The 71,668-nt window shown below is 47.4% G+C and overlaps 2 protein-coding genes across 3 annotated transcripts; one reads left to right on the plus strand and one right to left on the minus strand.

Moving 5' to 3' along the window:
* The first annotated feature begins 29,913 nt into the window (after nt 1–29,913).
* On the plus strand, nt 29,914–33,408 carry LOC100283470 (vacuolar ATP synthase subunit F). Of its 2 annotated transcripts, XM_023301525.2 has the most exons (5): nt 29,914–30,064; nt 30,151–30,267; nt 30,464–30,545; nt 31,907–31,989; nt 33,014–33,408. In XM_023301525.2, the coding sequence occupies exons 2-5, from the start codon at nt 30,205–30,207 to the stop codon at nt 33,176–33,178; spliced, it is 393 nt and encodes a 130-aa protein (XP_023157293.1). In that variant the 5' UTR covers nt 29,914–30,064; nt 30,151–30,204; the 3' UTR covers nt 33,179–33,408. The 2 variants fall into 2 exon arrangements, with proteins under 2 accessions (XP_023157293.1, NP_001149843.2); NM_001156371.2 differs by having other exon boundaries at nt 30,010–30,267; nt 33,014–33,311.
* A 1,893-nt stretch (nt 33,409–35,301) lies between these two features.
* On the minus strand, nt 35,302–36,683 carry LOC103647925 (ethylene-responsive transcription factor FZP). Its single transcript, XM_008672421.2, has one exon. The coding sequence runs from the start codon at nt 36,600–36,602 to the stop codon at nt 35,712–35,714; it is 891 nt and encodes a 296-aa protein (XP_008670643.1). The 5' UTR covers nt 36,603–36,683; the 3' UTR covers nt 35,302–35,711.
* Nucleotides 36,684–71,668: the final 34,985 nt, after the last annotated feature.

A 71,668-nucleotide genomic window follows, 5' to 3' on the forward strand; every position in this document is an offset into this window, starting at 1 on the left:
GACCGCATGAGAGGGGTTGATTGCAACCCTCGTCCGTTGGGACGCCACAACGTGGAGTAGGCAAGCGTTGGTCTTGGCCGAACCACGGGATAACCACCGTGCCATCTCTGTGATTGATCTTGTTGGTTATTGTGTTTTGTTGAAGATTCCTCTCTAGCCACTTGGCGGTTATTGTGCTAACACTTAACCAAGTTTTTGTGGCCTAAGTTTTAAGTGTTACAGGATCACCTATTCACCCCCCCCCCTCTAGGTGCTCTCAGCGAGCTCGGCTGTGGCCTGTGGGAGGGAGAAGAGAGGAGCTCGGCGTTGGATTTTATAGAGGAGAGGGAGGGAGAGAGGTGGCCGGGTCATTCAAGCTGTCATCAATGGCATTCATCAACGGAGGGAGGTAACGACAGCATTGAAGTTTCTTGAGGACGAACGGCACGAACGGCGAGGTCGCCTGGGTCGGACACGGTCGGTTCCTGGCGGCTGTGCAGCATCGGGGTCGCGGCGCTTTGACTTCGGGTCCGGGTAGCGAGCGGGTCCTGGCGCGCGTGCGGTCGGCGTCGCGCGGGCTAGCTCTGTCGCGGCGGGCGCGGAATGGCCGAGGGGCTGGGGCGCATCGAGTGCAGCGCTTGGTGCGGCGCGGCGGCTTCGGAGTCGGGGCACACGCGCGGTCGCTCCACGGCGTCGGGCGGTCGGGGCTCGGGGCGGCTGGCGTCCATGCGGCTCGGCGGGGGCCTGGCGGGGAGGCCGGGGCTTCGGTGCTCGGGCGCGCAGGGGCGCAGCGCGTTGGCTCTGGCGGCGCTTGGGAAGAGCAGGAGAGAGGGGAGGAGAGAAGAGAGAGAAGGGGGAGGGAGAGGTGGCCAGGTGGGGCCCGTGCGCAGAAATGGGAGAAGGGGATTTCCCTGTGGCGGCTAGGGTTAGGGGTAGGGGGCGCGGTCGGCTGGGGGTGTTGGGCCGAGTGGGCCAATTCGGCCAGCTAGGTTAGATTAGGTTTTGTTTTTCTTTTTCTTTTTTTCTTTTTTTTTCTTTTCAAATTTTGAAATACATATTTAAATAATCATAAAATTTGTAAGAATCAAACCAAAATTATTTATAAATAAAATATTTATTTTTGGACTAATAATTATTATATTAGTTATGTAAATTTTTATTTAAGAGAAAATGCTATTCAATATCTGAAATCAATAATGAGCAATCAAAAATCATTCCAAATGCACGTAAATAACAAATACTTAAAAGAAAATTTATTACCATAAATACCATTAATAAACTAAGTGTATTATTTTTATTTAATGATTTATAGTGTTACAAATCTACCCCTCTTAAATAGAATCTCGTCCTCGAGATTAAGAAAGGCTAGCATGAAAGCAAGGGAGATACATGGTTTATTTGTAGGTTCTTAGTTCTCATTGAACTCTTATAACATTAAGGAATTTCCTTACTACTTTGCTCCGCAATGTATACTAATCAAGCGACCTTCATCATTATACTTATAAAATGGTGGGTCTTCTGAACTATTGCTTAGGTCATGCTTGGCAGCTTTCTTCTCTAGTCGGTCTAGACGTTTCTTGGGGCATTCGCGAATAAGATGTCCTTCATTTTTGCAGTAGTAGCAAGCACCTCTTGCTTTGAGTTCTTTGCGAGTCAACTTTGTTTGACCAACAGGGGGTGAGGGTTGACTGGGTGTCTGTATCTCATATAGCTGAGCCTGACTTGATTCTTCTGTTTGGGTATCCATGTGTTTCGTGGCTTTCGCTTGAGGTGGACTAATCATGTATACAAACATTCTTCTATTCCTTTTGTTGTTCTTCATTCCATTCATCGAATATCTTTGTGACTCATTTTTCTCGTTCATAGTTGTTAAGGTAGGAATATTGTCGTTGGCATCATTTACTTCATTTCCGTTGGGGTTCATCATCTGGTTAGAGAGTAAAAGAGATAGTGAGACAAGATTACATAAGAGGCTTGTATGATATGAAGATAAAGGGCGAACACAACTTTTTGATTTCCAAGATTAGTCATGGAACAAGGGTGGTTTCATATTTCTCCTAGCTTCATCATACTACAAGAGCGTACAAGTGTTATATTCCTTAACAAAGATCTTTTGAACCTTATAGATTTCAAAGCATGATATCCAATTCATCTTTCTGATCCAACCGTATTTCTCTGAGCACAAATTGAGAGAAATACTTGAGCAGGACTTTAGGGCAACTAGAGTATCACATTGTTTGCATATAGCAGATGACACCACACTTTATTTTCTTTATAAAGAGGCAAAACACAATAGGCGCGAAAGATTCTCCAAATTTATTCATATATCACTTAGCACAATTACAAATCTTGAAAGGGGCAACATCTTGACATTTTTTCGTGATACATACTCCTTCTTCTAGCTAAACGATATATTATTCTTCCTTGATAGATGTACCCATCTGAGCTAGAGGTCGATTGTCTTCAACTACTATTCTTTCTCCAGACGGGGTTTCCAAACATATGGTTCTATGTTGGATTACTGCCTTAGTTCTTTGTAACCAATTCTTTCCAAGAATCACATCCTTTCCCATTGATTCTATCACTAGGAGATCAGCTGGAAAATCTATCCTGTTGATTTTAACACTTATTTTCGGACATATGTAGTTCACTAACATTTTCCTTTCGGGTGTACTGATGGTCTTTCTTGATCTTAAGGGACAATTAAAGATATCATACTTTGTTGCAAACTGGGCACTGATAAAAGAATGTGTCGTATGAGGATCATACAACACGGTGGCGATGGTTGTGTGAATGACTAGTGTTCCAAAAATTGCTGCATCATCACTTGGAATGGTTCCTGTCACTGCATAACTTATCCTTCCTGTGGACTCTCTTCGTTGTTTATTCTTTGTTGATGCATAGGTTTGAGGGTGTTGTCTTTTCTTTTGGACCTTATTGATCTCCACAACTTTCTTAGGACAACCATTAACAAGATGGCCGATATCACCATAGCCAAAGCAAGTACGACTTGATAAGTTACATGGTAGAGTTGTCTTTATGTTGTTGGTAGAGGTTTCTGTGCATTTCTGTTCATATTCCATGTCTGGAGACTGAGATAGCTTCATCTCGGAGGTGATCTGTAGTGAACTCTTCTCAGGACAGTTACGGAGGTAATGACCTTCATGTCCACATTGATAGCAAGCTTTTCTTGAAGTTATTTCTTGACTTTTTCCATGTTTCCCTTTTTGTTTCTTGGACCTGATGCGACGACAAGGTTGAAACTGTGTGCAAGTAATAGTCCATCCATCAATGTAACACTCATGTATTTCTTCTTGGGGCTGGGCATCCTTATGATGTTTCCTTTCTGGAATACTTTGCAATTCATCAACTGACAGTGCATTAGGTATGAGAGAATTTGCTATTAGTTGTTCTTGGGGAGACATCTGTCTGTTTATGCCAGAAAATAAAATCTGGTTCTTCTGTTTTGTAGTTTCACTTTCGTTTGTACTGATCTGGCGACAAGGAATTCCATAGTACTCACAACAACAACATGTTCCAAGGTCACTTGTCTATTGGTTTGGTTGTGCATCAGCTGTTTTATTTATAGTGTTGTTTTGACTTGCCAACACACCACATTCTTTGCATTTAGTGACATCACTTGTAGTTGACATTCCAAGGTCTGACATCTGTATGGGTATGGAAGAATGGAAGGGACGAAAGGGTTGAGTAAAGACATATTATAGAGAGCAGAGAAAACTGTAAGTGCAATCAACCCTAATTGAGGGTTTTGGTGATTAATGACAAAACAAACTATGATTCTAACAAGTTTGCTCCTAGTATGTACACAGTATTTCTACAGACAGGAGAAGCACAGATCCTACGAGAATAAAAGTATAAAGCACAGCGGATTTAAAATTCCACATCCAATGGCGTGCTCCAAGTGCTATGAAACAACGGCGGTGCTAAGTTTATAATTCTTGAGTCATAGGAATCGCCGTACAATTAAGAGGGATCCGCGACGGTTAAGTAAGTTGTGAAACGAGCCAAGTTCAATTCTTTTGAGAACTCCTTTGAGATCATTTTTCCCAGATCATGAATGCTCTTGAGAAAAACAAATTTCACTTCCCACAAAGTCCCTCTCTTTGTTCTCTTCAAAATTCTCAAAGATTGGTTTCAGCCCCCCAAAACCGGTTCAACCGGTCCTGAAACCGGTTCAACCGGTTTTGGTACTGTTCACCCTGCCACCTCTGCTCTGACCTGTCTGACAGTCAGAGCTGTCAGAAAAGTCGCAGCAGATATTTTTCTGAAACCGGTTGAGCCGAAATTTGACCCTACTCAGCCGGTTTTGAAACCGGTCCAGTGTCCGGCTGAGTAGACCAGTGGACCGGGATCCCCCTAGTAGAAACCGGTTCAACCGGTTTGAAAACCGGTTCAACCGGTTTTTGCCCACTTTCTCCCAACGGCTGCCAGCTTTTGGGGGGTCCTTTATATACCCCTTCACACTCTCTCTCTCATTAACTTCTGTCACTCCCACTAATCTTTGGCTGACCAACCCTCAAACAAGAGCATTCACTTCACCTCTCACACCCGCAATCGCATCTCCTTCAATCATTTGAAGGACCCTTGGTGTGAGGTGAACTCGATCGAACTCGCTGTCAATTTCATCTCGATTCTCCCATTCTCTAGTTCTTGAGCTCGTTGCAAACTTAACCGTGTGCGGATTTGTTACTCTTGGAACCTCGTGTTCCTTGACGGTTAGAGGTTGCTTGGGAGTCTTCAAATTTGTGGACGACCCCAAGAAGTTTGTATCACCCGCTCCTTGAGCAGATTTGAGAAGAGATTGCCTTGACCTTTGTGGTCGGCTTGTGGAGGATTAGGGTTGGAAAAGACCCGGCCCTTTGTGGGTTCCTCAACGAGGAGTAGGACACCTTTGTGGTGGTTGCCGAACCTCGGGTTATATCGCGTGTTCTTGTGTGTTCTTGTTAAGCACTTCATATTCGGTGGTTGGTTCATATTATTCATTTAAGTAGTTCTTGTGTAGGGCAAATCTTTAGCTATTTTCTTTACTACTTCGCATTTGTTCAATAGATTATTAAATTTAAGTTGAGTGGGTTCAAACTTGTTCAGTTGTGATTAAAATCGACTGAACCGGTTTGCACATGTGCAACTTTAATTTAACCTATTTTCGAAGTTTTTAGTGAAAATTTTCAGGTGTAGCCTATTCACCCCCCCCCCTCTAGGCTACTTTCAATTGGTATCAGAGCTTTGTGCCTCGTTTTACGCTTAACCGCGTGAGGAAACGATCATGTCTACACAACGGGACCATGTGGATCCTCTTCTCGAGGAAATCCCCGTCACATCTTCCGGTGAGGAAGTGGACCCCAAGGTCCTCGACCTCGCCATGAAGATTGCCGAGAAAATGTTCCTCAAAATGAAAGAGGAAGATGCTAGGAAAAAGGCCGAAGAAGAGGAATCAAGAAGAGAGGCCGAAGAAGGTAAAGGTAAGGGAACATTTGATTATAATGACGATCTAGTGGATCTTTTGGTGTCTAAGGTATTGAGCAAGGTAAGTCTCAACACCGAAGGATCATCTACCAAAAGCAAAGGTAATGACTTTAGCAAAGTTCAATTCGATTACTCTAGAAATTATATTCCCAACTTCTCTTCCGCCCCACTTGGAAAGTTACCAACTCTTAGTGAGTTGAACTATGATGAGTGGGCCGACAAGATGAAGTCGCATTTAATCGGTGTGCATCCTAGTCTTTGGGAGATTGTTAATGTAGGTATGTATAAGCCCGCCCAAGGAGAAGAGATGACTCCGGAAATGATGCAAGAGGTTCATCGAAATGCTCAAGCAGTGAGCATAATCAAAGGAAGTCTTTGTCCGGAAGAATACCGGAAAGTTCAAGGAAGAGAAGATGCTCGTGACATTTGGAACATTCTTAGAATGTCACATGAAGGAGATCCCAAAGCTAAAAGACATAGAGTTGAAGCTTTGGAAAGTGAGCTTGCAAGATATGATTGGACAAAGGGTGAGTCGCTCCAATCACTCTTTGATCGATTGATGGTATTGGTCAACAAAATAAGAGTTCTTGGGAGTGAAGATTGGAGTGACTCCAAGGTCACAAGATTGTTCATGAGAGCTTATAAAGAGAAGGATAAAAGTCTTGCAAGGATGATAAGGGATCGTGATGATTATGAGGACATGACGCCTCATCAATTATTTGCAAAAATTCAACAACACGAGTCCGAAGAAGCCCCCATCAAGATAAGAGACTCTCATGCCTTGATCACAAATGAACAAGACAATCTCAAGAAGAGCAAAGACCACAAAGCAAAGAAAGTGGTCGAGACCTCAAGTGATGAAGATAGCTCAAGTGATGAAGACACAGCTATGTTCATCAAAACTTTCAAGAAATTTGTAAGGAAGAATGACAAGTTCCAAAGGAAAGGAAAGAAGAGGGCATGCTATGAATGTGGCCAAACCGGTCATTTCATAGCAGATTGTCCTAACAAGAAGGAACAAGAAGCCAAGAAGGAATACAAGAAGGATAAGTTTAAAAAGGGAGGCAAGACCAAGGGATACTTCAAGAAGAAGAAGTATGGACAAGCTCATATTGGTGAAGAATGGAACTCCGATGATGAGAGTTCTAGCTCCGAGGAAGAGGAAGTGGTGGCAAATGTGGCCATCCAATCTACCTCAAGCGCGCACCTCTTCACCAACCTTCAAGACGACTCCTACATTCCAACTTGCCTCATGGCAAAGGGAGATAAGGTAACTTTATTTAGTAATGATTTTTCAAATGATGATGATGATGATCAAATTGCCATGAAAAATAAAATGATTAAAGAATTTGGCTTAAATGGATACAATGTTATCACAAAATTAATGGAAAAGCTAGATAAAAGAAAGGCAACTCTTGATGCTCAAGAAGACTTGCTTATCCTTGAAAAGGAAAGAAACCTAGAGCTTCAAGAGTTGATTCACAATAAAGATATAGAAGTAATTAACTTGAAAACCTCTATTGATAACCTTGCAAATGAAAAGAATGCACTTGAATCAAGCATGTTAAGCTTGAATGTTCAAAATCAAGAACTTCAAGTGCAACTTGAAAATTGCAAGAACATCAATGCCCCCACTTTAGTATTTGAATCTAAGTCTAGCTCTAATGATAATTCCTGCAAGCATTGTGCCAAATATCATGCTTCTTGTTGTCTAACTAACCATGCAAGGAAGCATAGCCCACAGGTGAAGGTCAAAGAAATGTTGAAAAGATGCTCTAGCAATGATGGGTTAAAGAAAGTTGAACCCAAGTACAAGTCCCTTAAGCCCAACAATGGTAGAAGGGGGCTTGGGTTCAACTCATCCAAGGAAAACCCTAGCACAGTGCATAAGGGGTGGAGATCCCCCAAGTTCATAGAGGGAACCACTCTATATGATGCCTTGGGGAGGATCCACTCCTCAAATGACAAGTCATCTCAGGTAAAGGTTAACTTGAGTTCCACAAAGAGTAAGATGAAGGAAGTGGGATCCTCAAGTGGACAAAAATCTAATGCTCCCATTTCCCACTCATATCTTTGTGATTATATGTTGACTTGGGATTCAGGGAAATTGGTTGTGAAATATGTGGGTGCCTATACTAAACAAAAAGTCATGAAAAGAAGTGTGTGGGTACCCAAGGCTATAACTAACACTGTAGGACCCAATTCAATTTGGGTACCTAAAAGTATAGCCTAAACTTGTTTTGCAGGTCTACTCCTCTGGTGGGTCAAGTTGGGTGCTTGACAGTGGATGTACAAATCACATGACCGGGGAGAAAGACATGTTTCATACATTGCAACTAACTCAAGAAGCACAAGAAATTGTGTTTGGAGATAGTGGCAAGAGTAAGGTGATTGGTATTGGTAATATTCCTATCTCTGACCAACAATCACTTTCAAATGTTTTATTAGTAGATTCCTTGAGCTATAATTTGTTGTCCGTTTCACAACTTTGTGGAATGGGTTATAATTGCTTATTTTCGGATGTGGATGTGAAAATCCTTAGAAGGGAGGACTCCTCAGTTGCCTTTACCGGTCGCTTGAAGGGTAAGCTTTATCTTGTTGATTTCACAACAAGTAAAGTGACGCCTGAGACTTGTTTAGTGGCAAAATCCGACAAGGGTTGGCTATGGCATCGCCGGCTAGCCCATGTCGGTATGAGGAATTTGGCCAAACTTCAAAAGGATAATCACATCATTGGACTAACAAATGTTGTATTTGAGAAAGATAGGGTTTGTGGCGCATGCCAAGCAGGAAAGCAACATGGAGTCCCACATGAATCAAAGAATGTGGTCACAACAAAGAGGCCATTGGAGCTTCTTCACATGGACCTCTTCGGACCAGTGGCCTACATTAGCATTGGTGGTAGTAAGTATGGTTTAGTTATTGTTGATGATTTTTCTCGATTCACTTGGGTTTTCTTTTTGAGTGACAAAGGTGAAACTCAAGAAATTTTAAAGAAATTCATGAGGAGAGCTCAAAATGAATTTGAGCTCAAAATCAAGAAAGTGAGAAGCGATAATGGGACGGAATTCAAGAACACAGGTGTCGAAGAATTCTTAGGAGAAGAGGGAATCAAGCATGAGTTCTCGGTGCCTTACACTCCACAACAAAATGGTGTTGTGGAAAGAAAGAACCGGACTCTAATTGAAGCTGCAAGAACCATGTTAGATGAATACAAGACACCTGACAACTTCTGGGCAGAGGCGGTCAACACCGCCTGTCATGCAATCAACCGCCTCTATCTTCATAAGATCTACAAAAAGACTGCTTATGAGCTTCTCACTGGTAACAAACCTAAAGTTGATTATTTCAGAGTATTCGGTTGTAAATGTTTTATTCTTAACAAGAAAGTCAAGAGCTCAAAGTTTGCTCCTAGAGTGGACGAGGGTTTCTTGCTTGGTTATGCATCAAATGTGCATGGATATCGTGTTTTCAACAATTCCACCGGTCTTGTTGAAATAGCGATAGACGTGACATTTGATGAGTCTAATGGCTCGCAAGGGCATGTTTCTAATGACACTGCAGGAAATGAAAAACTACCTTGTGAGGCCATAAAGAAACTTGCCATAGGTGAGGTGAGACCTCAAGAAAGGGATGATGAAGAAGGAACCTTGTGGATGACCAATGAGGTAGTTGATGTGGGTGCAAGGGTGGTGAGTGACAATGTCTCCACCCAAGCGAACCCATCAACCTCAAGTCATCCAAACCACGAAGAAAATCATCAAAGGATGCCAACAGTGGTAGAAGATGAACAAGAAAATATTGATGGTGAAGTGCCTCTTGATCAAGTAACTGATGAGGAAGAGCAAATACAAAGACATCCATCAGTGCCTCATCCAAGAGTCCATCATACAATTCAAAGGGATCATCCGGTGGACAACATCCTGGGTAGCATCAGGAGAGGGGTAACGACTCGATCTCGTTTAGCTAATTTTTGTGAATTTTACTCGTTTGTTTCCTCTCTTGAGCCACTTAAGGTTGAAGAAGCATTGGGTGATCCGGATTGGATAACTGCGATGCAAGAGGAGTTGAACAACTTCACTAGGAATGAAGTCTGGTCCTTAGTCCCAAGACCCAAACAAAATGTGATTGGGACTAAATGGGTCTTTAGGAACAAGCAAGATGAAAATGGCGTTGTTACAAGAAACAAGGCAAGGTTGGTTGCCCAAGGCTATACTCAAGTGGAAGGACTTGACTTTGGTGAAACATATGCGCCGGTAGCAAGGTTAGAATCAATTAGAATATTAATTGCCTATGCTACTAACCATGATTTCAAGTTATATCAAATGGATGTCAAGAGCGCTTTTCTAAATGGACCACTACAAGAAAGAGTATATGTGGAGCAACCACCGGGCTTCGAAGACCCAAAGAAGCCAAATCATGTCTATCTTCTTTACAAGGCACTCTACGGGCTTAAGCAAGCCCCTAGAGCCTGGTATGACTGTCTTAAAGATTTTTTAATTAAAAATGGGTTTACAATAGGAAAAGCTGACTCTACTTTGTTTACTCGAAAAGTTGATAATGAATTATTTGTGTGCCAAATATATGTTGATGACATTATATTTGGTAGTACTAATGAAAAATTTTGTGAAGAGTTTAGCAAAGTAATGACGAACAGGTTTGAGATGTCTATGATGGGCGAGCTTAAATACTTCCTGGGATTTCAAGTCAAACAACTCAAGGAAGGTACCTTTCTATGCCAAACTAAATATACTCAAGATATGCTCAAGAAGTTTGGCATGGAAAAAGCAAAGCACGCCAAGACTCCAATGTCATCAAATGGACATCTCGACCTAAATGAGGAAGGTAAACCTGTAGATCAAAAATTATATAGATCAATGATAGGATCACTGCTTTACTTATGTGCATCCAGGCCTGATATAATGTTGAGTGTTTGTATGTGTGCACGTTTTCAAGCAAATCCTAAAGACTGCCATCTTGTAGCCGTTAAGAGAATTCTAAGATACTTAGTCCACACCCAAAACCTAGGATTATGGTATCCTAAAGGCTCCTTTTTCGATTTGCTTGGCTATTCTGACTCAGATTATGCTGGTTGCAAAGTAGATCGAAAAAGCACTACTGGGACTTGCCAATTCCTTGGGCGGTCCTTAGTGTCATGGAGTTCCAAGAAACAGAATTGTGTTGCACTCTCCACTGCAGAAGCTGAATACATAGCAGCTGGGGCATGTTGTGCACAGTTGCTATGGATGAAGCAAACCCTTAGAGATTTTGGTTGTGAGTTTAACAAAATTCCTCTTTTGTGTGACAATGAGAGTGCCATAAAACTTGCAAACAATCCAGTGCAACACTCTAGAACTAAACATATTGACATCAGACACCATTTCTTGAGAGACCATGAAGCCAAAGGAGATATCGAACTATTTCATGTGAGCACCGAAAATCAACTAGCCGATATCTTCACAAAACCCCTTGATGAGACTAGGTTTTGTTTTCTTAGGAGTGAGCTAAATATCTTGGATTCTCGAAACGTGTCTTAATAACTAAAATTTGGATTAAATTTGTTGGTTGAAAATTGATTGGTTGAGCAATATGAAATAAGAAATATCATTTTTATCTTTAAAATATCTCATGTCATATTTGATAAGTGCTATTATAGCCCTTCCGGGCAATATTTGAAATCTGGTTGAGTAAATCGGCTGAGTAGACCACTCAACCGGTTTCATCCTGGTGGAAACCGGTTGAACCGGTATAAAAACCGGTTGAACCGGTTTTGGCCGTCGTGCCGTCAGTCCGCGCGCAGTCTGCGCTGACAGCTGCGCAGTCTGCGCTGTCAGTTTTGCAGTCTGTGCTGTCAGACTGCCAGTTTTTTCACGCAGTCAACACTGTTTTCTGCGCGCTTTTACTGCGCCGTTTGACCCGAAACCGGTTGAACCGGTTTTGGAACCGGTTGAACCGGTTTTCGGTTTTCTGGCGGCCGACTCCTCTCCTTTTTATACCTCTCCCTCTCTCCTCGTCCTTTCTCAGTCTTGTTACCAGCCGCCGCCGCCATTTCTGTTTCTCCTCTCTCCTCTCCAAACTCTCTCGAGCTCTCACCCTTTTGGAAGTGTGGTTGGAGATCCGTACTTCCCGGCGTGTTTCCACCATCTTCCTCCATCTCGTTGGGAGATCTTGACCCCCATCTTCGGATCGAGGTATTGTTCTATGTTATTTCCTTGTACTCGATCCTACGCGTTCTTGATTATCTTATGTATCATTCGTTGGGTACATTTTAGTTTAAGTGATTGCAGCACTTAGACTATCTTCATTTTGTCACAAACACTGTTTGAGATTAGCGATTTGATATTGTTCGTTGTAGTTGAACCGCTCATATGAACGGTTGAAGTGCATGATTCAATCTCTTATACGTTTCTTCTCAAACGTGGTTGATCCTTGCTCACCATAGGTTCTATCTCTTATTTCTTATTTCTTAGAATGGTGCGTCGAAGGAACCCGTCAGTGGTCGAATCCGACTCATCGGATGACCAGGAGATCCATGGTGATACCCCTCCTCGCTCTCGATCCAAGCGAGGGCGCGGATGCGGAAATGTCATGCCGGGTACTGAGGCCTCCGGGTCTCAAAGTGCTCGCGGTCGGACTTCCCGGACTCCTTCCGGTCGGTCTCGACCTGCGACGAATCCGCAGGCATGGGAGCCTGCAAGTGATGATGATGGTGGGAAGGACGATGAAGTTGATCTTCCCCCAGCTCAGGCTCCTATGATTCGCGGCTTGGTGCTCCACCGGGCCGAGGCTCGGCGTGCTGGCAATGAGCCAGTCACTGACTTCACGGCCAGTGGAGGGTCTGCTCTTCTCCAGGATCTGCGTTTCCAAAATCCGGTATTGCGTATTCGCGATGCCAGGATCGATGGAAATCGTTTTTGGACTCTTCACCACGTGGATTTCTATAATTCAGTTATTCTTCCCAAGAAGCATCAACCCATCCTTCATCAACGTTATATTAACTGGGAAGGTTGCGAAGCAATTGGGGACCCAGAAATGTCACAGGCACTGAGGGCCTGTGAAAGGAAGCAAATGAAGAACATCATGATTTTCCAATATGATTGGAATGATGAAGTGATTGCACAATTTTACTCCACTCTCTGGATAAAGCTTGCTGACGAGGAGAGCCATTACAACTACCCCTATCTGAACTTCTTCATTGAAGGTAGTTGGTACAAGGTGAGCTATCGTCGATTTGCTCACATTCTTGGCTTTTCTGACGAGGATATATCTGGAGACAAGATCAAGATTCATGATTTCCGGCAGCCCACAAGAGATGAAGCCAAGGACCTTCATTTGTCTGAGTCTGGAAAGTATTGGGAGTCAACCAACGTTCATAAGTATTATCGTTATATCAACTCCCTCTGCAGGATGACCCTCATTCCTAAAGGGGGAAATCAGATGAACATCCTTGGGGAGAGCAAGGTCTTGCTCTCTTTTATGAAACCAAACAGCTCAGAAAGGATTAATGTCTTTGACATGATATGGCAGGAAATTATTCATGCAGCCTGCTTTCCTTTGAAGGGGTGTCTTCATGCTCCATTCATTATGAAGATGATTGAGGTCGTGACCCAATTCAGATTTGAAAAAGGCACCCGACATCAGTCATACACTCCTTTCTGGATTGATCCCAACAATCCAGCTGGGCGCCTCAGGAAAGCCCCCTCCAGTTCTCGTGGTCATACATCTGCTGGTCCGTCTGCCGGTGCTGGTGCTGCTGCTGCTGCTGCTGGTGCCTCGCGCCCTTCCCCTGGCCGCGGTTCTCCCACACCACGTGGTCGTGGTCATGGTCGAGGTCGTGGCCGTGGGATGGGTGCCCGCCTGGCCCACGGATTTGCGGCCTTCTTCTCCATGTGCCGAAATATTGCTGCAGATGTCCATGAGGTGGCTCGACGTCAGCGGGAGACCGACGACAACCTTCGTCGTCAAGCTTCTGCTTTGGGTACTCCCTTCGCCCCTCGCTCTCCTGATGTACCTCTTCACCCTCCTCCTCCAGATGTCAACGAGTGGTACCAGCAGGCGTATGGGGTACCATTTTCTACAGCTGATGACGTCGAAGAAGAAGAAACTTACTTTGATGATCCGGAGCAGTTTGACCCACCCCCATATCACGGGGATCCGGGCCAATCGTCCTCTTATCCTCCGCCCCAGGACCCGTCTGGCAGTGCTCCTCCTCCGGCCCAGTCTGGAGAGGAACACTTTGCCTACGACCTGGCGCAACACCTCTTTGCTCCTCATCAACCTCCTCCCCACTGGTGATCCTTGGATTGACGCTTCTCTCTCTCTCTTTTTGGTTCTTGGTGCCAAAAAGGGGGAGAACGTTTATATTCAGTACTTTATTTTTGTAATGAACACTTGGTCTGTAATAACTATGTGCTGCATGCATGGCTTGAATGCCATAAACACTTGATGATGTGATGAGACGAGCTCTCATTATTGTAATAGCTGTAGAACTTTTTCATATCATATGCTATGCGATGATGAGCTTGAATGTGCTTTTACTCTTTATATTCAATTATGTTTCATATCTCATCATTTTTGTGTATGGTGTTGATTGTTCTCGCTCTCTAAATATGTTGCAAATTGACATATCAAGTCAATGTTAATATCGCAAAACTCATGCACATATTTAGGGGGAGCTACACATACACAAAAGACTTTTTATCACAAGTATTTGTAACTTTTAATTATTATTTCCATTCTAGTTTGTTTTGGCATCAATCACCAAAAAGGGGGAGATTGTAAGTGCAATCAACCCTAATTGAGGGTTTTGGTGATTAATGACAAAACAAACTATGATTCTAACAAGTTTGCTCCTAGTATGTACACAGTATTTCTACAGACAGGAGAAGCACAGATCCTACGAGAATAAAAGTATAAAGCACAGCGGATTTAAAATTCCACATCCAATGGCGTGCTCCAAGTGCTATGAAACAACGGCGGTGCTAAGTTTATAATTCTTGAGTCATAGGAATCGCCGTACAATTAAGAGGGATCCGCGACGGTTAAGTAAGTTGTGAAACGAGCCAAGTTCAATTCTTTTGAGAACTCCTTTGAGATCATTTTTCCCAGATCATGAATGCTCTTGAGAAAAACAAATTTCACTTCCCACAAAGTCCCTCTCTTTGTTCTCTTCAAAATTCTCAAAGATTGGTTTCAGCCCCCAAAACCGGTTCAACCGGTCCTGAAACCGGTTCAACCGGTTTTGGTACTGTTCACCCTGCCACCTCTGCTCTGACCTGTCTGACAGTCAGAGCTGTCAGAAAAGTCGCAGCAGATATTTTTCTGAAACCGGTTGAGCCGAAATTTGACCCTACTCAGCCGGTTTTGAAACCGGTCCAGTGTCCGGCTGAGTAGACCAGTGGACCGGGATCCCCCTGGTAGAAACCGGTTCAACCGGTTTGAAAACCGATTCAACCGGTTTTTGCCCACTTTCTCCCAACGGCTGCCAGCTTTTGGGGGGTCCTTTATATACCCCTTCACACTCTCTCTCTCATTAACTTCTGTCACTCCCACTAATCTTTGGCTGACCAACCCTCAAACAAGAGCATTCACTTCACCTCTCACACCCGCAATCGCATCTCCTTCAATCATTTGAAGGACCCTTGGTGTGAGGTGAACTCGATCGAACTCGCTGTCAATTTCATCTCGATTCTCCTATTCTCTAGTTCTTGAGCTCGTTGCAAACTTAACCGTGTGCGGATTTGTTACTCTTGGAACCTCGTGTTCCTTGACGGTTAGAGGTTGCTTGGGAGTCTCCAAATTTGTGGACGACCCCAAGAAGTTTATATCACCCGCTCCTTGAGCAAATTTGAGAAGAGATTGCCTTGACCTTTGTGGTCGGCTTGTGGAGGATTAGGGTTGGAAAAGACCCGGCCCTTTGTGGGTTCCTCAACGAGGAGTAGGACACCTTTGTGGTGGTTGCCGAACCTCGGGTTATATCGCGTGTTCTTGTGTGTTCTTGTTAAGCACTTCATATTCGGTGGTTGGTTCATATTATTCATTTAAGTAGTTCTTGTGTAGGGCAAATCTTTAGCTATTTTCTTTACTACTTCGCATTTGTTCAATAGATTATTAAATTTAAGTTGAGTGGGTTCAAACTTGTTCAGTTGTGATTAAAATCGACTGAACCGGTTTGCACCTGTGCAACTTTAATTTAACCTATTTTCGAAGTTTTTAGTGAAAATTTTCAGGTGTAGCCTATTCACCCCCCCTCTAGGCTACTTTCAAAAACCCATCTATCTAAGGTTTTTTTTTCTAGCTAACTGATGTCATTGTGGACAAAAGTCACACAATACACCAACAATCATTTCAAAGAAACAAATCAAACATGAACACAAAGGACAATGAACTCAAGCATACCAGCACAACACAATCCAATTCTACTTGTTCAACCAAAACAAAAGGTGAGACAGGATTTGGAATAAGAAAGATATTATAAAGTCAAGGAGTTGGATAAGAATTATCAAGGAGTTAGACAAGACATATTTGTTGGTGGCCAAGAGTGAGATAAGATAACCATGAACTATTTAAGTGAGGATAAATGATACAACCAAGGATTTGAAGTGAGTTAGGGAGAAAGCATTATCAAGGAGTAGAGAGCCAAAGGTTTCATACATCAGGGTAGATATTGCGCAAGGGTGGCAATACAATGGCACGAAAGCAAAAGTATAAGAATTCAATAGGGAGAAAGCATTATCAAGGAGAAAAGTAGAGAGGCAAAAGATTAATATATCAAGGTAGATATTGCGCAAGGGTGGCAATACAATGGCAAGACAACAAAAGTATAAGAAGTGAAGGGTTATATAGCAATATTAGGGATTAGAAAACCACTATAATATAATATAGTATCACCATTATCGATCTAGTCGAAAATCTTAATACTAAAGAACAATCCTATCACCTTAGCCAAGAAGTCAAATAATAGATCCAGAGGATCCATAACAAAACTTCTTGCGGAGTGGGGATAAGACAGAGAATAAGGCATCGTCAATAGCTTCGAAAGGATTTCTTCTGGCAAACTTCGCTTCAAGTTCCGCAATCCTAGCTTGATCATGATAGACCAAAGTCAGACTAGAAGAGTTGAAAATAAAAGAGATGAGTTTTGATATAAAGTAAGTTTTTATGGAGGAAAATATATCAGGCTTTGAAAGACTGACTGGGCTTTCCATTTCTAACTAATCTAGCGACCTATGGTCACATTGCCTCTGATACCACTTCTGTCACACCTGTTTCTAAGGGCAAAGCCGGGTGCATAGCATATGTGTGCCAGGATCTATTTCCACACATAGGTTGACGTCACAAGTGTAATATATCAAAAGAACAATGCATAAAAGCGTAAATAACGATTATATTAACATATTACACTTTGAACAGACATAATGTCTTAACCTTTATTCATCAAAGTACAGCGAAACAGGGACATCCATCCACAGGAAGATGACCGGGGGTATCACTAGACTAGCATCCATGGAGTTCAGCATCATATCTTCATCTGCAACTTCTGATCAAAATTAAGCAAGGGTGAGATCACTTATGGTCGGGGCTCAGCAAGTGGGGAAAAAACTAATGCAAGTCTAACAAGGTGAGGCTGAGGTTGAGCAGTAAGCATTTTAGTTGGTCAACATTTTATTAACAACACCTGTCTTACTAATAAGTGTGAATCCCAAGTATTCCCATTAAGCAAAGGTACAAGAGTATTTCAAAAACACTTAAGTGAAACCACTTAAGCAAACCATTGGTAGATCATTGGATCTCGATTTATTTCCATCTTCAAGTTCAATTATCATCTGAGGAGTCCAGACTGCTCATAACCGTGAGCACGGCTGATATATCAGTTTTACACTCTGCAGAGGTGGCGCATCTTTACCCATGAGTCGCGATTCCCTTTTTGCCCGGGTTAGCTAGTCCCGTATTCACTTCCGAGGTGAATGGCCAGGGTCTCACTACGAGGCTTCTCCCTAGAGTCCTCATTACGCAAATGCTGGAAATGATCAAACTGCATAAGGCACACCTAACATAACCAACTTATAGTCCAGACTACAGGGTAAAGCTTTGGGAACTATGCTCGTATCCAATCTGTCTGAGCCGGAACTATAAGAGCTTGCTAGATGCCCCGGTTCCTGTCGACCACGACCAACACCCAACATAAGACTTCCCTAGTTATTTAGCCAAGACCAGAGCCATGATAGTTCTCATGGTAGCACTGTTTTCCCGGGTGGTCACTCCATGTTCCAATTAATATGCAATAATCTTGTTTAACCATCGAGTTAACAACAATAGAGTAAACTTACCATTTGGAACATTAATATCATAAGCGGGAGTGACTGCATAAAGTTAAGTTGTAGCAATAGCATAGCTACGAAGGTAAAGTATAATACCCAGGTTTGATCAAGGAGTAAGGTTGGAAAAGGTTATCTAAATAGGTAACCCGTCAAATTATGCATATATATCCAAAAGAATAAACTCTATTAAATGTATTATTTGGGATCAAACAGAATATACAGAGGGGAAAGTCCACTTGCCTTGCTTATTGAAAACTCGAGGTTCTTCCACGGATCGGAATAGGTCTTGATTCTTAACTACTAGATCAACCACTGAATATCACACAAACAAACAAGAAGAACAAACACCACTCAATAACATATTACATTCACCATATGTAAAGCTAAAAGAGAGCCTAACGAAAAGAGCGTTCGCTTTTTCCAAAACGTCGTAAGTAATGGTTATAATAAGAAGGTATTCTTTTCAAAAATGTGTGATCTATACTTTATAAAACAAGACATGAGCTTAAAATATATTAATTAAAATATACAAATATTTGGTTCACCAAATTAATCTTTTATAAAACGTCATATGTGATATGTCTAAGATTAAGGGTTTATAACACGTTATAATGATATTAAACCTTTTTAACCTTTTAGAACACATATAAGTTATATTTAAGGTTGATGGGCTACGAAACATGTTATTAATCTTAGAAGCATTATGGAACATATTATAATTTATTGTTAGACCTTCACTTAAGACAAATTAAGATATAAGTCTAAATAGGTTTTATGTGAAAAGATCATTATTATTAAATACCTATTTATGGAAAGTTATGATATATGCTTTAATGAACTTTTATGTAAAAGACAATGAACAACAATTATATTTTATTTTTATTAGAAAGTACATGCCCTATATTTTATTAAGAAAGCTATATACAAAACAATATATAAACTAACATTATTATTAAAGAACATGAACGCTAATTTCCTTAGTTTATTCTTTAGGAAAAACTAAGTGACACATATATAAATAATATGAACTAATTTTGTTAAATGATTAATTAAACCTATATAACCAGTTGTAAACAAATATAAATCTAATTAACTTGGTTATGAGAGGACATAATTACTCTATTATTTATCTTTACATTTAGTTTAGAAACATATGACCTGGATATTTAAAATGAATATTACATTTATTGGTATGTTATTAACTATTGTTTTAGTTATGACGATGTGAGCACTTAATTATGCTATTATATCGTTATTAGAAAAGTTATATGACATATTACTATTTAATACGGCTATACTTAAACATCTATAATAAATCTTATTAAATCAAAATCATGATGTCTATTAAAAAGGTCATTTTACAGTTAGAAACAAATTCTCTAATTCTTTATTAAGAAACCTATATTTACCAATATAACTATCAATTTCTTTAATAGGAAAGTACGAGTGCCTAATTAAGTTATTTTAATATTATTATAAAATTCTACTATATTGGTTTTTCTCCTTTCTTTTCTAAATAGAATTTATATGTATAACTAAAAATTGTTTATTTAATTTCTCTAACATTAATATACTAAGAATTAATTATAAATTGCTAAATGGGACTTTTAATAACCTATTCATGGTTATTATAACATAAATGAGCATTTTACTATTCTTAAGTAATTAAGTGTTATACTTATGAATACATTTATCATGACTAGTGAAATATATATTTTCATTTGACCGGAAATACGTGGCTTAATTCCTATTTCGATTTCTCATATCACTAAAATTACACTTATATCAATACTAACCAATTATCGTTCTACACAATAAAGCAAAATCAAATTCGTAAACGTATTCTAGTATAAAAATCACCGCGGTAGTGAATAGTTACCGTGTTCATTTTTAGAATTATAAAATCATACGTATTATTCAAAGTATTGTCGTGGGGTTCGATTTTGGCTACATGTATATATCGAAATCTCTAAAATCATACACGAATCGCCAAATCGCATCAATATTACAACAGTAATTCACAAGATCCATAAAGTAATTCAAAACATGATTTAGAAAATACATTAACGGGTTGGGGTTTCTTCAACCTTGGGATGAACGGCGGTCTTAGCGGGCAAAGAACGGACGCGGTCGTCGGTGAGCGGTGGTGTTGCTGCGCACGCGGGCAGGGGTTCTTGACATCGGGCGGGGCTCCAACGAGGTGCTGTGCGGGCGAGTTCCGGCGGGGTTCCACAACGGTGACGACAGTGAGCTCCAACGGCGAGGAGAGAACGAGGAGGGAGTGAGAGAGGGGCGAGCTCGGCTGTGGCCTGTGGGAGGGAGAAGAGAGGAGCTCGGCGTCGGATTTTATAGAGGAGAGGGAGGGAGAGAGGTGGCCGGGTCATTCAAGCTGTCATCAATGGCATTCGTCAACGGAGGGAGGTAACGACAGCATTGAAGTTTCTTGAGGACGAACGGCACGGACGGCGAGGTCGCCTGGGTCGGACACGGTCGGTTCCTGTCGGCTGTGCAACATCGGGGTCGCGGCGCTTTAACTTCGGGTCCGGGTAGCGAGCGGGTCCTGGCGCGCGTGCGGTCGGCGTCGCGCGGGCTAGCTCTGTCGCGGCGGGCGCGGAATGGCCGAGGGGCTGGGGCGCGTCGAGTGCAACGCTTGGTGCGGCGCGGCGGCTTCGGAGTCGGGGCACACGCGCGGTCGCTCCACGGCGTCGGGCGGTCGGGGCTCCGGGCGGCTGGCGTCCATGCGGCTTGGCAGGGGCCTGGCGGTGAGGCCGGGGCTTCGGTGCTCGGGCGCGCAGGGGCGCAACGCGTTGGCTCTGGCGGCGCTTGGGAAGAGCAGGAGAGAGGGGAGAAGAGAAGAGAGAGAAGGGGGAGGGAGAGGCGGCCAGGTGGGGCCTGCGCGCAGAAATGGGAGAAGGGGATTTCCCTGGCGACGGCTAGGGGTAGGGGTAGGGGGCGCGGTCGGCTGGGGGTGTTGGGCCGAGTGGGCTAATTCGACCAGCTAGGTTAGATTAGGTTTTGTTTTTTCTTTTTTTTCTTTTTTTTTCTTTTCAAATTTCGAAATACATATTTAAATAATCATAAAATTCGTAAGAATCAAACCAAAATTATTTATAAATAAAATATTTATTTTTGGACTAATAATTATTATATTAGTTATGTAAATTTTTATTTAAGAGAATGCTATTCAATATCTAAAATCAATAATGAGCAATCAAAAATCATTCCAAATGCACGTAAATAACAAACACTTAAAAGAAAATTTATTACCATAAATACCATTAATAAACTAAGTGTATTATTTTTATTTAATGATTTATAGTGTTACAGTACCCGGATCGTCCGGCGTACGCAGGACAGGTGACCGTGATCGGGTGTCCGATCGTGCTTGCCCCCCGGTGCCTCCGGTCTTTCTTTTGTCTGAAGTCTTCCGAGTAACCATTCTGCGTGACATATTTGGTGTACGGGGATCACCAATGACGATATTTTTATCTTTGCTTTTATCGGCCGCACAGGGCCGAACTATGACTTTTTTGCTTGTCGGCTCTAATGTGGTGGCAGGGACAGGTGCCCTGTCAATCCTCACCTCCTTTTGAAACCTCAACCGGCCTTCGTTTATAGCCGATTGTATTTGCCGACGAAAGACAGCACAATCATTGGTGTTATGAAGAAAGGAGCCATGCCATTTACAGTATATACGCCCTTTTAATTCTTCAACCGGAGGAATTATATGTGATAATTTAATATTACCATGTTTAAGCAACTCATCAAATATTTTATCACACTTAGTAATATTAAATGTGAACTTAACCTTTTCCTTTTGTGTCGAGTGCGGGTGAGAGCGAACAGAAGGTTTGGCCTCAGTGGGCCAAACAAGCTCAGGGACATGTGACTTTTTTGGTTCTTGGGGCTTGGGTGGCCGATTATATTTATGCTGGCCTTCCGCATTAGACGGATCACAGGTGACTTCTGGTGCTCCGGACGGTCCGACCTGCACAGTCGGACGGTCTGCGGGTGGATCGGACGGTCTGGTACTATCCTCGGACGGTCCGGTCATGTCAGGCAACACCTGTGACCCTTGAGGTGGGCTCTGTGTAACTCCTGACTGTCCGGCGTAGGGTGACGGACAGTTTGACGGAGGGCTAGACGGTTCGCGATTGTGTGCGGACGGTCCATCTGTGCTCAGGGTTGACTCACCATTTAGCGAAGATGGTGGTGACGGTCGTCCTGGATATGAGTCCATCAGCATACCAGAATATGGCTGGGGAAACCCATTTGTCGCCGATGTGTTTGGCGCAATTGTTTCAGCGCCTAATTTATATGATAAAAAATTAGGCATGTGAGTTTTTCCTAATGCATGTGCCATCCTCTCTATATCCTCCGTGATACTTTTAATCCGATTATCAAAAGAAATTTTAATAGATGGAATATCATTGGCTGACCTGGCATCACCTATAGTGGGGAGCTGTTGCAGCACGGCTAACATATACTCGGCGTTTATCTCCCTCTCTTGGACGGTCTTCTGGTGGCAGTCTACCCTGAAGTGCGAGAGGTACCACTTATCTGCCACCTTGAGCACCTGATCCTTTTGTCGGTGGGCCTCCTCGTCTATTTTCTTCATGCCATCTTCTAATCTTTTATGCTCAGCGGTTGGTAAATTAGTCAGCCCTGTGTTCCTGTTTGGAGAAGCACCGTTGAGATCTTTAGAATCGGCCATGTAAGCCTGATTTTGTAGATCTGCAACTTCTTCCCCAGCGGAGTCGCCAAAAAGTATGTTGACACCGATCTGGGCAGCGCCAATCACTAGGTGGTGTACCGTCTGGCGGTGCTCTCTGCGGCGGCGCGGACGGTCCGCGACCTGGTCGCAGGAGCGGTGTCTTCCCTGCGTCACACCGGACGGACCGTAGCTCTGGGCCGGACGGTCCACGACCTGACGACAGGGTCGTCTTCCTCCTCCTTGCTGGAATCTAGATCTCGTCCCTTGGGGGAGAAAAGATCTTAAGGCGCTCCGGGTCAATAGGTCACCCGGGGCATCCCCAGATGACATTGAGTCGCCTAGGAATTAAGAGATCAATTCGAGAAAGAGGTCTTGGATGGACAACTAGATCTTGCCCCCCGGGATGGGTGAGATCCTAGGGTCATCTTGGGATCGGCAGGCCACCTAAGACGGATCTAGACGATGTAGAGTCGAATATGGGTGGAAGTGGATATGTGGAAGACTACAACTAGAACTACGCTACATGTACTCCTAGGGCAGAAAAAGTAAGTAAAGTAATTGGTTCGATTGGAATGTGTTCGGGGGTTCTCAATCGACCGTACCCCTTTATATTTATAGGGGAGGAGGTCTGGACCTTTTCCTAAGAGATATCCAACAAACTCCCACGTGATTAGATGGATAACCACGCACGAGATAAGGATAAACATCTGAGTTAATCTAATCTCGGGACACGCGGACCGTCCGGGCCCAAGGGCCGGACCGTCCGCTCATTTTGGTGTCCAACATATGCCCCCCTGCCTTTTGGTGGAGCTTGGCGAACCAAAAGCATCAACGAAAACTTCGGAAACAATTGACCTTATGAGCTTTTGTTCCCGAAGTAAGGACTCAGCTCGATGCAAGTCATCGGCTCTTGCGATCAGATAATATAAATACTTGATGGAACTTTAATGCACAGAGGCCGTTTTGGATCGCATCCTCTTCGGTCATGTCTACCTGATCAACCTGTCAATAGGCAAAAACTTGTGGTGCCCCCAGCCCAAATAAGCAAACGGATTGAGCCAGTAATACGAATTCATCGCCGTACCACCCCACACATGAGCAGGACAACACATCGGCGATGGATAGAACGAGACGCACCATGCTATCCCCAGAGGAGGATGACAAGGAGATCTTGGTTGTGCTACCTTTTGGGTCCGTTTAGTCGGCTTTTGCTTTCGCACAGATCACCCTTTTGACTTCGTCTGCTTTATTGGCCGGTTGTGTGGAACGGCCTTCTTCGTATATTTGGCAAGCAACTGACCAAAAGTAGGGCCGACTCTATTGAGTCGTCCAGACGTCTTAGTAGTATTTTGTTTCCTAACACTTGTTTTGGAACCTTGTGGTCCGGTGGTCTGAGGTTGCTGCTTCTGACTGTCTGCGGACCGTCTGACCATTATAGCCGGACCGTTCGCTCCTATCTCGGACTGTTTGGCCTTAGTACCTGGATCGTCCGGCGTACACAGGACAGGTGACCGTGATCGGGTGTCCGATCATGCTTGCCCCCCGGTGCCTCCGGTCTTTCTTTTGTCTGAAGTTTTACGAGTAACCATTCTGCGTGACATATTTGGTGTACGGGGATCACCAATGACGATATTTTTATCTTTGCTTTTATCGGCCGCACAGGGCCGAACTATGACTTTTTTGCTTGTCGGCTCTAATGTGGTGGCAGGGACAGGTGGCCTGTCAATCCTCACCTCCTTTTGAAACCTCAACCAGCCTTTGTTTATAGCCGATTGTATTTGCCGACGAAAGACATCACAATCATTGGTGTTATGAAGAAAGGAGCCATGCCATTTACAATATATACGCCCTTTTAATTCTTCAACCGGAGGAATTATATGTGATAATTTAATATTACCATGTTTAAGCAACTCATCAAATATTTTATCACACTTAGTAATATTAAATGTGAACTTAACCTTTTCCTTTTGTGTCGAGTGCGGGTGAAAGCGAACAGAAGGTTTGGCCTTAGTGGGCCAAACAAGCTCAGGGACTTGTGACTTTTTTGGTTCTTGGGGCTTGGGTGGCCGATTATATTTATACCGGCCTTCCGCACTAGGCGGATCACATGTGACTTCTGGTGCTCCGGACGGTCCGACCTGCACAGTCGGACAGTCTGCGGGTGGATCGGACGGTCCGGTACTATCCTCGGACGGTCCGGTCATGTCAGGCAACACCTGTGACCTTTGTGGTGGGCTCTGTGTAACTCCTGACTGTCCGGCGTAGGGTGCCGGATGGTCTGACGGAGGGCCAGACGGTTCGTGATTGTGTGTGGACGGTCTAGCTGTGCTCAGGGTTGACTCACCATTTTAGCGAAGATGGTGGTGTCGGTCGTCCTGGATATGAGTCCATCGACATACCAGAATATGGCTAGGGAAACCCATTTGTCGCCGATGTGTTTGGCGCAATTGTTTCAGCGCCTAACTTATATGATAAAAAATTAGGCATGTGAGTTTTTTCTAATGCATGTGTCATCCTTTCTATATCCTCCGTGATACTTTTAATCCAATTATCAAAAGAAATTTTAATAGATGGAATATCATCGGCTGACCTGGCATCACCTATCGTGGAGAGCTGTTGCAGCACGGCTAACATATACTCGGCGTTTATCTCCCTCTCTTGGACGGTCTTCTGGTGGCAGTCTACCCTGAAGTGCGAGAGGTACCACTTATCTGTCACCTTGAGCACCTGATCCTTTTGTCAGTGGGCCTCCTCGTCTATTTTCTTCATGCCATCTTCTAATCTTTTATGCTCAGCGGCTGATAAATTAGTTAGCCTTGTATTGCTGTTTGGAGAAGCACCGTTGAGATCTTTAGAATCGGCCATGTAAGCCTGATTTTGTAGATCTGCAACTTCTTCCCCAGCGGAGTCGCCAAAAAGTATGTTGACACCGATCTGGGCAGCGCCAATCACTAGGTGGTGTACCGCCTGGCGGTGCTCTCTGCGGCGGCGCGGACGGTCCGCGACCTGGGCGCAGGAGCGGTGTCTTCCCTGCGTCACACCGGACGGTCCGCAGCTCTGGGCCGGATGGTCCGCAACCTGACGACAGGGTCGTCTTCCTCCTCCTTGCTGGAATCTAGATCTCGTCCCCTGGGGGAGAAAAGATCTTAAGGCGCTCCGGGTCGACAGGTCACCCGGGGCGTCCCCAAACGACGTTGAGTCGCCTAGGAATTAAGAGATCAATTCGAGAAAGAGGTCTTGGATGGACAACTAGATCTTGCCCCCGGGAGGGGTGAGATCCTAGGGTCGTCTTGGGATCGGTAGGCCACCCATGACGGATCTAAACGATGCAGAGTCGAATAGGGGTGGAGGTGGATATGTGGAAGACTACAACTAGAACTACGCTACATCTACTCCTAGGGCGGAAAAAGTAAGTAAAGTAATTGGTTCGATTGGAATGTGTTCGGGGGTTCTCAATCGGTCGTACCCCTTTATATTTATAAGGGTGGAGGTCTGGACCTTTTCCTAAGAGATAGCCAACAAACTCCCACGTGATTAGATGGATAACCACGCGCTAGATAAGGATAAACATCCGAGTTAATCTAATCTCGGGACACGCGGACCGTCCGGACCCAAGGGCCGGACCATCTGCTCATTTTGGTGTCCAACACTTATATATCTCTTTTTTATCCAACAACGTCCTCTAAATCACGTCCTTTATACTTAAATATCTATATTAGATACATTTTTATTTTTATTTTTATTTTTTGTACATACATATTTATCATACTCTCAAATGTATTGTACATATTTTAGTTTTGCTAAACCGGTTATTTAAAGTATTCAAATGAATAGAGGACCGTATAGAGAAACTCTATATATATAGAATCCAGCAGCATCCTCTAAATTTAGAATACCGTTTAGAGGACGCTGCTGGAGAGCGTAGAGTACCGTTTGATCCTCTATATTTAAAGCACAGGAGGCTTTAGGCTAGCTCCAGCAAGACACCCTAAAGGGTTTTGTACCCTAAATATAGAGGACGAAATGGTCCTCTACGCTCTTCAGCAGCGTCCTCTAAACGGTCCTCTAAATTTAGAGGACGCTGTTGAATTCTCTATATATAGAGTTTCTCTAAACGGTCCTCTATTCATTTAAATAATTTAAATAACCAGTTTAGCAAAACTAAAATATGTACAATACATTTGAGAGTATGACAAATACGTATGTACAAAAAATAAAAATAAAAAATCTCTCTAATATATATATATATATATATATATATATATATATTTGAGTATAGAGAACGTGATTTAGAGGACGTTGTTGGAGAGGAATAATATATAGATGATGAAATCTTTTAGAGGAGACTGTAAAGTACGGATAGGGCTGGAAACGAGCCGAGCCGAGCCATGGTGGAATAGCGAGCCGAGCCAGGCTCGGCTCGGTCACTTCGCGAGCTCGATGATGAGGCTCGGCTCGGTCGATATAGGCTCGCGAGCTGGCTCGGCTCGGCTCGCGAGCCTGTACACTCAAGTACTCAACAACAGTAATTACAGTCATTAGCTCAAATTTAAAGCACAATATGTTCCATATAATAAAAATTATGTCTCTGCACTCTAGTTCCTTATGAGTTGTGACCAAAACAACACACTGGTCACTGGACCTAGATGACTGGACACTAATAAACAAACTGACAACTGACAGGTGATAGCTGCAATAGTTTGGACCGAGCCTCGAGCCGGCTCGCGAGCCTCACCGAGCCGGCTCGGCTCGGCTCGTTAGTGTAGCGAGCCATGGAATTAGGCTCGACTCGGGCTCGTTTAGGCTCGCGAGCCTCACCGAGCCGAGCCGAGCCTGATCGAACCCGAGCCGGCTCGCGAGCCTCGAGCTTTTTTTCCAGCCCTAAGTACGGATATAGATTATGCATATAGAGGACGTTGCTAGAGACAGCCTTAGGAGGCTCTTGTTGGAGCCAGCCTAAGCAGTAATATAATATAAAATTTAAGGATCGAATCAAATTAGAATCGAGTTATATTTCAATTTATTTTTAAACTGAAATTAATTAAGGCCTCGTGATCTATTACCACCATAATCGAGACGCTATAACCCACAACACCAATACTAAGGTCTAAAAGGAAAATTAAAACACGTAGGAAGCTAAATGTAAAAGTATTTTAAAAACATGTTAAAAAATAAAAAATCGGGCAACGGCCAGGCGTGGGTCTTTCCTTCCGTCTTCCCCGATTTTTTTTCTATTTTAGTCTTTTTCGAAAAAAAATCATGTTTAGATTACTGAACGAGTTATTTTTATGTTTGGACCCTTTGCTTAGCGTCATAGACCATAGGGTTGAGGTAACACAACTCGACACCACATCCTATAGCGTCGTCTGACTAGCTGGCACGCGAGGGCTGACATGACATCGATGTGACACCTAGCTCGACAGTCGACACCATAGACCTTGGCATCAGGCTAGGAAGGCCTTGACCGAGAGCTCTGTCTAGCCATTTGAATCATTCGTTTCAATCTGTTTCCATACCTCCCAGAAGTGCTCCAATCTTCATATTCGAGTTGGAAAACTTTGATTTGATCCTTACATCTTGAAGACCAAGGTATGGTGTCTCACTGATTCGTTTGTTACTTATATTGTGTTGTATGGTTTCGATTAATTAGTTTTGATTGGTACGCATATCGCTATTAGTTACGATTCCTATGATATATGGTTCATATGATGACTACAGTTTGTTAGATAATTTGTGGAAGACATGTATTTATAAGTTAAAATCATTTATGCTATTTCTATATAGCTGTGTTAATATATAATAATTTGTTAGATGAAAGACATGTATCATGAGTCGTTGTGGCAGAAGAGAGATTCGTCCTTAGAAGTTATATTCGAAAGTCCCTAATAAGGATGCTCTTCTTCCTCCTAAACTTCCTGTGTCTAATTGTGACCGTGGCAAATCGGCTTGGGTATGTCAATCCAAACGTCCAGACACGGCTACTCGCTGCTTCTACACTTGTGGCGGTTTTAATGTACGTAGCTTATGACTTGTGTGTTATTGATGTTTACTAGATGTGTACTAATGCTTCGTTTCATTTCTATATGATCACTTGAGGTGTTTCTTTCCGGTGGATCGACGGTCCTGATAAATTTAACACTCGATATCTCCTTTTCAATAATTGGTTGTGCAAAAGGAATACACATGAGCATTTTAAGCGTTGGGTGTCTCCTCCCCGGAACCCACCACCAATGACGGATGAGGAGAAGAACTTAGGCACATAAGGCCATGTTCGGTTCTACCCTAATCCATATAGATTGAGGGTGATTGAGGGGGTTTCAATCCCTAGTAAGTCAAAATCCCCTTCAATCCGTATCAACCCCCTTCAATCCATATGGATTGAAAATAACCGAACAAGCCCTAAAGACGACTAGAGTCTCCGCCTCGGTGCGATTGCGGAGATCGTGCTGAGGACACTGCAAAGTACTTCGTGTGTCCCAACAATAATTATGTGAGTGCATAACAAATGTCCAAAAATTTGCTATTTTTCACAAATTTACTAATTTATTCTAATGCAGCCATACGGTGGGCGTAAATGTAATTTCAGAAAGTGGTTGTATGGTCCTAGGTCTCATTGTCCTAGGTCCCATTGGCATGAGCCAGAGGCAAAGGAAAAGAAAAAGAATGAGTGAGCGAAAGAGTTGAAGTTCGATCATGTACTCTGCAAATGTGGTATTGAAGCTAAATATGGATCAGTCCCTTCCGATCTTGGTGTGGGCTATTTTTGTGGACATATGGTAGATTACGATGAGGTTGATATTTCTTTTTGATTGCATGAGCTATAATGTTGCATCCGTACTTACTTATTGTTTTTTGTGTAAAAGACGAGAAAATGCAGTTGGGAGGGATACACCGACAAAGAAGAGGTGATGCAGTTGGGAAAGATACGCGACAGAGGGCTAGGTGACACGAAGGGCAGGGCGACGCATCGGGCTGGGTGGCGTGGCCGGCCTTGCTGCCTCATCCTCGGCGGTGACTCCCTCGTCCTCAGCAACTGAGCGGCCTCGGCGATAGGATGGGGAGAGAGAACGGGGCGCCTCGGCCTCGACGACAGTGACCGGGGCGGCTCCCTTGGTCTCGACGGTGGAGTGGGGTGGCTCAGCGGAGGGGGAGAGAGAACGGCGTGCAGGGAGAGAATGGCACAGGAGATAGGCTGCCTAGTTTTCTTCCGAGCTCGGCGCCAAGATCTATGGCACCGATCTTGGGTCCACGTCGATGCCGCGTTAGCTCTTACTAGCCAGCGCGGTAATTACTTTGGCGCCACAGCCTATGGCGCTGTCGAGACGTGTTAGCTCAGCGCCACGGTCCTGACACCGTATAAAAGGTCAAAACCGATATTAAATCGTCTAGGAATGTGATATTTTTTTAAAGGCCAGTTTAGGAACTACGTTTTCCCGTAGAATCCTTATTTTTTCAAGAAAAAATAAACTGGAAAATAAGAATTCCATAGGAAAACGTGGTTTCCAAACTATTCTAAAAAATGGGCTAAAAAAAATCGACCGTCTTCCTCCCAACCCAAGTGGATGTTCGTGCCTATATCACAGCATCAGAAATTCAGAATCGATCCGATCTCCGCTTGCGCTGAGCTCCATCAGATTCAATTCTCTGCAGGTGCAGGACCGCGAACACGAGGAGGCAGGGGAGCAGCATCCACAACCACAAGCCATGGCGGGGAGGACTAACATCCCCACTAACAACTCCGCCCTCATCGCAATCATCGCCGACGAGGTAACCCGCATGACTCCGGTCCACCACCCGCTTCCTCCGTTTAATTATCCTTGCGATTGAGCAATAGACGCGTGCCCCCGAGGTATTTTATGTAGCTGGATCCAGCCAGCGTCGGGGTTGTATTTGGGGCTCCACGATTATCTATCTTTCTTTTCTTTCTCATGTCTAAACGCACGCTTCTCTCCAATTCTTGCAGGACACCGTCACTGGCTTCTTGATGGCCGGCGTTGGCAATGTTGATCTGCGCAAGAAAACCAATTACCTCCTCGTCGACAACAGTGAGTAAAACGAGTATCTTCTTGACTGCTGCATACTATTATTGTTGAGCCCCATAATTTATCTTCAATAAATATTGCTATTATGGATTTATCCTCCGAAGACAGGACCTAAGTACTGAATTTCCCCACTTCCCTGCCGAACCTTGATGGCCCGCAGAACACCTTAGGGTCAGTCCTCAGCACAATTTGCTCGGCTCAATTAGGCTACGGCCACCAGATCGTGCATATGGGCTGGCCGTGTAAATCGATCGGTCACATGCAGTGGTGCTTGTGGCTGGAGGCCATCACTTAATGCTGTGCATGCAGCAAAGCTCTAGTCGATGAAGTGCTAGTAGATGGGCGCATATGGTGAGGGAAAAGGGAAAGGAAGGTGATGATCAGAGAATTGCCGATGTGCAACAAATCTTTGGATTGTCAACTGTGATGCTGCAGCTTACATTTCAGAGGAGCCGAGGAGGGGATGCAGGAGTAGAATCGTAGGTGAGGAGAACAATCTGGTATGACAGTGGCTTCTACTTGGTGGATTGCTATTTAAAAAGTCTACATAAGGCAAGATCAATAAGTGTCTCCATTCATGCACACAATTTAATTAGTCTTCAATGGTTTCTCTGACCTTTGGATTTGTTTGTTTGGTTATGGTATGGTGTCTTGTGGGGAAGTTCATTATGCCCTGATGCATAATTAAGGGCAACACACATGCATTACATGTTGGAAGATGAAATGAAAAGCTGCACAAATAGGGCAGCATGCGCGCATTAGTTGCTGAAAGATGAAATGAAAAGCTGCACTATGGGGTGACATGACTTTATGAACTTGAAGATAAATCTGAAGTGAAACTGACGGTTAGGATGGGTGGCAACTTAGGATCGGATGGTCGAAATCATGACATGGCACAAGGTCCCCACCCATACACAGTGGCACCGTAGCCCATGTGAGAACGACCGCGACCGGGGCCGAGTCTTAGACCTGTGATTTGGCGTGGGACAGAAGAGGGAATTTTTTTAACCACAGACTGAAAATTCGCTCCCACGGGTAGTCGACCCAGAACCTGCGGAGTGTTACTCAGACCACCTAACCAACTCGGCTAGAGGCCCTTTTGCGTGCCTGCTCATTAAAGAACACTAAGATCTCACCCTTAACCATACTGTGAGTCTCTAACTCCCATGCTAACTCTGACTGAACCTGGCTTTTCCCCGCTAGTGATTTCTACTTCCTTTTTTGTGTTCAAATCTAGGGATCCCTGAATTTTTTACCCAAACTGTTTATAGCATGCCTTCAGCAACAGGGTTCATGCTTGTTTCCTCTACTGTTGCAATGATCCAATGGTTTAGTATGAATACAGTTTGTTTTTTATTCCACAGAGACGACAGTTAAACAAATCGAGGACGCGTTCAAAGAATTTACTGCAAGGGAGGATATTGCTATTGTGCTCATCAGTCAGTATGTAAGTAAACCATCACATATGCATGCATATTATTTGTCTATTGAGGCATTGTCAAGTCAGATCCTTTTAAGCATGTCATGTATATAGAATTATAGATAGATAAATGGACAAGGGAAAATGTGGGGTGGGGGTGGGGGGCAGGGGAGTTTTTTTTGGGGGGGGATGGGGGTGTTAGTTAATTTTTAATTTTGTTTAGTTTCTTTGGAGGCAGATCTCTTCTATGAAATGTAAACCATTCTAGTCAGTTTGTTGGAAGCTTAAAGGTTGTCCTCGAGTTGTTTTTAATATTTAAAACTCGTATACTAAGAATAGTGGCTCTAAAGTTGGCTTGCTTTTCAGACTCCTACTAGATTGTTGTGCTTCAGGATAAATTTGGCATTTTGATCAGGATAATACTTTGACAGTTGACTTATATTCCAGTTCCTTTTTTCTAGTATCATTCTTTGGTACTCTCATCTCCTTTTATTTAGTACACTCGTTGCCTTCCTTGTTGGTGGCTCTTTTTACTTGCATCTTCATTTACCGAACCTTTCTTCCAGCTCTTTTAAACCAAAGCTGCAATCAATGCATGTTCATTAGTAGTGTCAATTGTTGGGCAATTTGCTTTTGGATACTCTTAGGGCATGAACAATGCATATTAATGCACCGTGTCTTAAGGTCTGTCTAGGGGGTTAAGTGTCTTCATGAAGACACACCTCTATCTCGGTTTTCTAAATCCAAGATACAGCTTCACTAGTACAACTCACATAAAGAGTCATGTCTTAGTATTAAATAAGGCATAAGGTTTAGATACATCTCATCGTACCTACATGTGTCTTAATTGTGTTTTCTACTTAAAAAACCTACCATGATGTTAGGGTTGTACATGCCCTTATGCGTAAGAGTGTGCGTTGATTAATACGAGAAAGGAGGAAAAAGGTTTTAGGAGCATTGTGGAAATCATGCAATGTGGTAGTAGCTAGGTGATCAGAGAAACGTCCATCTTATAAGCTGTATCCCTGCTGATGTCTATTGCGTGTGACAGATTGCCAACATGATAAGATTTCTGGTGGATAGCTACAACAAGCCAGTCCCTGCTATTCTGGAGATCCCATCCAAGGACCATCCATATGATCCAGCGCACGACTCGGTGCTGTCTCGAGTGAAGTATCTCTTCTCTGCGGAATCGGTGGCGTCTGATAGGCGATGAAGGCATCCTTGTGTAGTAGTACCCTTTGGTGTATCTGTTTTGTTATGTATTGAAAAGAAGTGGCATGCGTCCGAGCGAGACAGCAAACAATAATAATGGTTGTGGAACCAAACCAACACCTTTTTTTCTTTCATAAAAGGTTGGAATGCTATTTTGTTGCTTTGTACTGTATTTGGTTGGTTAATAGAGAGTAATAAAATGCGATTGTCATGTTGCACAGTACTGTTTAAGGGAAAGGGAACATTGTGCAGTGTATTTTGCATGAGCTGAGCAGCTGAACCTATGTGTATCAGTGTATGTGTTGTGCTGGTGGAGGGGATCCCTGGTGGTTTCACTGGGGAGAAAATTGCTCCTCATGGGTGTGAGCTAATCAGATAAGAGGTTGGTAGATAGTGGTAGTAACAAGGAAGGAATCAAGGAATGTTGTGTTGGAGCAACCTGTTGTGTTGTCTATGACAGTATAGTACATCAAAACTAGTCTAATCTTGACGACCAGATTCTGAAATCAATGTTTGTATTGTATTGTTAGGATAGTACAGTAGATAGTAGGACACTAAACACAGTGCAATCTTGACCTGATCATACGCTGATGTTTAGTCCACACAAACTAACTAGTTCACGTACTGATCAACAAAGATAAGGTAAACTGGACTAATAATAGCTACTAGTCCATTAGTCACTAATCCGTGAAACAAAAAAGGTCTATTTGACCTTTAGTGATGCATAAGTTTGATTTGCTTTCCTAATTGAAAACTGAAATTTAAGACTTCCTTAATTAATTTCTGAAACCGTCACGTTTATTACCTTTCTAAACTGTTTCAAAAGAAGTTTTAGCCAACAGCCAGTCTAAGTAGAGAATGTGCCTGGTATACAACTAAGCTATTAGGTGCAATCTTGAACCAAGACACATGCATAAATGAATGGAGATGCATTCAATTTGTGTTGGCTTAGCTTTTGCTTAACCATCAAGACATGCATGGAAAATTCCAAATAAAAAGCATAGTTGAAGATTTGATTACACAATATGTGTTGCCTTAGCTTTGTAGCATCGCAGTACTACTGTCTTATCTACGGGACAACATGCGAAGAGTTGAACGAGTCTAAATTGGACTCGCGCAACTGTTGTTGAGGGAGGTAGATGGGCTTCTTTCTAATCGTCATGGAATAGATAAGGGGCGTACCTCCGTCCCGCGCCAGCCCAGTAGCCTGCGTGCGGCTTTAGGCCCTACAGAGGCCCAGCGTTGTGCCGTCTGTCCTACCGACATATGCACACAGGCAGCAAAACATAAGGAAAAGATGATAAGCCTATGACCATGTTTGTTTGGGATTATAATCTATGTAGATTATATAATCCAACGTAAATAAACTAGTGAGGAAACAAACAAGCAACTTATCTGATAAAATTATATAATCTAGCATTTAGGATTATGATAATCCTATAAGCTCATCAAAGAGTGTTTATTTTAGCTTATTTTTGATAAAAAGACTCACTATCCATGTCAAGTTGATTAAAATTACTTCCAATTGCCATCCACCTGTCTATAAGCGTTCTCACCCATCAGATAAGTAAAACAGTCAAGGGTATTGTTGTATTTGTATGCATATAAATAATAAGCTGAGTCCAAATAATCTGAGCTAACAAACAGCGCCAGCACCTAGCTTATTTGATCCAGAGCAAATAATCCATATTATATGATCTAAATTATAATTTAGATTATATAATCTATAAGTTGAAATAAACCGGGTCTATATATGTACGTACGTATGTATGTCCACTTCTCACGAGAGAGAGATAAAGTGCAAGTTGGCACGGCTTGCGTGAAATCCGTGAATGACCCTCTCTCAAGTACGCTGCTGGATCCAGCACCCATGCATGTACCCTGCTGCCGAGGCCGAGCGGTGCTGCTTGCGTGACACTTGTCCACGCAGAGGCAGCTTTTCCGTTGAACTGCATGCACCACACCAGCCGTTTCGTCCTGTACTTGCCATGTTCTGAACAATTCGGCCATCGTGGTCTATCGGTTTCCTCAATTCGTTGGTTTCTGTTTCTCGCTGCTGTATTCGGACTGCAATTCAGAGATATAACAGAGGACGGTACGGATTAAATCCAAACGAGCAGGCTGTTTGTTTCTCCGATACCTAGTTTCTCATGCATGAATGAAAGATGAAATTCAGTCGTACGTAGTACTACTTGGCACTATAAGATCGAAGACTGACAAGAGCCTACGTACGTACGAGTACATGAAGAAGAAGCTAGCTAGCTAGCTAGTAGGGCGCGCAGCTATCCACCCTAGTACACGACTCACTCACACTGATCGATCAGACGACCCGACTCTCCAGAACTACTACTACTGATCAGGATCGATCGACCCAACTCACACTGATCGATCATAATCATGATGAGCAGCAAACTAGCTAGCTATCTACTGATGTGGTCGATCGATCGAGATCGAGCTACATACGTACGTGCGCCGCAGATGCAGCAATGCACGGCACGCGCGTCGTCAGAGACAACGGCAGCTCCTGCTCATCATCAGTGGGAGAGGAAGCTGAAGGGCGAGTAGCCGTCGGAGCCCTGCGACGACGCCACCATGCCGTCCCCGTCGCCGGCGCCGGCGCCCCAGAACCCGGCGACCATCTGGGCCAGGTCGTCCACGTCCTCCCGGAGCCCCATGCCGTAGGAGTCCGCGTCCGAGACCGAGTACCGCCGAAGGTCCTCCACCGCCGCCGCGCTGCTCCGCGGCCGGAGGCAGCTCTCCGGGACCACGCTGCTCAGGTACCCGGAGCTGTCGTCCGCGGTCGCGAACAGGAGCTCGCGGTGGTGGTGATGGTGGTGGTGGTGCCCGCCGCCGCGGTCCAGCAGCAGCGTGCCGTCGGCGCGTTCCACGGGCACCGGCGGCATCGTCGACGAGCACTCGCCCGTCGTCGATCCCTGCTGCTGCTGCTGGTCGTAGTGATGATGGCCGTGGCCGTACGAGCCAATGTGCTGTGGCGCGGCGCCGTACTGTTGCTGCTGCTGGTGGAACGGCACCAGGAAGGGCGGGTAGTTGTTGTACGCGGCGTGCGTGTACACGAAGTTGGTGCGCGCCTGCGCGCCCTTCATGGACAGCGCGGCGCGGTCGTAGGCGAGCGCCGCCTCCTGCGCGGTGTCGAACGTGCCCAGCCAGTGCCGCTCCTTGGTCGTGGGGTCGCGTATCTCCGCCGCGTACCGGCCCCACGGCCGCCGCCGCACGCCCAGGAACCGCCCGGGCTCCTGCGCGCGCCGCCGCCCGCGGCCCGATGGCGGACGCTCGCTCGGCGACGACGGCGGGGACGCCTGCGGCTGCCCCGACGACGATGCTGTCGCCGGGTTCGGATGCTCGGAGAAAGCCATCATGGTTTGATGGTTGCTGCTGCTGCTGCCACTGCCTCGGCTATTCATCATGGCACGATCGAGTGGGTTAGTAGGCTCTAGCTGCTGTGGCTGTGATGAGCTACCTAGCTTGAGTGGTCGTTTTGGTGTAGCGTAGCGTAGTGCAGTGAAGAGAGGGAGGGAGGGAGGGGTGGTATTTAAATGGAGCTTGGAGATGTCATCCTTCAGGATCGGAGGGAAAACAAGGCACTGTGGAATGTGGATGAGATGAGTTGCCTGCATTTCTTTAACCATATTCAATTCCAGGAGCAAATATTACTGGGAGCTTGCATGGTTTCTATGCATCTCTCTGTTCTATTCTCTGCAGCAAGTCTCCAAGTGTAGTGTTTAGATTTGTGTGCCCTAACCTTAGGACCACTAGACGAAGGAATGTTGTGCTAAATTGAATGTGTGTTCTTGGAAGGACAGGGTTTGGTAAATGCTACATGCAAGACAGAGTTTGGTAAAAACACACAGCACTAATCAAAATTAGGGTCAGCGATCAAGAACACCCTCCAACCACAACCACAACTCACTCACACACACACACACACACACACAAAGGTACACACTAGGATGAACTACATCAAGTCTTTAAATGGGTCCTACGTAAGTTATATTTCCTTTGCTTGCACGTAGTGGTGATGGCGCTGTGTGCTTAGTACCATGTGTCGCTAACTTAAATATATATGAGATTATGAAAAGATGTCTGCCACTATGAGGAAAGGAGCGAGTGAGGCAAAAATTAAATACTTCATCTATCCTAAATTATAAATAATCAAAGTTTATCCTAATTAAACCAAATTAACTATTATTCAAAGCTTGATCGGATTTATAGAAAAAGGTATTGTTAGTATCGATCACGTCAAAGAGGTAAACTAAGAAGCTACACATAACAGCATGTGTCTAGTTTGGTGTTGCAAATAAAATTGTTCGTTTTTAGGAATTTAATTAAATTTATAATAGTTTAGCTTAGGATAAACTTTAATTCATCAGAACGAAAGGAATCGTGTGTCTAGTCATTCGCCGACCCATCTAAACGGTGTAGTGATCTATACCCAAGATAGCTGTGTCCAACAGTTTACCTATTTTATTCCTATCTCTCATCTCATTTTCTATTTCAAACTTCACTTGTAAAAAATATATTCTACATTGTAAAATAGTGTTTTACGTGATCATATGAACAATCTGTTGAAGATAGCCTAATAGCCAAGTGAAAGCAGGGCCGTTCCTGACTTTTCGGAGCCCAGTGCGAAATTCGATATGAAGGCCTCATCTACACACAAATATATATAATTATATATGTAGTATCGAATATTTGACGTATAAAAATTATTATACACTGTTTTAAAGTTTATAAGATAACAAATTTAAAATATAACCAAAAACACTTACTTGTTATCTGATATCATTAAAAATATATTCTAACATTTTGTGATACAAAGTCATCGCTTATATTATTGAGATCAATCTAATCCAACAACTTTTTCGATATATAGAATAAGCAAGCCATTTAACCTCTATTGAGTTATTGTTGATCATAAATAGTTTACAAAAATATTTCAAATTTAAAAAGCTTCTCTCTGTCGATGCAGCCATCATGTGTATAGTAAATAATACTCTCTCTCTCTATATCAAAATCGAATTTATTTTGCTTCTTTAGTGGATTCATCATTATATAGTTGAATATAAACATAAAAAATCAAGAGTTAAAACAAATACTATTTTAAAACGGATGGAGTATTCGATAAATAATTGAGACATTAGTTTAACAATCTAAACGAAACTGGTCGATAGTGTATCGTTCTTTGCGTATTTGTGTTTAGAATAGATATATTTAACAGAAAAAGGTGCTAGCGTACAGTGACTAAGGGGCCCTCTATTTTTGGGGGCCCTGCGGCCGCACCCTCCGCACCCCCCTCCGGTACGGCCTTGAGTGAAAGTTTGTGCTTATTATTCTTAGTGATCGGTATCATCTAGACGATTAAATGGCGTAGGAATACGGTGTTCACCTAAAGAGTTTGTAGGTGACCCGATTTAGGATTTGTACACGATTGTGAGTGGTTCATCATGCTAGAGCGATAAAGAACCGACCCACTTGGATCTTGCATAAATCAAGGGAGATCAACACCCTTGTATGAGTGCTCCAACGAGGATTAGTATGGAGTGTCGAGTTTCTGAGACCTCGAAAAAATATAGAGTAGTCTTTTTTATCTGAAGGTACTATAGGGTAGTGAAAGTCGTCTAGAGGTCAGTGAATAGACGAAACCTGAAAATTATAAACTTTGAACACGAACTTCACCAGAGGCAAGCGTTAGCCATTAGAACAAGAATAAATGAAATTGGAGTGCAGAAGAGAGTTCTTCTTGCTTAGAGTTGCTCAATCAACTGCGGATTACTTTGGGAGCCAACTCCAAACAATCACAAGCAAGAGAACTAGATAGGGAAGAGGAAGAGGCAAATCACAAAGATTCTCATCAACACAAAGACACGACGATTTGTTTTCTGAGGTTCCACCCCGAAGGATGTACGTCCCCGTTGAGGAGGCCACGAAGGTCGGGTCTTTTTCAACCCTTTCCCGCTCTCAAATGGTCATAGAGACCGACTGAGTTTGCTTCACTATCACACGAACACTGAGTCCCGCAAGGACCTCCAACGAAGTATTCGAAGTAAACTGTCACTGGCAGGTTACCGTTCTAGGCTGTCAGGTAGTCGTTCTGACTTGGCAGGCAGCCATTGTTGTTGTTGTCAGATTGCCCCGTGTACAACGGACGATGCTCTTGCCTCCCGAAAACCTGTTGCTGAGTTTGTTGGCCGCGGCTATAAATACCACCGGACAGTTCGATGCACACCCACTTGAAAGGGAATTAGGCTTACACCTATTTCCTAATTGATTTTGGTGGTTGAATTGCCCAACACAAATAATTGAACTAACTAGTTTGCTCTAGTGTATAAGTTATACAGGTGCCAAAGGTTCACACTTAGCCAATAAAAAGACCAAGAAATGGGTTCAACAAAAAGAGCAAGGGATAACCGAAGACAGCCCTGGTCTGGCGCACCGGACTGTCCGGTGTGCCACCGGACAGTGTCCGGTGCACCAGGGGACTTCAAGCCAAACTTCACACCTTCGGGAATTTTCAGAGGCGCTTCGCTATAATTCACCGGACTGTCCGGTGCACCACCGGACAGTGTCCGATGCTCCAGAGGAGAGCGACTCTGAACTCGCCAGCTTCGGGAATCCGCTCTGCTATAATTCACAGGACTGTCCGGTGAGCCAGCGGAGCAACGGCTACTTCGCGCCAATGGTCGTCTACAACGCATTAAATGCGCGCCAGCGCGCGCAGAGGAGCAGAGCACGCGCGGGTGGCACACCGGACAATCTACAGGACTTGTCCGGTGCACCACCGGTTGGCCAGGCGGGCCCACACGTCAGAGCTCCAACGGTCGGAACCCAACGGCCTGGTGACGTGGCTGGCGCACCGGACAATGTCCGGTGGCGCACCAAACGGCCTGGTGACGTGCCATGCGACAGCAGCCTCCACCAAACGACTAGTTTGGTGGTTGGGGTTATAAATACCCCCAACCACCCCACATTCAAGTCATCCAAGTTTTCCAACTTCCAACCACTTACAAGAGCTAGGCATTCAATACAAGACACACCCAAGTGATCAAATCCTCTCCCAATTCCACAAAAGCTTTAGTTTTAAGTGAGAGTGATTTGTTGTGTTCTTTTGAGCTCTTGCGCTTGGATTGCTTTCTTTCTCATTCTTTCTTGAGATCAAACTCACTTGTAATTGAGGCAAGAGACACCAATCGTGTGGTGACCCTTGTGGGAACTTTGTGTTCCAAGTGATTGAGAAGAAAAGCTCATTCGGTCCGAGGGACCGTTTGAGAGAGGGAAAGGGTTGAAAGAGACCCGGTCTTTGTGACCACCTCAACGGGGAGTAGGTTTGCAAGAACCGAACCTCGGTAAAACAAATCCGCGTGTCACACTCTTTATTCGCTTGCGATTTGTTTTACTCCCTCACTCTCGGACTCGTTTCTATGTCTAACGCTAACCCGGCTTGTAGTTGTGATTAATTTTGAGAATTTCAGTTTCGCCCTATTCACCCCCCCCTCTAGGCGACTTTCAATTGGTATCAGAGCCCGATGCTTCATTAGAGCCTAACCGCTCGAAGTGATGTCGGGAGAACACGCCAAGAAGGAGATGGAAACCGACGACAAGCCCACTACAAGCCACGGGAAGGCTTCATCGGAAGAGTCCCGCAAAAAGGGGAAAGGGAAGGAGAAGAAAGCCTCTTCCCACAAGTCGCATCGGAGTGGCGACAAGAAAAAGAAGATGAGGAAGGTGGTCTACTATGAGACCGATACTTCATCACCTTCCACCTCCAGCTCCGACGCGCCCTCCGTAACTTCTAAGCGCCATGAGCGCAAGAAGTTTAGTAAGATCCCCTTACGCTATCCTCGCATTCCTAAACATACGCCTTTACATTCTGTCCCATTAGGCAAACCACCAACTTTTGATGGTGAAGATTATGCAAGGTGGAGTTATTTAATTCGATTTCATCTAACCTCACTCCACAAAAGTATATGGGATGTCATTGAGTTTGGTGTACAGGTACCATCCGTAGGGGATGAAGATTATGACGAGGACGAAGTAGCCCAAATCGAGCACTTCAACTCACAAGCCACAACTATACTCCTCGCCTCTCTAAGTAGAGAGGAGTACAACAAGGTGCAAGGATTAAAGAGCGCCAAGGAAGTTTGGGACGTGCTCAAGACCGCGCACGAAGGAGATGAGCTAACCAAGATCACCAAGCGGGAGACGATCGAGGGGGAGCTCGGTCGCTTCCGTCTTCGCCAAGGGGAGGAGCCACAAGACATGTACAACCGGCTCAAAACCTTGGTGAATCAAGTGCGCAACCTCGAGAGCAAAAAATGGGATGACCACGAAATGGTTAAGGTTATTCTAAGATCACTTATTTTCCTTAACCCTACTCAAGTCCAATTAATTCGTGGCAATCCTAGATATACACTAATGACCCCCGAGGAAGTAATCGGGAATTTTGTGAGCTTTGAGTTTATGATCAAAGGCTCAAGGAAGATCAACGAGCTTGATGGCCCCTCCACATCCGAAGCACAACCGGTCGCATTCAAAGCGATGGAGGAGAAGAAGGAGGAGTCTACGTGAAGTAGACAACCAATCGACGCCTCAAAGCTCGACAATGAGGAAATGGCGCTCGTCATCAAGAGCTTCCGCCAAATCCTCAAACAAAGGAGGGGGAAGGATTACAAGCCCCGCTCCAAGAAAGTATGCTACAAATATGGTAAGCCCGGTCACTTTATAACAAAATGTCCTATTTCTAGTGACAGGGGCGACGACAAGAAGGGAAGAAGAAAGGAGAAGAAGAAACACTACAAGAAGAAGGGTGGCGACACTCATGTATGCCGCGAGTGGGACTCGGACGAGAGCTCCTCCGACTCCTCCTCCGACGAGGACGCCGCCAACATCGCCATCAACAAGGGCCTTCTCTTCCCCAACGTCGGCCACAAGTGCCTCATGGCAAAGGACGACAAAAAGAAGAAGGTTAAATCCAAATCCTCCACTAGATATGAGTCCTCTAGCGATGATAATGCTAGTGATGAGGAAGACAATTTGCGTACTCTTTTTGCCAACCTAAACATGCAACAAAAAGAAAAATTAAATGAATTGATTAGTGCTATTCATGAGAAGGATGATCTCTTGGACACTCAAGAGGACTTCCTTATTAAAGAAAACAAAAAGCATGTTAAGGTGAAAAACTGAAAAATGCTTATGCTCTAGAAGTAGAGAAGTGCGAAAAATTATCTAGTGAGCTAAGCACTTGCCATGAGACCATTGACAACCTTAGAAATGAAAATGCTAGTTTAAGTGCTAAGGTTGATTCAAATGTTTGTGATGTTTCAATTCCCAATCTTAGAAATGATAATGATGATTTGCTTGCTAAGATTGAAGAATTAAACATTTCTCTTGCTAGGCTTAGGATTGAGAATGAAAAATTGCTTGCTAAGGCTAAAGAACTAGATGTTTGCAATGTTACAATCTCCGATCTTAGAGATAAAAATGATATATTGCGTGCTAAGATTGTTGAACTTAATTCTTGCAAACCCTCTACATCTACCACTGAGCATGTCACTATTTGTACTAGATGTAGAGATGTTGATATTGATGCTATTCATGATCATATGATATTAATTAAGCAACAAAATGATCATATAGCAAAATTAGATGCTAAAATTGCCGAGCATGAACTTGAAAATGAAAAATTTAAATTTGCTCGTAGTATGCTTTATAGTGGGAGACGCCCTGGCATTAAGGATGGCATTGGCTTCCAAAAGGGGGACAATGTCAAACTTAATGCCCCTCCTAAGAAATTGTCCAACTTTGTTAAGGGCAAGGCTCCCATGCCTCAGGATAACGAGGGTTACATTTTGTACCCTGCCGGTTATCCTGAGAGCAAAATTAGGAGAATTCATTCTAGTAAGTCTCACTCTGGCCCTAACCATGCTTTTATGTATAAGGGTGAGACATCTAGTTCTAGGCAACCAACCCGTGCTAAGTTGCCTAAGAAGAAAACTCCTAGTGCATCAAATGATCATAACATTTCATTTAAAACTTTTGATGCATCATATGTCTTAACAAACAAATCCGGCAAGGTAGTTGCCAAGTATGTTGGGGGCAAGCACAAGGGGTCAAAGACTTGTGTTTGGGTACCCAAAGTTCTTGTGTCTAATGCCAAAGGACCCAAAACCATTTGGGTACCTAAAGTCAAGAACTAAACTTGTTTTGTAGGTTTATGCATCTGGGGGCTCAAGTTGGATCATCGATAGCGGGTGCACAAACCACATGACAGGGGAGAAGAAGATGTTCTCCTCCTACGAGAAAAACCAAGATCCCCAAAGAGCGATCACATTCGGGGATGGAAACCAAGGTTTGGTCAAAGGATTGGGTAAAATTGCTATATCACCTGACCATTCCATTTCCAATGTTTTTCTTGTAGATTCTTTAGATTACAATTTGCTTTTCGTTTCTCAATTATGTCAAACGGGCTACAACTGTCTATTTACTGATGTAGGTGTCACTGTCTTTAGAAGAAGTGATGATTCGGTAGCATTTAAGGGAGTGTTAGAGGGTCAGCTATACTTAGTAGATTTTTATAGAGCTGAACTCGACACTTGCTTAATTTCTAAGACTAACATGGGCTGGCTCTGGCATCGCCGACTAGCACATGTTGGAATGAAGAATCTTCATAAGCTTCTAAAGGGAGAGCACATTTTAGGATTAACAAATGTTCATTTTGAGAAAGACAGGATTTGTAGCGCATGCCAAGCAGGGAAGCAAGTTGGTGCTCATCATCCACACAAGAACATCATGACGACTAACAGGCCACTGGAGCTCCTACACATGGATCTATTCGGCCCGATAGCTTACATAAGCATCGGCGGGAGTAAGTACTGTCTAGTTATTGTGGATGATTATTCTCGCTTCACTTGGGTATTCTTTTTGCAGGAAAAATATCATACCCAAGAGACTTTAAAAGGATTCTTGAGACGGGCTCAAAATGAGTTCGGCTTAAAGATCAAGAAAATTAGAAGCGACAACGTGACGGAGTTCAAAAACTCACAAATCGAAGGCTTTCTTGAGGAGGAGGGCATCAAGCATGAGGTCTCCTCTCCCTACACGCCACAACAAAATGGTGTAGTGGAGAGGAAGAATAGAACTCTATTGGACATGGCAAGAACCATGCTTGATGAGTACAAGACTTCGGATCAGTTTTGGGCCGAGGCGGTCAACACCGCTTGCTACGCCATCGACCGGTTATATTTACACTGAATCCTCAAGAAGACATCATATGAACTCTTTACCGGTAAAAAGCCCAATATTTCATATTTTAGAGTCTTTGGTAGCAAATGCTTTATACTTGTTAAAAGAGGTAGAAAATTTAAATTTGCTCCTAAGACTGTAGAAGGCTTTTTACTAGGATATGATTCAAACACAAGGGCATATAGAGTCTTTAACAAGTCCTCTGGACAAGTTGAAGTTTCTTGTGACGTTGTGTTTGATGAGACTAACGGCTCTCAAGTAGAGCAAGTGAAAGGGAAATGTGCCCTTGGGCCATTTCTAAGTATTTTGGTGATTTAGTGTCCAACACAAGTGCTTAAGTGATAAACTATGTTAAATGATGGATAAGGTGCAAATCAATACAAAGGTATGATTCTAGACTTAGTACATTGGTTTTTGTGTACTAACATGTTTGTCTAAGTGTTAGAATCAGAGAAAATGCAATTGAAAAAGAGTGGCTCGAAGCAGCGAAGAGTCTGCTCAGTCTGGGTGCACCGGACAGTGTCCGGTGCGCCAGGCTGGCATCCGTCAACTAGCTGCTCTCGGGACTTCGTCGGCGGCGTACGGCTAAATTTCACCGGACTGTCCGGTGGTGCACCGGACTGTCCGGTGGTGCACCGGACTGTCCGGTGAGCCAACAGTTAGTCGGGCCAACGGTCGGCCACGGAATCCGTGCGCGACGCGTGGCAAGTGCCAACGGTCGGATGGGGCATCGGACTGTCCGGTGTGCACAAGACAGTGTCCGGTGCGCCAATGGCTCAAAGCACCAACGGTCGGCTTCGCCAAAGAAGGAAAGAAATCCGCACCGGACAGTGTCTGGTGGTGCACCGGACTGTCCGGTGCGCCAGGCGACAGAAGGCAAGAATTGCCTTCCTAGAATGCTCTCAACGACTCCTAGCTGCCTTGGGGCTATAAAAGGGACCCCTAGGCGCATGGAGGAGTACACCAAGCATTCCTAAGCACCAAGACTTCGATTCCGCGCATTTGATTCTTTGTGATAGCAACTACAGCTCTATTTGAGTTGTGAACTCGTCGGGTTGTGTTGTGAGCTCTTGTTGTGACTTGTGTGCGTATTGGTACTCTGATTTCGTGTCTTGTGTGCGTTGCTCATTCCTTCCTTACTCTGTGCTTCTTTGTGAACATCAAAGTGTAAGGGCGAGAGGCTCCAAGTTATGGAGATTCCTCGCAAACGGGATATAGTAAAGCAAAGCAAAACACCGTGGTATTCAAGTAGGTCTTTGGACCGCTTGAGAGGGGTTGATTGCAACCCTCGTCCGTTGGGACACCACAACGTGGAGTAGGCAAGTGTTGAACTTGGCCGAACCACGGGATAAACCACTGTGTCTATCTGTGATTGATCTTCTTGTGGTTATCGTGTCTTGCAAAGACTCTTATCTAGCTACTTGGCTTTATTGTGCGAACTCCTAACCAAGTTTTGTGGCATTAAAGTTTAAGTTTTACAGGATCACCTATTCACCCCCCTCTAGGTGCTCTCAATTGGTATCAGAACCGTTCTCTTCAAGAAAGGGACTAATCGCCCGAAGAGATGGATCCTAAGGGCAAGGGGATGGTGGTCAACGATAAGGAGAAGGAGTCTTTTGTCAATGATCCAAAGGAGGACAAACCTACTGACTCAGGCTCGGGCCACAAAAGAAAAGACGGGAGGAAGAAGAAAACAAGGCGCATCAAGGAGATAGTCTACTACGACAGCGACGAATCTTCCTCCTCCCAAAAAGATGACGACAACGACTACGAGAAAAAGAAGACGGTTAATTCTAACTTCTCTTTTGATTATTCTCGTATTCGTCAAAGTACCAATGCTCATTTACTCTCGATTCCACTTGGTAAACCTCCTCATTTTGATGGAGAGGACTACGGATTTTGGAGTCACAAAATGCATAGTCACTTGTTCTCTCTCCATCCTAGTATATGGGAGATAGTAGAGAGTGGAATAAAATTTGATAGCTCGGATAGTCCCTTGTTTATCAATGAACAGATTCATAAAAATGCACAAGCTACTACTGTGTTGGTAGCCTCATTGTGCAGGGACGAGTACCATAAGGTGAGTGGCTTGGACAATGCCAAGCAGATTTGGGACACCCTCAAGATCTCACATGAGGGGAACGACGTCACCATGCTCACCAAGATGGAGTTGGTGGAAGGCGAACTCGGGAGATTCGCGATGATAAGAGGGGAGGATCCAACCCAGACGTACAACAGGCTCAAGACCCTCGTCAACAAGATAAGGAGCTATGGAAGCACGCGATGGACGGACCACGACATCGTCCGCCTAATGCTAAGGTCCTTTACTGTACTTGATCCACATCTGGTAAACAATATTCGTGAAAATCCTAGTGTCGGCGTTTCGAGACAGGGGGGTCCCTAAGCCGACGAGTGAGTGTGCTGCGTGCCCCAGCCCAGATGGGTCGAGCGCGTGGGCGAGCGCGAAGGGGGGAGAGGCGAGGTGGCCGGAGTCGAGCGTGAGAGAGGTGGAAGTCCCGCGGCCTTCGTGTTCGTCCCGCGCCCAGGTCGGGTGCGCTTGCAGTAGGGGGGTTACAAGCGTCCACGCGGGTGAGGGAAGCGAGCGGCCCCAAGAGAGCGCCTGTCCCGTCCTCGGTCCCGCGCGACCAACCTTCTCTGAGAAGGCCCTGGTCCTTCCTTTTATAGTCGTAAGGAGAGGATCCAGGTGTACAATGGGGGGTGTAGCAGAGTGCTACGTGTCTAGCGGAGGGAGAGCTAGCGCCCTAGGTACATGCCAATGTGGCAGCCGGAGAGATCTGGGCACCCTGCTGGTGTGATGTCGTGGCTGTCGGAGGTGCGGCGGAGTCTGGCGGAGGGACAGCTGTTGGAGCGGTCGAGTCCCTGCTGACGTCGTTCTGCTTCCGTAAGAGAGCTGGGGGCCGCCGTCGTCATAGAGCTTGTGGAGCGCCATCATTGCCCCTCTAGCGGAGCTAGCCGGATGGGACGCCGGTCTTGTTCTCCGTGACCCGAGTCGATTCGGGGTAGGATGATGATGGCGCTTCCTGTTGACGTGGCGGTCTGTGCCCTAGGCAGGGCGACGTGGGGGTTCCTCCGAAGCCGAGGTCGAGTCCGTCTTCTGTTGCCGTGGCCGAGCCCGAGCCATGGGGTCGGGCGAGGCGGAAGCCGTTCGGCCGAGGCCAGGGCGGAGTCCGAGCCCCAGGGTCGGGCGAGGCGGAGTTTCGTGTCTTCCGGGTCTTAGCCCGAGTCCGAGCCCTGGGGTCGGGCGGAGCGGAGTTCGCCGTCTTCCGGGTCTTAGCCCGAGTCCGAGCCCTGGGGTCGGGCGGTGCGGAGTTCGCCGTCTTCCGGGTCTTAGCCCGAGTCCGAGCCCTGGGGTCGGGCGGAGCGGAGTTCGCCGTCTTCCGGGTCTTAGCCCGAGTCCGAGCCCTGGGGTCGGGCGGAGCGGAGTTCGCCGTCTTCCGGGTCTTAGCCCGAGTCCGAGCCCTGGGGTCGGGCGGAGCGGAGTTCGCCGTCTTCCGGGTCTTAGCCCGAGTCCGAGCCCTGGGGTCGGGCGGAGCGGAGTTCGCCGTCTTCCGGGTCTTAGCCCGAGTCCGAGCCCTGGGGTCGGGCGGAGCAGAGTTCGCCGTCTTCCGGGTCTTAGCCCGAGTCCGAGCCCTGGGGTCGGGCGGAGCGGAGTTCGCCGTGGCGCCTTTGTTAAGACCTGACTGCCGGTCAGACTCACTCTGTCGAGTGGCGCTGCAGTCGGAGTGTCGCAGGCGCCGCTGTCCCTCTGTCAGACTGGTTAGTGGAGCGGTGGAGTGACGGCGGTCACTTCGGCTCTGCCAGGGGCGCGTGTCAGGATAAAGGTGTCAGGCCACCTTTGCGTTAAATGCCCCTGCAATTTGGTCAGTCGGTGTGGCGATTTAGTCAAGGTTGCTTCTGAGCGAAGCCAAGGCCTCGGGCGAGCCGGTGATGTGTCCGCCATAAAAAGGGGGCCTCGGGCGAGACGGAAGTCTCTCGAGGTCGGCTGCCCTTGGTCGAGGCTAGGCTCGGGTGAAGCGTGATCGGGTCGCTCGTGTGGACTGATCCCTGACTTAATCGTACCCATCAGGCCTTTGCAGCTTTATGCTGATGGGGGTTACCAGCTGAGAATTAGGCGTCTTGAGGGTACCCCTAATTATGGTCCCCGACAGTAGCCCCCGAGCCTCGAAGGGAGTGTTAGCACTCGCTTGGAGGCTTTTGTCGCACTTTTTTGCAAGGGGACCAACCTTTCTCGGTTGCATTTCGTTCCGGTGGGTGCGCGCGAGCGCACCCGCCGGGTGTAGCCCCCGAGGCCTCGGAGGAGTGGTTACACTCCTTCGAGGTCTTAATACCTCGCGTAACGCTTCGGCTGGTCTGGTCGTTCCCTCATGCGAACTGGCCGTAGCCCGGGTGCACGGTCGGGGCCCAAGCTCTCGGGCTGGTATGTTGACGCTGTCAACGATTTGGCCGGAGCCGGTTTTTGCGAGAGCAGCCCCCGAGCCTCTGCACAGGGCGAGAGGACGATCAGGGACAGACTCGACTTTTTACATACGCCCCTACGTCGCCTTTCCGCAAGGAGGAGGGGGGAAGTGCGCCATGTTACCCTCGATGGGCACCGAACATGGTGTCTCCGGTGAGCTGCAAGCGGGTAATCCGAGTGGACGTCCGTGCCCCGTTCGTTGGGGGTCGGCTAGGGGCCCATAGGCACGCCCAAAAGTACATGCGGGTGATTTGCCGGACCCGGTCCCCTGGTGACGGGGTCCGAGGGCTCGATGCCTCCCTCCGATGGGATTCCGTTACAAGATCGTTCCCGCTGGTCTCGGAAATGTCCTAGGGTACCTCGGGAGCACAGCCCGAGCCTCGGTTATGTATCGAACGTACCCCTGGTCATCCCTCGCTCAGTGTCTGAGGCGACTGTGAACCCTTCGGGGGCCAGCCTTCGAACCCCTGATCAGTAATGGGCGCGGAGCCCGAGTAGCCTGAGGCGGCCATGGAACCCTTCGGGGGGCTGGCCTTCGAACCCCTGACCAGTAGTGGGTGTCGGGCCCACGCGATCTGAGGCGACTGTTGAACCCTTCGGAGGGCCAGCCTTCGAACCCCTGATCAGTAGTGGGGGGCTCGGAGCCCGGTTCCTTCGCGGAGAAGGATCCCTTTCGGGGTATCCCCCTTTCCCGGTCCCTGTTGCAAGAGATAGAGAAAGAGGAAAACGGAGAAGGATACGAAATCGAATGACGTGGCATACCTTTTCTGACGCGGTTATTACGGCGAAGGTGAAGCGTCGCGCGCTCCTCCTGCCAGAGGCGCCGCGTGTCCCGCCGCGGAGTTAATGCGACGGGGCGAGTGGTTGGCGGGGCGGCCGTTACGCGTGCGTGAGCCGTTTCGAGGAACGGCCGTGCCGCTTCGCGCTTTTCGAATCCTGCATCCGGTCCAGGCGGCGCGCTGGAAACGGTTTCGCCCTGGCCTTCATATACTTGAGAGGGGGTCCGGTGACGGTTCTTCGCTCCGCTCCCTTCTTTTCCCTTTAGGTTTTCGCAACCCGGGAAACTTTAGTCGGAGGAGAGAGAAACCGCCCTCCCTGCCCCCCCGCGCCGCCATCTTCTCCATCTTGGTGATGGCGGATCGAGTGACCATAATCCCCCCACGCGATCCGTGGCCCTTCTCCACGGTGACGGCGAGTGATCTGGAGGAGCTGGTCGGCGAAGGTTTGCTCCGCCCCCTCATCGACAAGCATCGGCCAGAGTGGATTCCTCCCATGGGCGGAGCCGCTCCGTCCCCACCGCCGGGGTATGTCGTGAGCTTCGTCTCCTTCCATGAGCGGGGATTTGGTGTGCCGACGGGCCGCTTTATGCGGGCCATCCTATTCCACTACGGGGTGGAGTTGCACAACCTCTCCCCCAACTCCATCTCGCAGGCCGCGATTTTCGTAGCGTTATGCGAAGGGTACTTGGGGATCGCTCCTCATTGGGATTTGTGGACTTACTTCTTTCTCGCCGAGCCTTTCGCCTTGTCGACGGGGGAGAGGAGGATCCGTGCAGCGGTGCGGGCCGGCGGCTGCACTCTCTTGTTGAGGCAGTCGCGGGCGTTGCAGTACATTCCTGCCATTCTTGCGTCTTCGAACAAGGGGTGGCAGCGCCGGTGGTTCTACCTCCGGAATGACGGTGAGTCGCTCCCACCGTTTTCCCAGCGAGTAGTTACGGCTGCCACCGACGCCTGGCGCCACGGGACCCCGCACGAGAGGCAGAAAAATCTCGAGCCCCTTCTCCAGGCCCTGAAGGAGTTGCGGGAGGGGGGACTTACCGCTGCGGGAGTGATCGCCGCTATCCACCGTCGGAGGGTGCTCCCATTGGCGGAGCGGCGGCTGCCGCTCTGGGAGATGACCCCGGAAGCTGACTGGGAGGGGTCACGAATGTCTCCTGATCCTCTCCCCTTCGACGCCCTCCAATGGCGGGTGTCGGCCGCGATGGGGAAGCCGGACCCCCACGCATACTCCCAGCTTCGGATGCGCCCCGACCAGGGGTGCGTGACTTTGGTGAGCGTTTGCTCCTCCCTTCTTCGTATATCTGGTCGCTCCGAGTCCTTATGATCGGGTTCCTTTCTCCCCTCCTTTTAGGATGTGGGGTGTCACAAACCCTCCCTGCCACGGGTCCCGGAGGACGCGGTGGGCCGTGCAGCGCGGCGGGTCACCGCGGAGGAGAAGAAGAAAAAGAAGGACGCGGAGAAGGCCCGGGCCCGCGAGCGGAGGCGGGCTCGGGACGCCTTGGAGAAGCGCCGCCGCCAGCAGGAGAGGGACGGACTCCCGAGGGAGCCGTCGCCGGAGACGCCCGACGACGATGACGACGACGATGATGATATTGATGACGACATGGCCGCCCATCTCGGCCTCAGCCTCGGCCTGGGGTGTGGCCAGGAGCCATCGAGCCAGCCCCCGAGCGAGCCGACTCTGTCAGCCCCCGAAGTCGGGGCGTCGGGCGCCCGACCCGAGGCGCGGGGGCGAACCGAGAGGTCACCTGACCCCTCAGCCGGAGGAGCTGAAGTAGTTCCGGAGGTCCGGGCCAAGGCGTCTGTTCCCCAGGGGCCGCCGCTTGTGTCGGTGGCGTATGGGGGTGACCCTCAGGTTGTCGCGGCCGTGCCCGGGGAATCTGTCTCCCAGGCGCCCCAAGCACCGGCGAAGCGGACCTCGGCGGCCGTTTCGAGAGCCGGGATCCAAGAAGGCTCTCCCCAGGCGCGGTGGATCATGGCCCGGAGTGGGTGAGTACCTCGGAACGTCTTCGTCTTGGCCTCCCATTCGTATGTCTCGGTTGTGATCCCCTTTCCTTTTTATCCAGCAAGCGAAGTCATGGCCAGACCGACCTGGCACCCCGGAAGGCCCTCAAGACGGCGCCGAACTGTGCGGCCAGCGCCATTCAGCCGACCCTTTTGTGGGGTACCCCGACATCGGGGGCTCGGGCGTCGCCAATCTCGGAGGAGCGGGCTCCCGAGGCCGGCTCTTCAGCCGAGGCGGCGATCGTGGTTGAGGAGGCGGCTGACGCCCACGTGGCTCTGAGTTCGCCTGTCGTGCCGGTCATGCCGGCGCCTGCCACCGCCGAGGTTGCCGCCGTCCCTGTCGAAGGGTGTCCAGTTGCCGCCAGCGCCGGGGTGGCTGATGCGTCGGCGCCCAAGACCTCAGAAGAGGTGGACGCGGTCGCGCAATCCGTCCAGCCGGGTGACAGCCTCATCGCTGTGCGGCGGAGCCCCGAGGCTCGGCGCCCGTTGCTCCGATTCCGGACCCGCGAGGCCTCGAACCCCGTCATCGTTCTCGATGATGAGCAGGAGGACCAGTCCTGGGGTGAGCTCCGCGAGTGCGCAGAGGCAACGGTGGGGTCGCTCCGGGCGTCGCTGGAGGTTTTCTGTAGAGACGTCCCCAGAATCCTCCAGGTAGCGGTTTCGGGCATACCTTTTTTCCTTCTGTGAGATACTCGTTGTGACGCCCTGTTTCCTTTCCCCAGGATCTGACGGACCGGAGCGCCGCCAAGTCGTCGTTCATCCGCCGTGAGGTTGATGTCTGGGGCTCGCTGCGATCCCTGAGGTCTTCGCTCGCCGGGGCTACCACGCGCCTTTCTCAGCAGGATGCCAAGGTGGCGGACCTCCAGCTGCTCTGCGCCGACCTGAGAGCCGAGGCGGCAGCAGCGCGCGCGGAGGCGCAACAGCAGCGATCGGAGCTCGTCCGGGTCGTCGAGGAACGGAACCGACTTCAGGGCCGGGCTGCCGAGGCCGAAAACCGAGCCGAGACCCTCGCGGCTGACTTAGCTGCGACCCAGGTCGAGGCCTCGGAGCACCGTGCCCGAGCCGGAAGTACGTCTTGGTCCTCCCTAGTTCTTTTTCTGGTTCGTTTCCCTTGCTTGGGCTTGAGGTATTTCTCCTGGCTATTTGCAGAGCTTGAGTCCGCCCTTGACGAGTTCGCCAAGGCGCTTGCTGAGGTGCTTGCCGGAGCCGCCGAGCAGAGGGAGGCGGACCTCGCGGCCATGTCCGAGGCCGTCTCGGACTTTTATCGTGTCCTCGGCTCCGGCGACGTCCCTTCAGGAAGCTCCCCTCAGAGCCGCCTTCGAGCCTTAGGTGGTCACGCCCGCGGCAGAGTCCGCGAAGCGTTGCACCACGACGTCAGGCGGGCCTTCGCCGTGCTCGCTTCTCACTATGTTGTGGACCTGGAGCGGGTTAGTGAGGGGTACTGTCTTCCTGACGAAGACGATGCTGCTCTGGCGGAGGTGCAGCGGCTTGACGCGGTCGCCGCGGGTCCGAGCGCGGTGCTGGCGACCACCTTTGAGGCGGAGGTGCTTCCTCCTGCGACGTCACCGGAGGCCGAGATGGACCCCACCGATGGCGGGGGTGGAGCTGAAGGCGCGGCTCCTTCCCAAGGCGGCGCCTGATTCTCGTTTGAACAGTTTCTTGTTGAATATGCGTCTCACCACGGCCGTTGAGGCCTGAACACTTTTGTCTTTCTTGCATGGAGTCGTACTCTCCTTTCTTTCCATCTGCATGTTCGTCCTAGCTCGTCAATAATGGGGTGGCTTCTCGAGTTGGGCCATTCTTCGCGGCAGGTGATGAGTGAGGTATCCCTAACCCGGAGGTACGGGAGTTCCTCGGCTCAATCGGCCTTGCCGTTTTCATGTACCCGCGTTCGCTCCTCGAGACCCGGCTTCTGACATAGCCAGGAGAACGTAGCTGGGAGAATGCAGGAGGCCCCTTTTTTTGATTTAAAAAGATCTTGACGCAGAGGGGTACCCTCTTTGTAGCCCCCGAGGGAGGGTCGGGCTCCGCCAAGGCGAGGCCGATCCTTCCTTGATGATCGAGGCGCAGAGGCTGCCTGACGGATCGGGCCCCGGCCCGAATATCCAGCGAGTGTTTGGCGACATCCCTCGGTATGCCGGGCATGTCCGAGGGACTCCGTGCAAAGACGTCGGCGTTTGCGCGGAGAAAGTCGACGAGCACTGCTTCCTATTTGGGGTCGAGCCCGGAACCGATCCGGACCTGCTTGGTGGTGTCGCCACTGGGGTCGAGAGGGACGGCCTTGACCGTCTCCGCTGGCTCGAAATTGCCGGCGTGGCGCTTCACGTCTGGCACCTCCTTGGAGAGGTTCTCCAGGTCGGCGATGAGGGCCTCAGACTCGGCGAGGGCCTCGGCGTACTCCACGCACTCCACGTCGCATTCGAACGCGTGTTTGTACGTGGGGCCGACGGTGATGACCCCGTTGGGGCCCGACATCTTGAGCTTCAGGTAGGTGTAGTTGGGGACGGCCATGAACTTCGCGTAGCATGGCCTCCCTAGCACGGCGTGGTAGGTTCCTCGGAACCCGACCACCTCGAACGTCAGGGTCTCCCTTCGGAAGTTGGAGGGTGTCCCGAAGCAGACGGGGAGGTCGAGTCGCCCGAGGGGCTGGACGCGCTTCCCAGGGATGATCCCGTGGAAGGGCGCAGCGCCTGCTCGGACGGAGGACAGATCGACGCGCAGGAGCTTGAGGGTCTCGGCGTAGATGATGTTGAGGCAGCTGCCCCCATCCATCAGGATCTTGGTGAGCCTGACATCGCCGACAACGGGGTCGACGACGAGCGGGTATTTCCCCGGGCTCGGCACATGATCGGGGTGGTCGGCCTGGTCGAAAGTGATGGGCTTGTCGGACCAGTCTAGATAGACTGGCGCCGCCACCTTCACCGAGCAGACCTCCTGGCGCTCTTGCTTGCGGTGCCGAGCCGAGGTATTCGCCGCATGCCCTCCACAGACCATGAAGCAGTCGCGGACCTCGGGGGACTCTCCTGCTGGGTGATCTTCGTTCTTGTCGTCGTCGCGGGCCCTGCCACCCTCGGCGGGTGGCCCGGCACTGTGGAAGTGACGCCGAAGCATAATGCACTCCTCGAGGGTGTGCTTGACGGGCCCCTGATGGTAGGGGCACAGCTCCTTGAGCATCTTGTCGAAGAGGTTCGCATCTCCGGGGGGCTTCCGAGGGTTCTTATACTCGGCGGCGGCGACAAGGTCCGCGTCAGCGGCGTCGCGTTTCGATTGCGACTTCTTCTTGCCTTTCTTCTTGGCGCCGCGCGGAGCAGACGCCTCGGGAGCCTCTTCCGATGGGCGGCCCTGGGGCTGCCTGTCCTTTCGGAAGATAGCCTCGACCGCCTCCTGGCCAGAGGCGAACTTGGTGGCGATGTCCATCAGCTCGCTCGCCCTGGTGGGGGTTTTGCGACCCAGCTTGCTCACCAGGTCGCGGCAAGTGGTGTCGGCGAGGAACGCGCCGATGACATCCGAGTCGGTGATGTTGGGCAGCTCGGTGCGCTGCTTCGAGAATCGCCGGATATAGTCCCGGAGCGACTCCCCCGGCTGTTGCCGGCAGCTTCGAAGGTCCCAGGAATTCCCGGGGCGCACGTATGTGCCCTGGAAATTGCCAGCGAAGGCTTGGACCAAGTCGTCCCAGTTGGAGATCTGCCCCGGAGGCAGGTGCTCCAACCAGGCGCGAGCAGTGTCGGAGAGGAACAGGGGGAGGTTACGGATGATGAGGTTGTCGTCGTCCGTTCCACCCAGTTGGCAGGCAAGGCGGTAGTCCGCGAGCCACAGTTCCGGTCTCGTTTTCCCCCGAGTACTTTGTGATAGTAGTCGGGGGTCGGAACCGGGTCGGGAATGGCGCCCGTCGGATGGCCCGACTGAAGGCCTGCGGACCGGGTGGTTCGGGCGAGGGACTCCGATCCTCCCCGCTGTCGTAGCGCCCCCCACGCCCGGGGTGGTAGCCTCGGCGCACCCTTTCGTCGAGGTGAGCCCGACGGTCGCGTCGATGGTGCTCGTTGCCGAGGTGGCCCGGGGCCGCAGGCACGGTGTTGCGCGTGCGCCCGGTGTAGACCGAGGCTTCCCGCATGAATCGGGAAGTCGCGGCATGAGGTTCCGAGGGACAACCTTGCCTTCGGGAGGCAGTGCTCTCGGCCCGCCGGGCCGCAGCGCCTTCCAGGAGATTCTTGAGTTCTCCCTGGATTCGCCGACCCTCGGTGGTTGACGGCTCCGGCATCGCGCGGATGAGCATTGCTGCGGTTGCCAGGTTCTGACCAACCCCGCTGGATGCGGGCGGCGGCCTGATCCTGACATCGTTGGCGACGCGGTGCTGGAGACCTTGGGGCAGGTGACGTATTTCTCCGGCCAGGGGTTGGCCCACCCACGCCTGTCCGACGTCCCGACGGATCGGCTCAAGCGCTCCTGTTCCCTCGTTGAGCCTGGCCTGCGCCTCACGGACTTGCTCGAGTTGTGGGTCGTAACCCCCCGCCGGAGCGGGGACCACAGCTAGCTCCCGTGGGATGTCGGCGCGAGGCACCGGCCTAGGGAGATCACCGTCCTCCGGCATGCCAAGATGGTTGCCTTCGAAGGGATCCCCTAGCTCGATGTGGAAACATTCGCGGCTTGGGCCGCAGCTCTCGTCGCCAAGGCTGCGGCTTCCATCGGAACAGTCGGATAGGCAGTAGTCACATGCGGTCATGAAGCCCCGCACGGCACTGGGGTTGCCAAGTTCGGAGAAATCCCAACCGATGCTGGGATCGTCATCTTCCTCGGACCCAGAGGGCCCGTAGGTCGAGACGTCCGTCAGTCGGTCCCAAGGCGACCGCATACGGAACCTCAGTGGGGTTGCACTCGCCTCAATGAGAGCGCCCGCTAAAACGAGGTCGTTTGGCGGGTTGAGGCCGAGTCGAAATGACGCAAGATGGGAGTTAGTCGTTACCTTCTGGTCGACGAGGAGCGGCGTAGTCACATCGGGGACTGGTTGCACCATCATCTCTGGTCCGAGGGCGACGTCCTGCAGGCTTTCCGCGAGCGCGCCGGCGCCGTCTTCTTGCTCGGGGTCAGCGTGCCGCGGGGGGACGGCGCTTGCCTCCGTCTTGAACGCGAGGTCGACGTCCGGCGTGCCTTCCGTCGGGGTGTCGGGGGCGTCGATTCGCTCGACGGCCGACGAAGCGCGGCCTCCCACCTGGCCTTGACGGCCCCGTCTCCTCCTCCGTTGGCGGGGGAGAGAACGGAGCGAGCCCGAATGTTGCCCTTCCACCACGCGGGGAAGACGTCGTCGATTCCGCCGCCGGCGGGCGGGTTGTCGGCCGCCATTGTCGTAGTCGCGCGGCGGTGGAAGAAGTATCATGTCGTAGCTGCCGTCGAAGGACATGAACTCAAGAGTCCCGAAACGAAGCACCGTCCCGGGGCGGAGAGGTTGCTGGAGACTGCCCATCTGGAGCTTGACGGGGAGCTGTTCGTCAGCACGCAGCATGCCCCTACCTGGCGCGCCAACTGTCGGCGTTTCGAGACAGGGGGGTCCCTAAGCCGACGAGTGAGTGTGCTGCGTGCCCCAGCCCAGATGGGTCGAGCGCGTGGGCGAGCGCGAAGGGGGGAGAGGCGAGGTGGCCGGAGTCGAGCGTGAGAGAGGTGGAAGTCCCGCGGCCTTCGTGTTCGTCCCGCGCCCAGGTCGGGTGCGCTTGCAGTAGGGGGGTTACAAGCGTCCACGCGGGTGAGGGAAGCGAGCGGCCCCAAGAGAGCGCCTGTCCCGTCCTCGGTCCCGCGCGGCCAACCTTCTCTGAGAAGGCCCTGGTCCTTCCTTTTATAGTCATAAGGAGAGGATCCAGGTGTACAATGGGGGGTGTAGCAGAGTGCTACGTGTCTAGCGGAGGGAGAGCTAGCGCCCTAGGTACATGCCAATGTGGCAGCCGGAGAGATCTGGGCACCCTGCTGGTGTGATGTCGTGGCTGTCGGAGGTGCGGCGGAGTCTGGCGGAGGGACAGCTGTTGGAGCGGTCGAGTCCCTGCTGACGTCGTTCTGCTTCCGTAAGAGAGCTGGGGGCCGCCGTCGTCATAGAGCTTGTGGAGCGCCATCATTGCCCCTCTGGCGGAGCTAGCCGGATGGGACGCCGGTCTTGTTCTCCGTGACCCGAGTCGATTCGGGGTAGGATGATGATGGCGCTTCCTGTTGACGTGGCGGTCTGTGCCCTAGGCAGGGCGACGTGGGGGTTCCTCCGAAGCCGAGGTCGAGTCCGTCTTCTGTTGCCGTGGCCGAGCCCGAGCCATGGGGTCGGGCGAGGCGGAAGCCGTTCGGCCGAGGCCAGGGCGGAGTCCGAGCCCTAGGGTCGGGCGAGGCGGAGTTTCGTGTCTTCCGGGTCTTAGCCCGAGTCCGAGCCCTGGGGTCGGGCGGAGCGGAGTTCGCCGTCTTCCGGGTCTTAGCCCGAGTCCGAGCCCTGGGGTCGGGCGGTGCGGAGTTCGCCGTCTTCCGGGTCTTAGCCCGAGTCCGAGCCCTGGGGTCGGGCGGAGCGGAGTTCGCCGTCTTCCGGGTCTTAGCCCGAGTCCGAGCCCTGGGGTCGGGCGGAGCGGAGTTCGCCGTCTTCCGGGTCTTAGCCCGAGTCCGAGCCCTGGGGTCGGGCGGAGCGGAGTTCGCCGTCTTCCGGGTCTTAGCCCGAGTCCGAGCCCTGGGGTCGGGCGGAGCGGAGTTCGCCGTCTTCCGGGTCTTAGCCCGAGTCCGAGCCCTGGGGTCGGGCGGAGCGGAGTTCGCCGTCTTCCGGGTCTTAGCCCGAGTCCGAGCCCTGGGGTCGGGCGGAGCGGAGTTCGTCGTGGCGCCTTTGTTAAGACCTGACTGCCGGTCAGACTCACTCTGTCGAGTGGCGCTGCAGTCGGAGTGTGGCAGGCGGCGCTGTCCCTCTGTCAGACTGGTTAGTGGAGCGGTGGAGTGACGGCGGTCACTTCGGCTCTGCCGGGGGCGCGTGTCAGGATAAAGGTGTCAGGCCACCTTTGCGTTAAATGCCCCTGCAATTTGGTCAGTCGGTGTGGCGATTTAGTCAAGGTTGCTTCTGAGCGAAGCCAAGGCCTCGGGCGAGCCGGTGATGTGTCCGCCATAAAAAGGGGGCCTTGGGCGAGACGGAAGTCTCTCGAGGTCGGCTGCCCTTGGCCGAGGCTAGGCTCGGGTGAAGCGTGATCGGGTCGCTCGTGTGGACTGATCCCTGACTTAATCGTACCCATCAGGCCTTTGCAGCTTTATGCTGATGGGGGTTACCAGCTGAGAATTAGGCGTCTTGAGGGTACCCCTAATTATGGTCCCCGACACCTAGGTACACCAAGATGTCGCCCGAAGAATTCTTGGGAAATTTGTAAGCGGGCGGATGATGATCAAAGAGGCAAGATACATGGATGATGCTTTGAATGGCCCAATCCACGAGCCTCAAACCATTGCTCTCAAAGCGACAAGGAGCAAGGAGGCACTACCTAGCAAGGTGGCGCAAGTTGAGGCGGCCGGGCTTAATGAGGAAGAAATGGCCCTTATCATCAAGCGGTTCAAGACAGCGCTAAAGGGTCGCAAGGAGCACCCCAACAAGAACAAGACGAAGGGGAAGCGCTCCTGCTTCAAATGTGGTAAGATTGGTCATTTTATCGCTAATTGTCCCGATAATGATAGTGACCAGGAAAAGAAGAGTGGAAAGTGGGAAAAGAAGAAGAACTACAAGAAGGCGAAGGGCGAGGCACATCTTAGAAAAGAGTGGGATTCGGATTGCTCCTCGTCCGACTCCGACAACGAAGGACTCACCGCCACCGCCTTCAACAAGTCATCCCTCTTCCCCAACGAGCATCGCACATGCCTCATGGCAAAGGAGAAGAAGGTATGTACTCGAAACAATACTACTTATGCTTCTTCAAGCGAGGATGAGTCTAGTGATGATGATGAAATAGACTATTCATGCTTATTCAAGGGCTTAGATAGAACTAAGATTGATAAGATTAATGAATTGATTGATGCTTTGAATGATAAGAATAGATTACTAGAAAAACAAGAGGACCTTTTATATGAAGATCATGATAAATTTGTTAGTGCACAAAATTCTCTTGCTCTAGAAGTTAAAAGGAATGAAATGCTTTCTTGTGAACTATCTACTTGTCATGAAACCATTTCTACTTTAAAAGGTGTTAATGATGATTTAAATGCTAAACTAGAAATAGCAAATAAATCTAACTCTTCTGTAGAACATGTTATGATTTGCAATAGGTGCAAAGATTTTAATGTTGATGCTTGTAGTGAACACCTAGTTTGCATTTCTAAATTAAATGATGAAGTGGCTAGTCTTAATGCCCAACTTAAGACTAGCAAGAGTGAATTTGACAAGCTAAAATTTGCAAGGGATGCCTACACGATTGGTAGACACCCCTCAATTAAGGATGGTCTTGGCTTCAAGAGGGAAGTCAAGAACTTAACTAGTCATAAGGCTCTCATTCCCGCCAAGGAGAAAGGGAAGGCCCCTATGACTAATAGTTGTCAAAAGAACTATGCTTTCATGTACCATGATAGGAAATTTTCTAGAAATGTTCATTATGATAGGAGTTGTAATGCCATGATTACTTCTAGTTCTTCTATTATGCATGATAGAAATTTGATTAGGAAAAATGTTATGCCTAGAAGAAATGTTGTTCATGTTTCTAGGAAAGTAAACAATGAACCTTCTACAATTTATCATGCTTGCAATGCTTCCTTTGCAATTTGTAGAAAGGATAGAAAGGTGATTGCTAGGAAATTAGGGGCAAAATGCAAGGGAGATAAAACTTGCATTTGGGTCCCTAAGGATATTGTCACTAACCTTGTAGGACCCAACAAGAGTTGGGTACCTAAGACCCAAGCCTAAATTTGCCTTGCAGGTTTATGCATCCGGGGGATCAAGCTGGATTATCGACAGCGGATGCACAAACCACATGACGGAGGACAAGAAGATGTTTACCTCCTACGTCAAGAACAAGGATTTCCAAGATTCAATAATATTCGGTGATGGGAATCAAGGCAAGGTGAAAGGGTTAGGGAAAATTGCTATTTCATCCGAGCACTCTATTTCTAATGTGTTTTTAGTTGAGTCGCTTGGATATAATTTGTTATCTGTTAGTCAATTATGTAATATGGGATATAATTGTTTATTCACAAACATAGATGTGTCTATCTTTAGAATAAGTGATGGTTCATTAGCTTTTAAGGGTGTACTAGACGACAAACTTTATTTAGTTGATTTTGCAAAAGAGGAGGCTGGTCTAGATGCATGCTTAATTGCTAAGACTAGCATGGGCTGGTTGTGGCATCGCCGCTTAGCACATGTGGGGATGAAGAACCTTCACAAGCTTCTAAAGGGAGAACACGTGATAGGTCTAACTAATGTTACTTTCGAAAAAGATAGACCTTGTGCAGCTTGTCAAGCAGGTAAACAGGTCGGACCACATCAAGACCTTTGGAGCTGCTTCATATGGACCATTTCGGACCCGTCGCCTATCTAAGTATAGGAGGAAGTAAGTATGGTCTTGTTATAGTTGATGATTTTTCCCGCTTCACTTGGGTATTCTTTTTGCAGGATAAATCTGAAACCCAAGGGACCCTCAAGCGCTTCCTAAGGAGAGCTCAAAACGAGTTTGAGCTCAAGGTGAAAAAGATAAGGAGCGACAATGGGTCAGAGTTCAAGAACCTTCAAGTGGAGGAGTATCTTGAGGAGGAAGGAATCAAGCACGAGTTCTCCGCTCCCTACACACCACAGCAAAATGGTGCGGTAGAGAGGAAGAACAGGACGCTTATAGACATGGCGAGGACGATGCTTGGAGAGTTCAAGACCCCCGAGTGCTTTTGGTCGGAAGCCGTGAACACGGCCTGCCACGCCATCAACCGGGTCTACCTTCATCGCCTCCTCAAGAAGACTTCGTATGAGCTACTAACCGGTAACAAACCCAATGTTTCGTATTTCCGAGTTTTTGGGAGTAAATGCTACATTCTAGTGAAGAAGGGTAGGAATTCCAAATTTGCTCCCAAAGCCGTAGAAGGGGTTTTGTTAGGTTATGACTCAAATACAAAGGCGTATAGGGTCTTCAACAAATCATCGGGTTTGGTTGAAGTCTCTAGCGACGTTGTATTTGATGAGACTAATGGCTCTCCAAGAGAGCAAGTTGTTGATCTTGGTGATGTAGATGAAGAAGACATTCCAACGGCCGCAATGTGCACCATGGCAATTGGAGATGTGAGGCCACTGGAACAAAATGAGCAAGATCAGCCTTCTTCCTCAACAATGGTGCTTCCCCCAACTCAAGACGATGATCAGGTTCATCAAGAGGAGGCGTATGATCAAGGGGGAGCACAAGATGATCATGTAATGGAGGAAGAAGCACAACCGACACCTCCAACTCAAGTCCGAGCGATGATTCAAAGGGATCATCCCGTCGACCAGATTTTGGGTGACATTAGCAAGGGAGTAACTACTCGGTCTCGATTAGTTAATTTTTGTGAGCATTACTCCTTTGTCTCTTCTATTGAGCCTTTCAGGGTAGAAGAGGCCTTGCTAGATCCGGACTGGGAGTTGGCCATGCAAGAGGAGCTCAACAATTTCAAGAGAAATGAAGTTTGGACACTGGTGCCTCGTCCCAAGCAAAACGTTGTGGGAACCAAGTGGGTGTTCCGCAACAAACAAGACGAGCACGGGGTGGTGACAAGGAACAAGGCAAGACTTGTGGCAAAAGGTTATGCCCAAGTCACAGGTTTGGACTTTGAGGAGACTTTTGCTCCTGTGGCTAGGCTAGAGTCCATTCGTATTTTGCTAGCATATGCCGCTCACCATTCTTTCAGGTTGTTCCAAATGGATGTGAAGAGCGCTTTCCTCAACGGGCCAATCAAGGAGGAGGTGTACGTGGAGCAACCCCCTGGCTTCGAGGATGAACGGTACCCCGACCATGTGTGTAAGCTCTCTAAGGCGCTCTATGGACTTAAGCAAGCCCCAAGAGCATGGTATGAATGCCTTAGAGACTTTTTAATTGCTAATGCTTTCAAGGTCGGGAAAGCCGATCCAACTCTTTTTACTAAGACATGTGATGGTGATCTTTTTGTGTGCCAAATTTATGTCGATGACATAATATTTGGTTCTACTAACCAAAAGTCTTGTGAAGAGTTTAGCAGGGTGATGACTCAAAAGTTTGAGATGTCTATGATGGGCGAGTTAAGCTATTTCCTTGGGTTCCAAGTGAAGCAACTCAAGGATGGCACCTTCATCTCCCAAACGAAGTACACGCAAGACTTGATCAAGCGGTTCGGGATGAAGGACACCAAGCCCGCAAAGACTCCAATGGGAACCGACGGACACACCGACCTCAACAAAGGAGGTAAGTCTGTTGATCAAAAGGCATACCGGTCTATGATAGGGTCTTTACTTTATTTATGTGCTAGTAGACCAGATATTATGCTTAGCGTATGCATGTGTGCTAGATTTCAATCCGATCCAAGGGAGTGTCACTTAGTGGCCGTGAAGCGAATTCTTAGATACTTAGTCGCTACGCCTTGCTTCGGGATCTGGTATCCAAAGGGGTCTACCTTTGACTTAATTGGATATTCAGACTCCGATTATGCTAGATGTAAGGTCGATAGGAAGAGTACATCAGGGACGTGCCAATTCTTAGGAAGGTCCCTGGTGTCATGGAGTTCTAAGAAATAAACTTCTGTTGCCCTATCCACCGCTGAGGCCGAGTATGTTGCCACAGGACAGTGTTGCGCGCAACTACTTTGGATGAGGCAAACCCTCAGGGACTTTGGCTACAATCTGAGCAAAGTCCCACTCCTATGTGATAATGAGAGTGCTATCCGCATGGCCGATAATCCTGTTGAACACAGCCGCACAAAGCACATAGACATTCGGCGTCACTTTTTGAGAGACCACCAGCAAAAGGGAGATATCGAAGTGTTTCATGTTAGCACCGAGAACCAGCTAGCTGATATCTTTACCAAGCCTCTAGATGAGAAGACCTTTTGCAGGCTGCGTAGTGAGCTAAATGTCTTAGATTCGCGGAACCTGGATTGATTTATAACATACATGTGTTTATGCCTTGATCATGTTCCTTAATACTTTTTGTTGTTTATGTATGGTGCTCAAGTTGTACTCATGATCCTCGGACCTCACAAGTCCATTTGCAAGTGATGCACTCATTTAGGGGGAGGCATGCTACAACTTGACCCTTTGAGACTAACTGTGTGCTTGAGTTTACTTGATTTAGTCTCAAAGGTGGATTGAAAGGGAAAGGTGGACTTGGACCATGCAAGACTTCCACTGCACTTCGATGAAAGAGTAACTAATTCCAAGTTCATCTTTGTACTCTTATTGCCTTTTACTCTTAGTTGAAGATTTTGGTGAGGCAATGAGGTTAAAGGGCCAAGATTGATCCCGTTTTGGTGCTTGATGCCAAAGGGGGAGAAAATAAGGCCAAAGCAACTAATGGATCAGCTACCACTTGAGAATTTTGAAAAATAGTAGAATAGAGCTTTTGGTTTGTCAAAAATCTCTTATTGTCTCTTTTGTCAAAAGTTGGCCTCTTGTGTGGAGAAGGCTTGATTATAGGAAAAAGAGGGAGTTTTTGAATCTTTGATCAGTTTCTCTTGAAATATCTCTCTTTATGCCTCAACAAGTGTGTTTGACTTAGAGATAGGAAATTGAGTTTGATTTACAAAAACAAACCAAGTGGTGGCAAAGAATGATCCATATATGCCAAAATTGATTCAAAAAAATTTGTGTTCTCATTTGAATTGATGTTGCACTTCTTTTAGTTGCTTTATGTTGTGTTGGCATTGAAAGCATCTAGGCCCCTGGTTGGTTTTAGTGATTAATGACAACGTAATATTATATGTGACTAACGTGTGTTTTGCAGAGACAAATGGTAAGTTAGGTCGCATGACAGGTAGAAGTACTACAACGGTGAAAACAATCCCGGAAATAAGAACTCGAAGCGACGGCTAAAACGACGGAACAAAAGGTGAAGGTCTACGGAGTCCGAGTGTCAAGGAGATGTGGACACTCGCGATTTAGTTAGGTCTTTTATTCTCTTTTAGCCGTACTATAAAGAGGGGTTGTCGATGAGTAGTTTGACCAAGAGAGTTCTAGTGTAGTGTTGGTGCACAATCACACTCATATACAGTGCTAGGTGTCACTCTAGAACTCACACACAAGTTAGAGCGAAAACTGATTTGAAAATCAGCTGAAAAACAAGACTTAGTGTTTCTGGCTTAGGGGCACCGGACTGTCCGGTGCACCCTCTGCCAGGTGGGGCCAGGCTGGTCCACGGCAGTGTTTTCCCTTCGCAGAAACCCGAGAGCGCAGTGTTCAGAGTTGAATTTTAGTGGCACACCGGACACCACACTGGACTGTCCGGTGTGCACCGGACAGTGGACTGTTTACTGTCCGGTGCGCCATGAGTCCAACGGCTCTCTGTCAGAACAAGCCGTTGGAAGTGACCGTTGGCGCACCGGTGGCGCACCGTTGGCGCACCGGTGGCGCACCGGACTGTCCGGTGCGCCATCGCGCAGTAAATTGCCTGTAACGGCTAGTTGGTGGGTGAGGGCTATTTATACCCCCTCCACCCACCATATTCAATGTCTTGCACTCCACATTTATTCCAGCACATTGCTAGAGCATTGCAAGCACCAAAAGCCTAGTGAGGAGATTAGAGAATCATAATCCGCGCTTGTTCCTCATTAGCGCTAGTGAGAGCCACCTAGAGCACACACCACTTGCATTAGGCTTCTCTTGGTCAAGTGAAAGTCTACGGCTTGTTACTCTTGGTGATCGGCATCACCTAGACGGCTTGGTGGCGTTGGGAGCTCGGTGATCACCGTGAAGATCTTGTTGGTGACCCGACTCAAGTTTGTAAGCGGTCTCGAGGGATCCACCGCGCCGGAGTGGCAAAGGATCATCTCGTAGTGAGCACTTGGTTCTTGCGAGGACCAAGGGGGAGCGATACCCTTGCGCGGGTGCTCCAACGAGGACTAGTGGAGAGTGCCGACTCTTCGATACCTCGGAAAAAAATTGGAGGAGTCTTCTAAACTTTGCTTTACATTCCGCACTTAATTCAAGCACTTTACATTGCGTATTTGTTTAGCAAGTATTTGAAGTATTATCTTAGCTTTGTTACATTTCTAGTATTATATTCTTAGTGCTAGTTGTTGGGGTGAAGTTGGGCTCTTGTTTAGCTCTTGCTTAGGTTTTAATTAGTGTTGATTTTTAGAAAAGCCCAATTCACCCCCCCTCTTGGGCATCGTGATCCTTTCAGGCATAAATCACCAAAAAGGGGGAGATTGAAAGGGAAATGTGCCCTTGGGCCATTTCTAAGTATTTTGGTGATTTAGTGTCCAACACAAGTGCTTAAGTGATAAACTATGTCAAATGATGGATAAGGTGCAAATCAATATAAAGGTATGATTCTAGACTTAGTACATTGGTTTTTGTGTACTAACATGTTTGTCTAAGTGTTAGAATCAGAGAAAATGCAATTGAAAAAGAGTGGCTCGAAGCAGCGAAGAGTCTGCTCAGTCTGGGTGCACCGGACAGTGTCCGGTGGTGCACCGGACAGTGTCTGGTGCACCAGGCTGGCATCCGTCAGCTAGCTGCTCTCGGGACTTCGTCGGCGGCTGTTGGGGACTTGTTCTCAAACGCTATGAATTAAGAACAAGGCAACACAAAAATGTTAAAGGTTAACATCCTTCGTCCTTCGAAGCATTATTTCCCTTAGGATATAATGAACTTCGGACGAAGGTCACGAGCATAACATTACGAAGGTTTCACCCTCGTAGTTAAACTTATAAAGATAATACAAAGTAAGATAGAACATGAAACGTTAAAGATAAGTACATTAAAAATGAATGATATTTGAATACAACGTTTAGGTACATTTATACCTTTGCCTTGACAAACAATAATTCCCGAATGATGCGTTAGCAATTCCAGGAATCTGTGAACAATAAAGGAATATTGTTCACTATTTATAGGCACAGAACACAGCCTGTGAGGAATTACAATCATGCCCCTCATAAAAGTTTACCACAATGACTCAGACCCCTATGGGCTAAAAGGTCATTCTATCTTTAAGTCGGTTCGACTCTTCATCTTCGGATATGTTATAGTACCGAAGCTTCATGAATGATGCCTTCGGCGTCACGTACGAGCAGCTTCAGCCGAAGCTGTTTCTTTTTGCAGGACCTTCGACGACGAAGCATGGTCCCAACAGTAGCCCCTTCGCGGTGCTAGATCGTTTTTCGTAACGAGCTTTATCCGTGAAAAAAGTCTCTTAGGCTTCAGGAAGCCGAAGGTCCGAAAAACACCTTCCCTAAGCTCGTTGTCGAGAAACGATACAGCTTTCGAGCGCGTAGCGGTCCCACCATGCAGGTTCACTATTCTGGTTTTTGTGGCCCACCGTTCAGCGGGTGCGAGCAACTGTTTGCCTGGTGTAAAAATCCTGACGATTCACCTTCTTACCTGCAGCATTATATAAACAGATGGGTAGGTGTGAAGTTACCACAACATTCATTGATATTGCACTGTTTTGCTGCCAAAATTTTTAACCATAGCCGAAGCTTGACTTTCGCATTCAAACGAAGCTCGAGTTTGGTGTTTGCTTCGTCAGAAGAAGAGCTTCGGAAGAAAAGGTTATTAATTTCCAAGAATTTTTTCAAGAAATTCAAAATTAAATGGCCAGAGTGCGCTCTACTGCTAGAGTTGAGCGCGAGGGAGACGAAGCCGAAGGTGCGGAAACTGTTCCTATCTCTGAAGCAATGAATCGATCTGGATTGATGACATTGGAAGACACCCCCGCTGCTGAAGCAGAGCAAGCAGATATTGAGGAGGCTGATTCTGACGGTGATTACAATATCGCAGTACCGAGCAAGCCTAGTCATCTGGACTTCGGAAAGTCGACCATCTCGAAGGCTGATTTCCCAAAGATGGTGAAGTCGGGCTACTTTAGCGAAGATGAGAAAAAGCTGATTCGCTTCGGTGGAGAGGAAATTATCCCGAAGCCATAGAAAGATGAAATAGTGATTTTCAAGAGTTTCCTCAAAGCTGGTTTGAGATCTCCTTTGAATAGGATGATTGCCGATGTGCTAAAAACGTTTGGGATCTATTTTCATCAACTAACTCCTAATGCTATTGTTAGGCTTAGTGTTTATATTTGGGCTCTCCAAAGCCAGGGGGTGGAGCCATTTGCCGAAGGTTTCTGCCGAGTACACGAGCTACACTACCAAACTAAGGCCAGAAAGGATGGGCTACATGAAAATTTTGGTTGTTACAATTTTGCCTATCGGAAAACTACAAAATTTCCTGTGATCAGCTACCGAAGCAAGTGGCCGGCAGGCTGGAAATCGGAATGGTTCTACGTCAAAGTTGATGACGACAAGGAAAAGCTTGTACAGAGTCCTCTTGAACTAATCTTCGGAGAAACCCGACCCCAGTGCAGTATGAAACCAGAAGGTCCAACCCAAACGGCGTTGGCTGAATTCAGAATTATTGCAGAGCACATTGGCACTAAAGATTTGGTGCAGGAATTTCTAGCTTTCAAAGTATTTCCAACTATGAAGGAATGGGCTATGCCGAAGCTTAAAGGAGAGAAGAAAGAGGGGGAGCTTGTCCGACTACCCTATCATTATAAATTCAAGAAATATTTTAAGGCACCCTGCCAAGAATGGCTCGAAACAATCGAAATAATGAGTACTGAAATTCTTGGAAATTACTCTAAAAAAGAGGACCAATTGATGACAGCAGCCTTCGGCACCCGGCCGAAACGAAGGCTAAACAGAGTGCTTGATGCTATAGGCTTTGAATATCCTGATTATGGGCGATTGGGCGGAGATGCTGGAGGCCCGAAGAGAAAAAGAATTGCCAGTGCCGTTGACGAAGAAAGCACCAAAGTGACCAAAAAGATAAAGGAGATTTCTGAAAAGCTGAGCCCTGAGCCGAAGGTGGCTGCTGCAAGAAAAAGGAAAACTGCATCTCCAGAACCAAAAACGTTGGTTCGAGAAGAAGACACTCCTGCGACACCTTCTGCTGCCGAAGTAGAAGAGATTCTGAAGGTAATGACTGAACCCTTGCCTGTCAAGCTAAGTCCGCTGGCGCTGGAACTGACGAAGTTTTTTCAGAAGGACAAAGAAGCTTCGGCAGCAGAAAGTCCTGCACTGCCGAAAAAACGAAGAATTATTCAAATAGCAGATGTGATTCATCAGACGCCGCCACCGGCGACAGTGTCAAAAATTGTTTTTGCCGAAACCGCTGAAACCGAAGGCGCCACAGCCGAAGCTATCAGAGTGGAAACCACCGAAGCTGAAACCGACGAAGCCGAAGCTGCTGGGGCCAAAGCCGAGACCACGGAAGGTTCGAATCTGGAAACCACTCTTGAAGTTATTGACAATATTCTCCTGAAAATGGCTGAAGAAGAAGCTGCTGTGGCTGCGGTAAACACGTCAACTGAAAAGGGAAAAGAGCAGATCGATGACATTTTAGAAGAAGAAAATTTTAACTTTCAAGATTTGCTTGGACAAGAGCTAACAGGCGCCGAAAAAGAAGAGTTGAAAAAATATGCCATATCTTGCGGGTATAAGCCAGGGGCTACGCTATTTGGTGGGGTCAACGAAGGGAAGCTAAGATGCCTTCGGAACCGCATCGAGGCGAAAGTTGTTAGAACCCTCTCCAAAAGCGTTGGCCTGCCGAAGCTAGAAGCGGACCTCTGCAGGTACCAGCGACACCATATCACCGGAAGCCTGCTCTATGCTAATTTTAAGGTAACAAATTTTATTATTATTATTATTATATATTTTTTTATTTTTTAGGTCGTTTTCTGACGAAGATTGTTTTGGTAGAGTATACTATTAAATAAGGTTCTAAAAATGCAACAAGATCTCGAAGAGGAGAAGAACAAAACTATCATCAAAGATTTGGAAGAAAAAGTTGAAAATTACGAAGCTGTTCTGAAAAAGGACTTCACCATTCAGGACCTTGAAATCATGACTAAAGAACACGAATGTGCATTAGAAAAGAAAGACTTTGTTATTCAGTCTATGGAAGGCTCCTTTGCTGAGGTCCAAGCCGAGAATGACAGTTTAAAGAATGAGCTGCTCAAACAATCAGAAAAATCTAAGCAGGAGAAGAAACACCTTGAAGCAAGTCTTAAAACTGAGATGGAGAAGAATTCAAATTTGCAAACATCCTTGAAGGAACTTCAAGAGAAATGCCTAAGCTTCGGCAGCCGATGCGTGCAGCGGCTGAAGAATGTGTTTCATTCTATCGGAGCCAGCTCTGAAAATTTTACACCTTCAGCTGAAAACCTGCCCAGCACATTAGAATATATTGAAGGCGAGGTTGATGCTCTTGACGAAGTTATTGGTGGCCATGCCGACTTCTGCGCCCTGGTAGCTTCTCGGGGCACAGCTACCGCTTTTCTGAAGGCTGGCTGCACGCATGGAAAACTTGTGAATAGACCAAACTTCAGCTTATCATCATCAGATCTGATAGATATTCTAAGCCTAGCCCGAAGCATCGGAAATAGATTTATGACCCAGATTTGGGTGAATGGCGAGCGGAAAATGGCGGGTGACGAAGCTCGAAGTCATCTTAAGCCGGTAAGAAACTTATATTTATTACTTTTACCTTCTCCTTGAAATTTGCACCTTTCTTATTTTGCTCTTTAATATACGTAGGATGACGAAGCTGAAGTATGACGAAGCTGAAGAGTGACAAGGCTGAAGTATGACGACCTGAAGCTTGATAGTTGCTACAATATTCTTTTCTGCAAAAATTCTGGAGAGACTTTTGTAATATCATTATGGAAAAAACTTATGTAAATTTGTACATACCTTGTAACATATTTTGTTTCCGCTATCTGTGTACAATCTACTTTGCTGTGGACGAAACTTCTCTTTTTTTTGAGCCGAAGGCGAAAAACACCTTCCCTTCTTTTCGTACACAACGAAGCATAAATTTTTTTCTTTTTTCGAAGTCTTTCCTCATTGCCGAAGCACCTATCCTTTTTTGTGTGGTATGATGATGATTCTATATATGTCTAAATGAATGTTTATGAATGCAAATGAGATGATGAAATGTATTGTGAAAATGAATATTGGGACACATGTTCATAAACCATAATCATAGCCCTTCATCCCCTTGGGAATGAATCAAATCTTTTTTGCCGTTTACTTTTCGGCTTCACCGTTTACTTTTCGGTGTATCAGCGTTGACTTTTCGCTGTAAGCCTCCCTTAGGAGCTTCTTCGCCTTTTACTTTCAGCGGAATCAGCGTTGACTTTTCGATATAAGCCTCCCTTATTAGCTTCTTCGCCTTTTACTTTCAGCGGAATCAGCGTTTACTTTTCGTTGTAAGCTCTGCATTCCCTTAGGAACGACTTTTGAGCTTCTCCCTGTTTTCTTTTCTTTTCCCTTTGCATTTACATTTACATTTTCTGGGGGATATCACTTTTATAGAATTGAAATAAGGAAAAGAAAAATTACATGTTGTGGCCCCATTAAAAACCTTTCTCCCCCTTTGGAAAGGAAAAGGGTGCCACAAAAAGGAATAGAAAAAATTACATCAAACTAAACATAATATCGCCGAAGCTCATCCGCATTCCATGATCTAGGAATGTCGTTGCCGTCTATATCCTTCAATCTGTAGGAACCGGGTCTTGACGAAGATACTACCAAAAAAGGTCCTTCCCACTTCAGCTGTAATTTGCCTACTATCTCAGGGTTGGCTACTCTTCGAAGCACCATATGTCCTGGTTCAATGTTCTTTAGCTTAACCTTCCTGTCACGCCATTTTATTGTTTCGGCTTGATATTTATTGATGTTTTCCACAGCTTGAAGTCTGATCCCTTCTATAGCATCATTTTCCATAGAGCAATCAGCTTCGTCTTCGCCTTCTGCTGAAGCTACTGTTCTTATTGATCCTGCTTTGGCCTCTTTC

The sequence above is a fragment of the Zea mays genome, chromosome 2 (genome assembly GCF_902167145.1).
Source record: "Zea mays cultivar B73 chromosome 2, Zm-B73-REFERENCE-NAM-5.0, whole genome shotgun sequence".
In the NCBI taxonomy this organism is placed as follows: domain Eukaryota; kingdom Viridiplantae; phylum Streptophyta; class Magnoliopsida; order Poales; family Poaceae; genus Zea; species Zea mays.

Coding starts and splice junctions, on each gene's coding strand:
- LOC100283470 (XM_023301525.2), top strand. CDS start 30,205: ATGGCGGGGAGGACTAACATCCCCACTAACAACTCCGCCCTCATCGCA. Junction 30,268..30,463: donor TCGCAATCATCGCCGACGAG/GTAACCCGCATG, acceptor CAATTCTTGCAG/GACACCGTCACTGGCTTCTT. Junction 31,990..33,013: donor TTGTGCTCATCAGTCAGTAT/GTAAGTAAACCA, acceptor TGCGTGTGACAG/ATTGCCAACATGATAAGATT.
- LOC103647925 (XM_008672421.2), bottom strand. CDS start 36,602: ATGATGAATAGCCGAGGCAGTGGCAGCAGCAGCAGCAACCATCAAACC.